The sequence below is a fragment of the Papaver somniferum genome, chromosome 6 (assembly GCF_003573695.1).
Source record: "Papaver somniferum cultivar HN1 chromosome 6, ASM357369v1, whole genome shotgun sequence".
In the NCBI taxonomy this organism is placed as follows: domain Eukaryota; kingdom Viridiplantae; phylum Streptophyta; class Magnoliopsida; order Ranunculales; family Papaveraceae; genus Papaver; species Papaver somniferum.
The window spans coordinates 15,968,726-16,040,814 of NC_039363.1; the positions used below are offsets into that span (position 1 = coordinate 15,968,726).

General features: G+C 35.9%; 5 protein-coding genes and 2 long non-coding RNA genes across 11 annotated transcripts; 4 read left to right on the plus strand and 3 right to left on the minus strand.

Moving 5' to 3' along the window:
- Positions 1-7,223: 7,223 nt before the first annotated feature.
- LOC113285485 (dirigent protein 2-like) lies at positions 7,224-8,139 on the plus strand. Its single transcript, XM_026534365.1, has one exon. The coding sequence runs from the start codon at positions 7,421-7,423 to the stop codon at positions 8,003-8,005; it is 585 nt and encodes a 194-aa protein (XP_026390150.1). The 5' UTR covers positions 7,224-7,420; the 3' UTR covers positions 8,006-8,139.
- Positions 8,140-8,544: 405 nt separating this feature from the next.
- On the plus strand, positions 8,545-9,120 carry LOC113290545 (dirigent protein 2-like). The gene has a single exon (XM_026540137.1). It carries the CDS (start codon positions 8,545-8,547, stop codon positions 9,118-9,120), a length of 576 nt encoding a protein of 191 aa, XP_026395922.1.
- Positions 9,121-10,742: 1,622 nt separating this feature from the next.
- Positions 10,743-12,068, minus strand: LOC113285486 (uncharacterized protein At5g64816). Its single transcript, XM_026534366.1, has 2 exons — positions 11,949-12,068; positions 10,743-11,378 (listed from the first exon to the last, which is right to left on the minus strand). The coding sequence occupies exon 2, from the start codon at positions 11,322-11,324 to the stop codon at positions 10,944-10,946; it is 381 nt and encodes a 126-aa protein (XP_026390151.1). The 5' UTR covers positions 11,325-11,378; positions 11,949-12,068; the 3' UTR covers positions 10,743-10,943.
- Positions 12,069-12,540: 472 nt separating this feature from the next.
- LOC113287035 (pentatricopeptide repeat-containing protein At1g34160-like) lies at positions 12,541-15,499 on the minus strand. Of its 2 annotated transcripts, XM_026535694.1 has the most exons (3): positions 14,945-15,499; positions 13,406-14,628; positions 12,541-13,316 (listed from the first exon to the last, which is right to left on the minus strand). In XM_026535694.1, exons 1-2 carry the CDS (start codon positions 15,480-15,482, stop codon positions 13,439-13,441), a joined length of 1,728 nt encoding a protein of 575 aa, XP_026391479.1. In that variant the 5' UTR covers positions 15,483-15,499; the 3' UTR covers positions 12,541-13,316; positions 13,406-13,438. The 2 variants fall into 2 exon arrangements, with proteins under 2 accessions (XP_026391479.1, XP_026391478.1); XM_026535693.1 differs by having other exon boundaries at positions 12,541-14,628.
- A 22,036-nt stretch (positions 15,500-37,535) lies between these two features.
- On the plus strand, positions 37,536-40,410 carry LOC113287036. Of its 4 annotated transcripts, none has more exons than XR_003329671.1 (4): positions 37,536-37,809; positions 38,424-38,859; positions 38,953-39,098; positions 39,812-40,410. It is a non-coding gene; the product is annotated as an uncharacterized LOC113287036 (long non-coding RNA). The 4 variants fall into 4 exon arrangements; XR_003329672.1 differs by having other exon boundaries at positions 38,433-38,859; XR_003329670.1 differs by having other exon boundaries at positions 37,537-38,859; positions 39,812-40,097; positions 40,194-40,410.
- Positions 40,411-40,667: 257 nt separating this feature from the next.
- LOC113285487 lies at positions 40,668-42,113 on the minus strand. The gene is made up of 2 exons (XR_003328681.1): positions 41,698-42,113; positions 40,668-41,447 (listed from the first exon to the last, which is right to left on the minus strand). It is a non-coding gene; the product is annotated as an uncharacterized LOC113285487 (long non-coding RNA).
- Positions 42,114-55,354: 13,241 nt separating this feature from the next.
- On the plus strand, positions 55,355-58,090 carry LOC113285488 (putative receptor-like protein kinase At4g00960). Its single transcript, XM_026534367.1, has 7 exons — positions 55,355-56,244; positions 56,358-56,495; positions 56,592-56,713; positions 56,798-57,008; positions 57,104-57,335; positions 57,436-57,586; positions 57,682-58,090. The coding sequence occupies exons 1-7, from the start codon at positions 55,398-55,400 to the stop codon at positions 57,988-57,990; spliced, it is 2,010 nt and encodes a 669-aa protein (XP_026390152.1). The 5' UTR covers positions 55,355-55,397; the 3' UTR covers positions 57,991-58,090.
- Positions 58,091-72,089: the final 13,999 nt, after the last annotated feature.

Below are 72,089 nucleotides of genomic sequence, written 5' to 3' on the forward strand. Positions count from 1 at the left end.
GACAATTGTTTAACAGAATAGTGGAAGGTGTTACAGCCGAAGACAGATATTTTGTGCAAAGGCCCGATGCGTGTGGAGTTTTAGGATTAAACCCTCATCAAAAAGTAACTGCAGCGGTGCGAATGTTAGCTTATGGATGTGCGGCAGATGCAATAGACGAGTACTTACGCATAGGCGAAACCACGGTGTTGGAAGCAACTCGGAGGTTCTGCAAGTCGATTGTCAATGTGTATGGGAAAGAATATTTGCGTGAACCTACGGCTGGTGATGTTGAGTTGTTGCTCAACCAAAACAAAGATAGAGGATTTCCAGGGATGATAGGTAGCCTAGATTGCATGCATTGGAAATGGGATAAATGTCCATCTGCCGAATCAGGGGCTTACACCGCGTATAAAGGGAGCGAAAGTATCGTGTTGGAGGCGGTGGTGTCGTATGATCTATGGTTTTGGCATGCATTTTTTGGTATGCCAGGCTCTAACAACGATATTAATGTGATGAACCGTTCATATGTTTTTCGAAGTCTGGTCACGGGAAAAGCACCACCGGTGAACTATGTGGTAAACGGTCATTCTTATGACATGCCGTATTATCTAGGTGATGGAATATATCCAGAAATTGCTACTATTATTATGGCGTTTAAACATCCGCTTGGTAGGAAAAAAGAGATATTTTCAGCGATGCAAGAGGGTGCAAGAAAAGACGTAGAGCGGGGATTTGGTGTACTTCAACAACAGTTTGGAATCATCAAACAACCTGCTAGAATGTGGAATCCAGATGTGCTTGCCTATATCATGAAAACGTGTATTATCTTACATAATATGATAGTCGAGGATGAGCGTCTACCCGGTGAATGGCCACATGTTTATGATCATCGTAGCAACCCGACACCGGTTAATATATTAAGAGGCAACAGTGAGGAGTTTTCCCAAATTAGAGCTGAGCAACGCCGACGTCATATGCGCAGCAAAGATAGGCATATTCGCTTGCGCGATGACTTAATCGAACATATATGGGCAGAATATGGGAATTAAAAGGTTGGAGACGAGGACAAAATATTGGAATTAAATGTTGTTTCCCATATGAAAAAATTATGTGATTTTATTTTAACGAATAATTTTATTGAAATGTATTAACTCTATTTCATATACTCATCACTTGGTAAATTAAAGTAAGATGTTACAAAATAAGTTAAAGTTGATTAAATTAAATGAAGATAAAATTAAATCCCAAATATTACATAATAATACGACTAATGACAAAATTAATACATATTAAAACGTAAATAAACTACTAAAACTATTATCACTTATTATTAGACTTAATACTTAAGGTTCGAACTTTCCCATTTAAGTCGATTATAATTGGCTCCTTTTGTCCCGTACTATTAAAGCCTTTCGAAGTTCGAAATACTCCTTTTGTACATGATCCAATTTGGAAAGATCCATCATCATGATGCGAAATTCATCGTCTGCGACCTCCTTGGCTATTTTAGCCGCATGCTCAGCTTGTTTTTGTGCAAACTCGGCCTTTTTTTATTCCATCTTGAATCTTGATTGTTCCCGGTATTGAGAATTGAAATTTTCTTGATGTGCAATAATTATTCCCATCAATTCCTCTTGGCGGTTGGATTTCTCTCGCCCGGTTTTCTTCAGTCGTTTAGCTGCTTTTTTTCCCATCTGACGAAGGTATGTATTCTCTATGTCTCCTTTATCTGTGTCGTTACCGGACTCGACTTGAGTGCCATCTTCCTCGGTATTCACGCTACTATCCAAATCGTGCGTCGTATCAAAAACAAAAGTCGATCGACGATTATATTTTATATTTTCTATGACAATTGGGTAGCACTCTTCGTGCCTAAATTTTCTTCCATGATTGCATTCCTTAAACCGTTTGTTTACTTCTTCGAGCTGTTAATGTTTTTAAAAACAATTAGGTTCATGGGCATCTCAATATTAGAAAATAATTGTTTCAAAACAGAGAGAATACTGACGGTCATTTCCGGACCCCATCCCGTATGATATTCACCTTCCACTTCCGCCTGTTTTGCCGAAAACAACGCAACTTCTTTACTTATTCCCTGAAATCGTTTTTGCCAGGAACTCCAAGACCGCTCTGGTTTATCCGGTAAATGAGCTTCAATATCATCCTTGATACGAGTCCACAACGCAATCTCTGATTGATCGGCTCCAACGCCGGGATCTTGAGATATTGATAAATGAATTTTACACATCGTGACGTCTTCGATTGTCGTAAAATTTGGACCTCTTGCTATTCGTGGTGGTGACATTAAAAACGATTCGATGAAAATTTTCAAAATGATTTGAAATATGGAAAACTATTTTTTCTTCCTGATACTATTTTTTTCTTGCCGAATACAACGAATGATATGAAAATGTTAAAGGAATTCATCTGGTATATATAGGTATAAAATAAACCCGTTATTAACATTCAATTTCAAACGTTCGAAAGATATAAATATCTTACCAACGGTCAAAAATCTGCTACGCAATCTCCAACGCCAACGTTCGAAAAATTTATCATTCTAACGTTCGAAAATTTTCATTTCATGTTTCATAATTTTTCTGATAACAGTTACTGGGCGTAAAAAAAAAGTCCGTTGGAGAGAGGCGGAATTTTGGTGTCCGCCTGTCAACGCGCGGAATTCTGGTGTCCGTCTCATCAGGCGTAAATTTATGTTACGCCCGCAACAAACGTAAATTTAAATTCCGCCCCACCAACATACGTAAATTTGGTTTACGCCCGTTAACAAGCGTACTTTAAATTTACGCCCATCAACAAGCGTACTTTAAATTTACGCCCGACTATATTACAATTTGGGATTTGGTCGCGACCATATTTGGTCTGGAATTTGATCTTTTGTTGGGATTTGATCTTTACTCCGTCCCACTGTGTTACGATCTCATCCCAAATTTTTGGTTATACTCGCCCACTGTGGATGCTCTAAAAGATATAAAATCATACTACTCCTTTATGCAAACTGGATATTTTAGTTCATTCTTAACAAGATTATACAGTTTCCAAAAAGGAGAGGACCAAAAAATTCAAGATCGCTATTAGGAAGTACTAACTTTTGAAGGGTGTGCTAAATTTCACATAAGACAACCGTGGAATGGTACATCTCAAAAAAAATTAAGACATCCTATTAGCAGACATGCGGAACATAAAGATTAAAACATCTTAGGGACGCAGCAAGAAATTATCTAATTTGCTCTTTACAAGCTTAGTATAGTCCAAAGATATTTTGGACATGTTTGTTTTTTCCAGACTCGCTTGACTCGTCTGGATCTGGTTCATTTGGATCTGACTGAATCACCTGACTTATCTGGATCTGATTGAATATGTTTGTTTTTTTGAGTCAGATCTGACTCAAAAATATGAGGTCAGTGGTTTGTTTCCATGAGTCAGGGGTATCTTATTACCTGACTCAAACGGGTCCTAATCAGGGGTTAGGTCTGACCCAGATCGCGAGTCAGATCTGATCCAAATGATGGATTTTATCAACCACAACCAGAGGATGAAGTTATGGGTACTCAGGTATGGTTCAAATTTAGCTAATGTAGCTTGAATTGGGAAAAAATAGGCCTAACTGAAAATTTCAGAAAACAAATTCCGTCTAGGTCAAAGTAGTTTAGCTATCTTCCCTAAAGAACAAGTAACCAAACTTTTATGTATGTGCAGTTCGGTTCCTTATTTTAGCGGACGCAGGTAACTGAACTATCTTTTAATGGAGGTTTTTGAAAGTTTGGTTATTTTTCTCCAGAAAACGTTGCCGAACTTTTTTTTTTTAATTATACAGATAATAGTTCGGTTTAGTCGAGTCCCGAACTTAATGTTCGGCAAGATTGCAAATTTTTTTTAGAGACTAGCTAACCGAAATTTAGAGTTCGGTTTAGTCAAGTGTACTAATTTTGTTGACGAACTTCTAATAGAAAAAATCGAAAGAACAAGTTCGGCAAGATCACAAACTCTTTTTTAGATTTTAGATAACCGAACTATCTGTTCGGCAAGGTCGATAAAATTGTTTACATTGCCGAACATTTAGGTGTTTCTTGTTTGTGGTTGGTACTGATGTTTTGCTATTTCTCGTAGGTTGCATGTGATCCAATACCAATGGAAAATCAACCTTCCCTAGTTGATATTTTGTACGAAGACACATCTCATCACTACATGAATGACTTGGTATTCAAAAATCCGGTAGAGGCAAAGAGTTGGGGTAGACAACATGCACAAAAAGACATATGCGTATTAGTTTTGAATGGGAAAGAAACCCAAACTCACTTTGAAATGGTTTGTGATAGAAGCGGTGATCCCGATAAAAGCCACAAGAGGAAGGGATATGTTTATAAAGGAAAGACAAATAGGAAGAATAAAACTTTCTCAAAGAAGATTAAACGCCCATTAAAGCTAGCATTTAATTACAACAAATATTTGGAGGTTCTGTACAAGGTTATGGAAGGTCGTCATAACCACCCTCGTCCGGAACATCTTGAAGGACATTTCATGGCGGCAAAGCTAACTCCTCAAGAAATGGACAAGGTAGCTAAAATGAGGACAATGGGTAACTCCTCAAGAAATGGAAGATGCATGGTAGCCGTCTCCGGATAATGTTTCTCAAGAAATGCAGATACGCCAACAACATCAAATTCCTCATTGCGTAATTAATGGCATTCCATAACACACATTCTTTCACCTTCGCCTGAAACTCATCACACTCCAACGTAAGATCCCATGTGGATGCCTTTTGACAGCGAATAAGATGAACTGCATCATTATGATCCTACAAAAAGAACATCACACTATCAATACTAAACGAAACATATTTCAAACAATGTTTCCCCTCCATGGGCTCTTTGGTGACAAACATAAATTATGTGAATATCTAGGAAAAGGCGGCTTCGGATTCTTTTTCTCTTTAACATGAACAATTTCTTGTTTTTCTTGTTCTTCGGATTCATCATCTTATTCCTCTTCTTTCTCTTCCTCTTGTCCTTCTTTTTCTTGGGACTCTTTCTCTCTTTCTTCTTCCGACTCTTTCTCTTTGCCTTGTCCTTGTTCTTCTTCTTCTTCCTCTACATCTTCATCCTCTTGATTTCCTTGATCTTCATTTCCTTGTTCTTCTTCATCATCTTGTTCTTCTTCAATAACATGATCAATTTTATTATCCATCACCTCTTCATTGACATCTTGGATTACATTACGAACATTCTCTTGGTTGACTTCCGGTAACGATCCCCCTCCATGTTTGGAATTCTTGGTACCACGGTTTCGGAAATCCAAATTTATTCTACCACGAGGTGTGGGAGTTCTCAAATCTTCATCTAGGTGTGGATTGGATTTTGTTCCTTTGTTCCTAATGAATGAAAACCAAAGTATTAGCTAAACAGAATATTTTCTATCAAATAAAATAGAATTAAAGAGGTAAACTAAACACACATTTAGTGTCAACAGACAAAAGTTTGGTTACCTGGTATAAATTGCGAGGTAACCCAACCGTATATTTTTTTATTACCAAACTAAAGTTCGGTTACCTGATATAAATTGCGAGGTAACCCAAAGATATATTACCAAAGTTCAGTTACCAAAAAAAATTATCGACAAAACCGAACCCAGTTTTTCCTTAGGAAACATTGAGTTTGTTTATGAAATTATTTTTTGCGATCTTACCGAACTACATAGTTCGGTTACCAGACATTAGCCTACTTCATCGAAGTGTTCCTATTTTTAAAATTTCGGTTACCAAATCTAGTTTTTTACCAAAAATCTCCTAGCTGAAATTGTTACTGTAAACTACCATTTTCAGTGGATTTCGATGATTTCTAATCAATTTCTTCAACAAAAAACGAACCAAAAGGATGGGTATGAAAGAAATTACCCGCGAATTTGCATTTTACTCGAATCGGGCTTTTTTTTTCCTGTTGGATGCTTAATTTGAGATTGACCTAAAACTTGAAGTTGTTTATCGATTTGAAATTGATTTGCGAGAGTTGCTATATGTGCGAGTCCCGGACTCGATTCTGGAAGTCTTGGAGTTTGCTTATGACGCATTGTTTATAAACGATTGATTAATTGACGATGAATTTTTTTTCGAATAAACGATTAACGATGATGTCTACGAAGAAGTAGATGAAGAGGAAAGATTTTCTTTTTTTGTTTAAAAACTGAAATCAGTTGGGTTTATTTAGGGTTTGAATTAGTGGGTAGTGATTAGATTAATGGGTTATTACGATAAGTTATAAACTATCATCTTAATTAGAGTGAGGGCAGATTAATCATCTCTAATCCATAGGACACCCCTTAAAACGATAGGTAGATGTTTCTATCACTTAAGGGTCCCCTCCAAAATGGAGTGGTGTCCAAAAAATAGTTTTCTAAAAGCCTAAAAAGTTTTTTCTTTCACTACCTATTTCAGTTGAGCTGATAAAAATAAACCCAAGTAATAGGCTTAAGCCACCTCTAAAGGCCCAAAGCCACTCCAAAATTAAGTTTCCAGCTCCTCCACTTATGGCGTTAAAACTTGTTCATATTCGTACGAGTTTACCAGGAAAAACTTTATGTGTCTCAATAATTATTATTAACGAATTTTTTTCTTTTCCTAAAGAAAAAAATAAAATAAAGAAACAACTGGAGTGCCAGGATCGTAGTATCTTGTTTGATGATCTTCGGAACAGAGATGATGCTCGTTCTGGAAACCAAAAAGATGCCAGCCTTAGTGTCCCTATTATGGGAACCTTACCGTAAGAGCTTTGGCGTCATTTTTCTAATTAATTTTTTTTTACAAGTTGTAGAAATGTAAATGCACTTTGACGCGTTGTTAACAGAAGAAGTACACTAAATTTACTCCAAATCTCTTGGTAATGGAGAAAATAATCCTCCGAATCACTTGTATGACACGTTAAACATGGACCATTTAATTTTTGTAGTACAAACCAGATGTCCAAGGAATAAGAAAATGATATTTCAAGCATCTTAACGGTGTCATATTGTTTTTTCAAAAAATCCAAATATTTTTCTAACTAAGATGGCCAGAGTCACAGACCCCAAGACGATATTCTGACATTCATCAACCCCAAGAGGATCCTAAAATGATCTTCAAGATCAATAACCAAACCCAACGTACTAAAAAGCTTTACCTGCCTCCTTCCAAGTTCTAAATGTTTAACTCACCGGCCACTTCGATTCATATATAGTGTTTTTCACGTGCGTGTGGAGATGTGATGTGCTATAGACCCTTCATTTTCCTACCGATCTGCATTCGTTCAAGATTACCAAAATGTGCGTGCACCCTATCACAGTTCTTCTTCGAAGTTCTAGGCTTCTATATATATATATATGTTGGTAGGATAGAATGAGCTGCAAACAGTTCCAGTGAGAAACAAAGATAAATCACATCACATTCATCATGGGTGCTACACTCCAACTGCAATATTTTTCATCAATTCTTGTTGTTTCAATGATCTTCTCATTCATGACTCTTTCAAAAGCTCATAAGAATGTAAAATGGGGTGATCAAAGTACTGTTCCACACAAAATGGGTAAGGAGAAGATGACAAAGTTACATTTTTACTTTCACGATGTTATCACCGGCAAGAATCCGGTGGCAGTTCAGATAGCTCAAGCACGGGGAACAAAATCCTCTGCGACACAGTTTGGAGCCATGTTTATGATAGATGATCCATTAACTGAAGGTCCTCACCCTAGATCTAAACTTGTGGGTCGAGCTCAAGGTTTTTATGGACATTCCGGGAAGGATGAATTATCTCTGACCATGAGTATGAGTCTTGTTTTTACTGGTAATAAGAAGTTTAACGGATCTACTATCAGTGTTTTAAGTCGGAATCCCATTGAACATACGAAACGAGAACTTGCGATCGTTGGAGGAACCGGATACTTTCAGTTTGCACGTGGGTATATAAGCGGCAAGACATATCGGGTTAGCGGACCAGATGCCATTGTTGAGTATACTTGTAATATTCTTCATTATTAATTTAAGTTTTTCATGATTATAGTTGGAGATTTAAGTCTTTCGTGATTCCTTAGGCATTGGTCATTAGGTAACATTTTATGGATTTTTTTAAGATGGTGTAATATGAATTACTAGATTGTGCAATGCAAATGTTATTTTCTATAAAAATAAAGTTTCAAGAATAGTTTTATTACAGGGAGGGCAAATGAGATTTGAGAGAGCAGAAATCAGTAATGGAGATTAATTCTTAATATTTCTGTGATTCGGACCAGAATAGCACGTCATTCACCATTAAATGGCCAATTAGCTCCAAAACTATTGACCAATTCTTAGTCCAAGTAGAAAAAAATGGGCAATTGTACTTGGACTCAACTAAGTATATTAATTGTAGCAGGTGACCCTGTCACATGGGCCCAAATGATATAAAATATAACCGTTCAAATTCTACGCAATTCCGATCTTATCATTCTTGTTTCCATGTCCATCGATCCATGTATAAATAAGCTAGTCCTCTCACAACAAATTCACAAGAGAAAGAAAAATCTAAAGCAGAAATCATCATGGGTGCAATGTCTGCTTTTTCACTTCAATTCTTCTGTTTTGCTGTAATGGCAACAGCTTTACTCATAACCCCGGCACAGGCAAATCATCCACACTGGGGCGAAACAGTACCTTACAGCTCTCCTCCGGAGAAGATGACAAAGCTTCACTTTTACTTGCATGATAATCTAATCGGAAGTAATCAAACAGGTTTTAGGATCGCTGAAGCTGCAATTACTAATTCTTCATCAACATTTTTTGGGGCAACTTTTATGGTGGATGATCCATTAACGGAAGGACCTGATCCAGAGTCTAGACTTGTAGGTCGAGCTCAAGGTTTGTTTGGTGCCTCTGGAATGAATGAAACATCTTTGATCATGGGACTCAGTCTTGTTTTCACTGCTGATAAGAAGTTTAATGGGTCTACAATCAGTGTTTTTACACGTAATGCTGTAACATACACGGAACGAGAATTTTCGATCGTTGGCGGAACTGGATTTTTCCGATTCGCTCGTGGGTTTATAAGTGCTAAGACGTACTGGACTAATGGCTTCAATTCTATCATTGAGTGGACTTGTACTGTTGTTCACAACTAAGTATTTGGAATTCTTGGTTTTAGATTTGGAAATCGGTTTCATTATGTTCTGCTGGGAACTTTGTTTCGTCTTGTAGTTCTCTGAATCTGTGATGCCATAATAAATCTCTGAACTTTATTTCTATACAGTTCGTTTTATAATTACTCAAGAAACCCATATCTGTAACACTAACAGAGCCTGTACATCATCCTAGAAGATTATCTTCTTCCTGTAACAAAAATCTGGAGGTTCATCTTCGCAAGCAAAAATCTGGACTCAAAAATCTTAATGACCCAACCATGTCTGACTTTCGTCATTACTTATTCCACATTTGAGTTTTTGCTATCTAGTGGAAAAAAATAAACGTAGTCAACTTTCTCCAAAAAGATAAGATTAGATAGAAATAATAGAAAGATATATCTGTCACATTCTGATACCAACATTTTATTCTTGATCCATAGTATCTTCAGACCGAGTCTTGCTGTATATATTACATTATACTAGAGTTGGTGTAGGTGTAGAAGTGTAGGTGAGACTTTTTCTTTATGCAGGACAACACTTAAAAACATGAACACTTCACAGACAAGGAAATGGACCAAAGACGGGAGCCAAGAGTAAGATCTAAACATTTCAGGTATATATGAGCCAAATGAGTCTCACGCCTAAAGGATAGGAGCACAGGAATTTGCTCAGTTCCCATCTTGATCCCATTTTTCAGGCCGCAGACAGTCTTTACATAACAATACTTCCACTCACTAGAATTCAGGAATCATATAATGGGTAAGAAAAATGAACTATATCTGTTGAAAGGCCTGGGGTAAGTATCAGGGGGCATCATATAAATGTTGGTTTCCTGAGTCTGAATTGAAACACTTGGCAGCATAGAATGTTACAGGACTAGGAACTAACCATAAGCCATGATATGTTCATTATTGAGTTTCCAAGACATAGAAGGATATATAACTAAAAAGCAAGGAACATCGACTATCTACAATGGGTGATTTTACAAGCAAGAAGAAACCAAAATGATTGATTCATTGCTTGCAAAAGATCATGACCAAGATTTCAATATTGCCATATAATTCTCAGTGTCTCACCTTAACTCAAGTATAATGCAAATGTAATATGTTAGAGTGGGTGTAGGAGTCACTTATTCTTTATGCAGGACTACACTCCAAAAACATGAGCACTTCCTCAAAGACCAGGAAATGGATCAAAGACAGGACTCAAGAATAAGATCTAAAACATGTCAGGTGTAGAAGTCAAAGGAGTCTCACACCTAACGAATAGAGTCATAAGAACATGCTCAGTTCCCATAACATACATACACTCTTTACATAACAATACGTACACTTGCTGGAAATCAAAAATCATATGATGTGTGAGAAATGAGCAATTGCCCTAAGGTAAGTGTGAGAGGGGCATCATGTAAAAGCCAGTTTCTTTTGTTAACTAGTAATGAAGCAATGTCTAAATTTCTCACATTGCGATGTTTTATTTTCTTCATGTTGGTAGCAAATTTGGATTTAAGCACCTACCAGCATAAATTGTCATAGGACTAGGCACTAACATAAGCCATGATATGTTCAGTATTGAATGTCCAGGCATTCAAGTAATAGACTCAGAACACACAGAGACATATATCACGAAAAAAGCAAGGAAACATCGACTATCTACAATGGAAAGTGTTACAGGCAAGGATAAACCAAAATGATTGCTTGCAAAAGATCATGCCAAGATTTCATCTTATAATATATTAGAAGCAAGTATGCTACGCAGTTCAAGATCTAAAAACTGGGTGGTGCATGCAAAAAATTGTCAAGCAAATGAGAATATACCAAGCATTAAGAACGATGAGAAGTACTGAGTTTAAGGCATTCACTCTGACATCTCCGGAGGCAAATATCGTTCCAGTTGGGCACTTGGTGTTGATTAACGCAGACTGTGCGAGCACACGCATCAGAGCAAGCATCGAGCTCAGACACACCACAGACAGTAACACAAGTGTCAGGAGTTGGGTCTTTGGAAAATGCACCAACCCTCTTTAACATTCTCTTTGACGTACAAACTCTCTCACAGACAAAGATGTCATCGGAGCTCTTTTCTCTTCCACGAGCACTTTTAATTCTCTGCTCTTCAGCATGCCGTCTTTTCACTCTCAAAGCTTGTCCTGCAACAATGGCTGGAATTGCGGCACCTAACAGGGACCACCATGCGTCAACCATATCTTCTGCTACGGTGCCTCAACCTTTTCAGTTGAATATACTTCTTTCCTTTACCTTTACAACAAAGAAAAACACACACACAGACACATACGCACACATGTTAGCTACAACTTGATGTTTGAACAATGTATTTCACCCAATCTCAAAAATCTTGCTTACCACATTAAAGCTAACCAATAATTGAAGTGCGAAAGAAACAGAATCACGGTCATAACCATCCAAGATAATAAAACTACTTATCATGAGAATGTCCACCAGATTTACAGGTCTCAATAAGTATCATATCGAGGTCAGCCATATGAGCCTCACACAATGTCTAGATCTCACCGTACCGCAAGACTCTATCCTACAACACAGAATCATTTACTTTCTGCTCAATTTCTACTCATTGCAGACCATTTTCACTACAATTACTTTCCATCATTTCACAATTCAACTTGATTCATATGAAATTTAAAACAGCACTAGTAACCGAATCCATAGACTTTAAAATCTTTCCACATTGAGTATCAAATAAAACCCTAGAAATTGAAACAACTATACTAAAATTACAAAACCCTAGCCGGAGAAACAAACTGACATATAGTTAAAGAAGTTGTAGAGTAATGGAAAAAAAGAGCTTACAATTGAAGAATTCGGTGAGGAGATACGAGTTTGAGGTTTCTTCTCCTTCGTCGTCTTCACCTCATCAGTTGCACAAGAAGAGGAATTCAGGGTTTTTACTGTGATGAGAGAATGAGGAAAATCAAAGGGCTTTATTTGGGTGGAGACATAGTATTCGGTGTTTCTCGATTTACTGTATACAGCGTGCGCCTGATACTTTGCACGTTGGATCTACGGATACAGTTTAAACTTTGTGCGGAGGGCCGTGGAAAAAAGACAAATACTGTATTGCTTCCGTTTGTTTGGATCTGATTCAGGATTTGAGTCTGACTCGATATCCGACTCGAATCTTTTTCTGAATCCACATTCGACTGGAAGAAATTTGAGCGACCGTGCGTTTGTGTAATCTTTTGGGACTATCCAACTGGATTCGTAAACTACTATTTTGTAATAAATCAGATTCGGATGTAACGAGTCAGATTCACCTAAATCTACTACTAATCTTTTTCAAGTTGAAAATCCTTGTACTCATATTTTGATATAAAAAAGATAGATTAAAGCGCAAATGTTATATTCGTTTAAACCTCGAATAGGTCTATATAAGCCCAGGTTGCTAGGAAAAAAAAAAAGCAAAAGAAAGAAAACAAAGACGATTCCTCCACTCCAATGATGACGAGTTCCGAGCGAGAAAGAGTTCCTGAAAGAGAAGAAAAATACTTGGCCATTGTAGCTACTGCTGTGACTAAAATCACCATGCACGCAACAAGAAAACAAACTGCAGCAACAACAGAACATCACCAAAGTAAATCTGGATTGCAAATCCAGGAAAATCAGCAGTAATTTTCCCCCTTTCAAAAACTAGAGCTATTCCAAAAAAGGTAGGAAGCACCAAAACAGAGATGCAAGCTACAACCAAAGTTGGAACTGCAACAGCAAGAGCACCTAACATTGCTATCACACTGCCGCCCCTCTAATAAACCATGCCGCCCCTATAACAGGTTACTAAAACAAGTACCCAGAAGGAATCATCAACTTCGTGTGACATTGTCATCAACTTCGTGTGACATTGGAGAAGGATCAGTGTATGCTATTTATAGAATAAACTCGAAATTCCAAAAGAGATTTCTGGAAGAGTTTCCATTCTCAGGGACTTGGGAAGACCTTCCATTCTTAGGAATTTGGGTAGAGGTTCTATTCTTGATCACAAGACAGGAGGCACCCTGGATGCTTGGACGTCTAGGGCAGGCTGAAACAAAGATGTGAGCCATAGCCTTGACGTAACACCTCGGAAGGCCCGAAGCAAAAGTCCAATGCAGAGCTGGCGCCAGGGAAGCATACTGGTTCTGACACTGGATTACAAATAAAAAATAGAACCACTAATGCCACTCACTGACAAAAAAAAGCACCATTAGGAGGTGAGCGTTAGATGCCATCTTGCGCACATTAAAACATCACAATCTAAGAATAGGACCGTGTACCTGACAATCTAAGTATAAATTCCAAGCAAATCTTCACCAGTAATCACCACAAGAGCAAGCCCCATCTTTAAAATGGTGAAATCTAGCTCTATCTCTTATGATTATTTCACGATTATAAATCTTCGAAATCAATTTAATCACTACGTGACAATCCACACAAATTCTAAGATTCTTATTAACTTGAATTGGTTTACCATCACCACCACCACTAATCAATCCATAAGCAACTGCTAATCTCTCACTATGATACCACAATACATTTTCCTTCTCTTCTTCACCGATATCGTGTAAAACAAAACTAGTTTCAGCTGCATACCCCATACTGTTAATCCTCAGACTAATTTCATCTATCTTCTTATAAATGTCTCTCCAGTCTGGATGATCTTGATTGCCATTAATGAATTTATGTATTGACCCTTTAATTGTAATGAAACTGATACCAGGGATTTTTTTTACAGCTTTGCTCTTCATTGCTTCTCTTATTTTTCCAACATCATCCCACCTTTCATGAGCAGCGTAAGTATTTGATAACAGGACGAAATCACCACAACTATTTGAACCCAATTCTACTAATGCCCGGGATGCAATTTCAGCTAATTCAACTTCTCCGTAAGTTTTACAAGCTCCCAACAAAGTTTGCCAGAGAACAATATCGGGTTTGGATGGCATTGACTTTATGATCTCGTAAGCTTCCTTAACTCTTCCAGCTCGGCCAAGCAAATCAGATACACTACCATAATGTTTCACATTAGGTTTTACACCGGAACTTTCCATGGATTTGAATATAGATAGACCTTCTGAAACTAACCCTGCATGATTACATGCACAAAGTGCAGAAAGATACGTAATTGCATCTGGTTGAATTCCATCCTGACTCATCTCATTGAAGAGATTCAATGCATCAGTGCCGTGGCCATGCATTCCAAGACCCATAATCATAGAGTTCCAAGAAACTAAACTTTTCCTGCAACCCATTGAACGGAAAACGTCGCATGCTTTGTCTACAGATCCACACTTGTAATACATATCTATAAGTGCATTACATACTTGCACATTTTTGTCTAAATTCGATTCCTTTATGTATGAATGAACTGTTTCACCTTCAAGCAATGAGCCTAACTGCGAACAAGCTGAGATAACACCAAGAACGGTAACTTCGTCGGGTTTCAACCCTTCAATCTTCATACCCTTAAACAAATCCAATGCTTCTTTAGGTTGATCACCTGTGGAACAAAATAACTGTACTTCAGAAAAACAGACACGCTATAAGATTTATGTATTGCCGCAAAGCCTCCATAGTACATGCACAGATAACAATGTCTGGTTACCAAAAGCATGCCCCCAGAAAGTGTTCTGCGAAAGCAGTGGTGGGTGGAGCTAGGCACTACCTAACATAAGCTGGAAGCCAGTTGGGGGCATATGCCCCAATGGTTTAGCAGGCTCAGTCAATGCAGGAAAAGCAAAACCAATTCCATTTTTTTTTCTTAAATCGGTCACTTACAACAACATGAAAGTACAAGTAGCATAGAAATGTTTTACCTTGAGCCAAACCAGCAATCAAAGCATTCCAAGAAGCCCGATCTCTACTTGGCATTTCATCAAATAACTTCCGCGCAGAATTTAAATCATTTGATTTCGCATAAACATCCAACAACGTCGTAACCAAACGATCATCAGCAGTAAACCCGAACCTCACAATATGAGAATGAATCTGTTTAGCTTCAAACACACCTAAAAATCTTGAACAAGCTTGAAGAGAGAAAGAACAAGTTAACGCATCCGGATTCTTGGCTTTACGAAACATGTTCTGATAATAAGTTATAGCAATTTTAGGCTCATTACTTCTTGCAAAACCACGTATAATTGCATTCCAATCATTTTTGAATGGTGTTTGAATCTGGCAGAAGATTTCTGTGGCGTAATGTAAGTTCCCGAATGGAGAAATTGCACAGAGTTCGATAAGTTTGGAACGAGAAGGTAAGAATGCGAAGTGTCCTGTGGTAATCAGGTGAGCTTGGAGCTGCTTAATGTGGGAGAAAGAAGACAGCCTTTGGACGAGAGGCTCAATAGAAGCCATGGAGGGAGGAAAATGTTTTTCCAGACTGGAGCTTTCATACGAGGGCATAGACCTTAATGTCGTGGGACCATAAAAAGGAAAAAATTGTGGGCCCAAAATAGGCATTGTAAGGCAGGGTATTGCTGGGGGTGGGGGGCAATTGCCCCCTCGTCAGACCGCTTCAACAACAAAAAAATTAAAAAAATCCAATATTCTCGTAGAGAACTATTCCAAAGATTTGGCTCATTATAAGATGTGAATGTCACATTTCACCGGTTCGGAATTATTTCTAGGCGTAGCTCGTAGAAATTGCGTATGTAGCCAGGGTGGATCTTGAGTGTCCATCTTTTAACCTTTTCATTTCTTAATTTAGTATTGGCACAAATTTGGGCCGGATATTTAAAGCATGTTATCATAACATTAGAGAAGTTACTTTTTAACTTCCGAAGCAAGCAAATATGTGTGGACCTTTAACTTCGAGAAGCAAAAAGAAAATTCACTTTTCGGGAAACAAAATATTCTGCTTCTGATATCCGAGGGTCGTACTGCATATAACCAACGCCAATAATAGCTGCTGCATATGGAGTAATATCGTCGCTAAAGCCATACGTAGGGGTTGTGAGTGTCGTTGTTGTTCTTTAGAGTTTTGGGTAAAGAATTCTCATCATACAAACAAAAACATGAGATCATCATGTCAAAGGAAAAGATCTGCTTTTTCTGATACTTCTACATCCGGTGAGGTTTCTGGTAAATCTCTCCAGAATTACATTGAGGCTGAGCCGCTGGTAGTCTCCCAAATTGCTAGCACCCAAACCGAGAAACCCGATGTACCTAAGTATTATGTTCCGAAGGTGGAGGATGATTATTTATTCAAGAAAAGACTTGTGATCAGCGGTATTGTTCTGATTCTTCTAATCCATCTTATGATGAGAATGCGTTTTCAACTGGCAAAAACATCTACAAATTCAAGCCAAACAAGAAAATAAAAAAATATCATACCCAAACCAAGCTTAAATTATCATCTGTGCGTTCATGAGCCCATGCTAAAGTTTCAATCAATTCCTGCCAATATCCACGCCAGGAAATTAAGAACATAAATCCAGTAGCCCAAACAAGATGTCCAAATAGGAACATCCACGCCCAGACGGATAAACTATTCATACCAAACGGGTTATATCCGTTGATAAGTTGTGAAGAGTTTAACCATAGGTAATCTCTTAACCACCCCATCAAATAAGTGGAGGATTCATTAAACTGTGAAACGTTACCCTGCCATAATGTGATGTGCTTCCAATGCCAATAAAAAGTAACCCATCCAATGGTATTTAACATCCAAAAAACCGCCAAATAAAATGCGTCCCAAGCCGAAATATCACAAGTACCGCCTCGTCCCGGACCGTCGCAAGGAAAACTATAACCAAAATCCTTTTTATCTGGCATTAACTTGGAACCACGTGCATCTAAAGCACCTTTTACTAAGATCAATGTAGTTGTATGTAAACCTAGAGCAATCGCATGATGAACCAAGAAATCGCCAGGTCCTATTGTTAAGAATAGTGAATTACTATTCTCATTAATAGCATTTAACCAACCGGGCAACCATATGCTTTGACATGCATTGAATGCTGGGCCATTCGTTGAAGATAAAAGTACATCGAAGCCATATGAAGTCTTACCATGAGCAGACTGTATCCATTGGGCAAATATGGGTTCGATCAAGATTTGTTTCTCCGGAGTACCAAAAGCAATCATGACATCGTTACGAACATAAAGTCCCAAAGTATGGAACCCCAGAAAAAGGCTGACCCAACTTAAATGGGATTTGATAGCTTCTTTATGGTCTAACATTCTTGCCAATACATTATCTTCATTCTGCTCCGGATTGTAATCTCTAATGAAGAATATCGTTCCATGAGCAAACGCCCCTGTCATTATAAACCCTGCGATGTATTGGTGATGAGTATATAACGCAGCTTGAGTAGTAAAGTCTTGTGCTATGAATGCATACGCGGGTAAAGAATACATGTGTTGAGCTACCAAAGAAGTAATAACTCCTAATGAGGCTAGAGCAAGCCCTAATTGAAAATGAATCGAGTTATTGATTGTGTCATAAAGACCCTTATGTCCACGTCCTAATCGACCCACCGGAGGAGTGTGTGCTTCTAAAAGATCTTTCATACTATGCCCAATCCCGAAGTTAGTTCTATACATATGACCAGCAACGAGAAAAAGAAATGCAATATCTAAATGATGATGAGCCATATCGGTCAGCCACAAACTTTGCGTTTGTGGATGGAATCCCCCGAGAAGAATTAGAATGGCAGTTCCCGCCCCTTGGGCGGTACCAAATAAATGACTATCAGAATCGGGGTTTTGAGCATAAAGATTCCACTGACCTGTAAAAAGTGGGCCTAACCCTTGAGGATGTGGTAATACATCTAAGAAATTATTCCATCTAACGTACTCCCCCCTGGATCCAGGAATAGCGACATGAACTAAATGCCCCGTCCAAGCCAAGGAACTTACTCCGAAGAGTCCTGACAAATGATGATTTAGACGAGATTCGGCATTTTTAAACCACGAAACTCTTGGTTTCCATTTCGGTTGCAGGTGTAACCAACCCGCAATTAAGGATATGGCAGAAAGAAATAATAAAAAAAGATATTTAAGCTTGGTTGCAGGTGTAACCAAACCAAGCTTAAATTATCATCTGCAAATTCAAGCCAATCCGATGATAAAGTCTTCAAGCCAACCATTCGTTTCCGGTCAAACCCTCGTATTACCCCTGATTACTTGTATTGGGCAAATACTGATGGTTACTATAGAGAGAATGAAAACATTGCAGGGCATGGAGTTGTTGTAAGAGGCCATCTCGGCAACCCAGTTATTGCATGTTCTTGGTTTGCAGAAAAACCAGTTTCCCCACTGTATCATCATCAACTCAAAGGTATTCTAGAAGCTTATCGAGTTGCAAAAACATTAGGAATCAAGAGACTGCAAGTTGTCTGTAATCATTGCTGGGCTCATGATGTCCTCGAACGATTTCATCATGAAAGTCGTTCAATATGTATGTTTCATCCCAATAACAAAGACTATGCCCGTCAGCACATTTGCAAGATTTGCGTCCAGGGATTCTTTTCCAAAGATTTTCAACTTTTCTGGCCTATCCTGAAAGACATAGCCAACTTGGCAGCTGACTTCATTGGATATTGCGGACACAATTGCAAGATATGATAACAAGATTGCTGATTACATGGCCAAATATGGGAAAAGATACGGTAGAGAGGTGGTTCTTAAACCTACTGAGTTCCCTCGGGAATTGAAGAACAATCTGTACCAACTAGCAGAAGCGTATCCTAACAACGGAGTCCCTTTTTATGCTCCTCCAGAAGGATTTTTTTGATTGCTCAAGAGGTGCCGTAATTTGATTTCTGTCCTTATCGATGAATTTCTTTTATTGAATATTCTATAGTTAATGTATTCTCTAAAACATTTGTTTTGTTTTTTTAAGAAAAAAAAAATCTATTAACTTGTTAAAGAAACTTACAAAATACTAGTTGGTAATCGCGCGACAAGTTGCGCTCCAACTCCTTTTTGGATAGCTAAACCTAATCTAATGAAAAGAAAATTACGAACTTTAATATTAGCATCATGTCTAGCTATATAATTTTTCAATCTTAACAAAAATTTTATAGTTTCGACACCAAGCTCACCTAAGGTAGTAAACACCAAGATACCAAAACTATAACCATTGGCTCTACATACATCAAGGTATTTACCCCTTTTATGCTCCATAGCTTTAAGCAAAGCAAGACTCGGTGTAAAAGCTTCTACACCACCCCGGCAAAAGGAGAAACCCCCGTCACATCCAAACAGGTATCACGGCCCTCCTCCCAATTGTAGACAAGAATGTCTACTGGTCTGGAATCACCGCCATCACGAGATAGGAAACCCAAAGATGCTTCAACTTTATGGTGTACAGCTTCCCTATAACAAGTATCTGCAAAAGTGTCACGAACATGATCATGTCGAAACTTGACACCAACTTCTTTAGCACAATGTAAGGCACGGTCACCATATACATCCGTATTCCTGTTACAACACAAGCACACACTATTTTCTGCAAAGAGGGGAATGCCTAGACTATAACTAAGAATTGCACAAAATTGACGTGGCCCAAGCTTTTGTTCAAGCCCGTCAACAGGAATAGCAAGCAAGTTGTAATGACCCTCAAGCTCGTCAATGCTATTAGACTAGTCAAGAGACGTCTTAGCCGCTAATTACTCGAAACTGTAACTCGAACGTTAATTATTAAAAATTAATCTAACAACGATCTAGATACGAAACTAGTACCGTGAGATAGAACTCGAGAAGTTACGCAGAACGGACTACTCGAACGTGTCATTCGGATATCGGACGAAGAAGATATATTCATTTTGGAACTTAGCCGACCTGGGCTTCCCATATCATCTGGGTGAATACCTCTTATCATTTTTCTTTGGCCTTATCTCCAAAAACAGAACGAGAAGAATATATATTTCTATTTCTTTCTCTTTCTTCTTCTTTCTTCCTCTTCTTCTTCCTGTGCTCGTTCCTGCTGGTGATTTGAGAGAAGAGAGAGATATTATGAGATTTAGATTGGAAGAGTCTGATCAAGAATAAAGTGATGGTGGTTGTGTTGTTGTGATTGAACTTAATAGGAAGTTGATTAGAGAAATTAGTGAGTTAGGGTTTCTAGATTTTTAGTTAGATTGTATAGAGATGATGATGATGACTTTGTGTTGTTATGGGATGAAGAGCAACTGGGTTGTTGTTTAATTGATGTTGTGGAATAGTCTTGAGAAGAAATTGAATAGTTGAGGTTTCTGAGATGGAACCGAAGATTAGGGTTCATGAAACCAATCGATGTTGATGTATTCAAGAAGTTAGAAGATGGGTTGTTCTTAATTGTTGTTTTCTTGAAGATGCGGTGTTGTTTGAGGATTGAATCAGAAAGCTAGGGTTTGAGTTGGGTTTCATGCATGGAAGAGTTGAGCTGTATAATGATGATTGAGAAGGAATTGAAGATGGGTTTTGTCTGAATTAGAGTCTGAGGATGAAGAACAGTTTGGTTTTGGTTGTTAGGGTTTGATTCTGTTTTGATGGAGATTGAAAATAAACTAGGATTGCTGAGAATCTGTGGTGGTGATGGGGATGATTGGATGCTAAAGGGAATTAATTTGAGGTAATTGTTGCTAAGTTAATTTAGTAAATCTATTAAATTTTATTAATTATATGTAGTTGATAATTGAATTAAGATCTGTGGTAGATGTGTTGGGTATGGAATTGAACTGTGCGGAGTTATTTTGATTGTTGGCTGAGACTACACTGAATATATCAGTATAGATGGTTGTATAATTATTGTTGGTAATCTAAAGTGAAGCAACGGATGTTAAATTAGGTACCTGATGAGTTACATGGGTTGTGGTGTAGATGTAATTGGTGGTGATGACTTTGGAATGGTGATTGAATGCAGATGAAGTTGGGGATAGTCTGACGGTACTGGTGGTATTTTGTGTGTGATGTTGAAGCTTATGGGAGATAAGACAAATAAGAAGTGTTGCTCCACTTCTGGAGTTACAGTTGAGCTGCTAGATTTGGGGGCGCTATAGTGTTGGTATCAGAGCTCACTATTAGATCTTATATGGGAAAACATAGAAATAGCCAGTGCCAGGTAGTGAACTATATTAGTTTAGAACTGGGTTGGGTTTGTGAGATAAATCTTAATCACTAAAAGCTGTCAATAATTAAAAGAATTAATTGATTGATTGATTTTTTTGTTTGGTTGTTATATATGTGGTGAAGTAAAAAAATAATAGGTTACACCAGCTATGGTAGAAGTTTAGAGATTAGTTAGTCGTAATAAGTTAACGCGTTGTTAATCCAGCACTGAGGAATAGTGAAAGTTGTGTTTTCTCTGTTCGTATGAAGGCATTGTCGGGAGTGGCCAACCTTGATAGGATGACTGATCATAGAAATATATTGTTATTTAATTTAGAAAGCCAATAGGTGTAAGTTCACCCAGAAAGATTCGCAGGAATTTCCCTTGTGATTAGAGACAATCATCCTATAGATAGAAGTTAGTGTAAAGCCGTAAAGATTATAATTTATAGTTTTCACTAGCAATTAGTATAAGAAACTTAGACTTCCCTGTTTGATATAACTTCAATCAGCGCATTTGAACCTAGAGCTACAAATTTTAGATTTTAGTTGTAGAGCCATGTAGGTTTGCGTTTTGTTTTATGTTGTTTGCGCTTAGACAAGAGATAGGTTTATTCTATAAGGTGGGGAGTTTTTGAAGACCAGAAGGATGGTTTGATTTTTTAGGACGAAAATGTATAAGGTGGGGAGAATATAAAGACCCTCAAGCTCGTCAACGCTATTCGACTAGTCAAGAGACGTCTTAGCCACTAATTACTCGATTAGTGTAACTCGAACGTTAATTATTAGAAATTAATCTAACAACGATCTATACACGAAACTAGTACCGTTAGATAGAACTCGGGAAGTTATGCAGGACGGACTACTCGAACGTGTCATTCGGATATCGGACGATGAAGATATCATCAGATTTAATTGAAGGGAAAAATAGTCATTTTGGAACTTAGCCGACCTGGGCTTCCTATATCATCTGGGTGAATACCTCTTATCATTTTTCCTTGGCCTTATCTCCAAAAACAGATCGAGAAGAATACATATTTCTATTTTCTTTCTCTTTCTTCTTCTTTCTTCTTTCGTCCTCTTCTTCTTCATGTGCTCGTTCCTGCTGGTGATTTGAGAGAAGAGAGAGATATTCTGAGATTGAGATTGGAAGAGTCTGATCAAGAATAAAGTGATGGTGGTTGTGTTGTTGGGAGTGAACTTAAGAGGAAGTTGATTCGAGAAATTAGTGAGTTAGGTTTTCTGGATTTGTAGTTAGATTGTATAGAGCTGATGATGATGAATTTGTGTTGTTATGGGATGAAGAGCAATTGGGTCGTTATTTAATTGATGTTGTGGAATAGTCTTGAGAAGAAATTGAAGAATTGAGGTTTCTGAGATGGAACCGAATATTAGGGTTCATGAAACCAATCGATGTTGATGTATTCAAGAAGTTAGAAGATGGGTTTGTTCTTAATTGTCGTTTTCTTGAAGCTGCAGTGTTGTTTGAGGATTGAATCAGAAAGCTAGGGTCTGAGTTGGTGATTAAGATTTTTTTCTGGGTTGTAGTAATGAGGTTCAAACTCTCGGACTTGTGAAGGATAATTTTTTTAGAAAATAAAAATATATACAAAATTTTTGTCACAGGATCAAGAGACACTAGGACTCAGGATTCCACCATTAATCATTCACACAATTCATATATTTATTCGAAACAATTATAGCTCAAATCATAAGGACTCTCATTCTTTCCAAGGTAGATTTTTAGAATATTTATTGTATATCACTAGAAGGACGCATCAAAAGCACTACGACCAAGCATACATCATCATACGATATCACAACCAATTAAGAAAAATCATAAATCAATCAATAAAAAGTGCAAGTAGTCAAAAAAGAATTAATATAATTATCATATGCGTAAAGAACGGCTTCCTCCATCATCCCAATGTTGGGGTTTAGCTACTCATATTAATAATGTTCTCAAAATACATTTTTATAGCTCAAAAAGTTGATTAAAAGATAAAGAAGAACTAAAACAGTGAATCTGCGACCCACAAAAGGCGTCCAGAAAACAACGATACTTTACCACTGCTGTAACAGAAACAACGATACTTAGCTTCCAGTGTCGCTGTCGCTGCTGTTTTAAGACTGCTGGAAACCGACGGTTCTGGTAAGTGTGTTCTTCGTGTTCTTCAGGCTTGTTAATGGCAGCAGCAGCAGCAGGTAACTTCTCTGCAACTCCTCCTGCGCCTCTCTGCTCGCCTCCAAACCTCCCCAAACTCTCGACAACCTCTCTACTAAACCCAAGGGGTCCTTTTATACCCAACAGGCGCGTTTAATCTCGACATAACTCGACATAATTCTCATTAAACCCGCTGTCCAAAAATAAACGATAGTTACCATTTTTAGAAGATTTTCACGTCAACTCTCTCCCTGCACGCTCCAAATTGCCTTCTCCACACCTCAGCACTCTTCCTGAGCTAGCAGAACTCCCCCATGCACGCTTTAACTCCAATTATTCTTGCTTACAGTGCGTGTTGCTCTGTTTTGGTTTGGTGAATCGAACCAGGAATTCTAGCCAAATTTGATCAAACCTGATGCCCAAAACATGTTCTCTATGCCATATCACATCTCTATGCCAAAATTCAGCCATTGAATCGACGTATAACTTCTTCATTTCTTCGATCGAAAATCTCCTGAACTGTGAACAATTTTCCCGCCAAAAATCAAAATTTGAATTTTGAAGAAGACTGCCCCCTATCCGTCTCTGGAGTGCAAATAGCAAATGCCCAACTGAGATGCCCCTTAGTAATTGGGTTGCCCCTTAACCAAAATGAGAGTCCGAATAAAAAATGTCCTCTGGGGATGCTCCGCATAATTTTTCGAGCCGATTTTTCCAAAATTATTTATTTCCAAAAAATACCTACAAACACACAAAACACCATAATAAGGACGAAAACGAGTACTAACAATACGAAACAATGAGTACTAAAATACCTACAAACACACAAAATAAATGCGTCTATCAGTTGGGTTTCATGCATGGAAGAGATGAGTTGTATAATGATGATTGAGAAGGAATTAAAGATGGGTTTTGTCTGAATCAGAGTCTGAGGGTGAAGAATAGTTTGGTTTTGGTTGTTAGGGTTTGATTCTGTTTTGATGGAGACTGAGAATAAACTAGGATTGCTGAGAATCTGTGGTGGTGATGGGGATAATTGGATGCTAAAGGAGATTACTTTGAGGTAATTGTTTCTAAGTTAATTTAGTAAAGCTATTGAATTTTATTAATATATGTAGTTGATAATTGAATTAAGATCTGTGATAGATGTGTTGGGTATGGAATTGAATTGTGCGGAGTTATTTTGATTGTTGGCTGAGACTACACTGAATATATCAGTATCGATGGTTGTATAATTGTTGTTGGTAATCTGAAGTGAAGCAGTGGATGTTAAATTAGGTACCTGATGAGTTACAGGGGTTGTGGTGTAGATGTAATTGGTGGTGATGACTTTGGAATGGTGATTGAATGCAGATGAAGTTGGGGATAGTCTGACGGTACTGGTGGTATTTTGTGTGTGATGTTGAAGCTTATGGGAGATAAGACAAATAAGAAGTGTTGCTCCACTTCTGGAGTTACAGTTGAGCTGCTAGATTTGGGGGCGCTATAGTGTTGGTATCAGAGCTCACTATTAGATCTTATATGGGAAAACATAGAAATAGCCAGTGCCAGGTAGTGAACTATATTAGTTTAGAACTGGGTTGGGTTTGTGAGATAAATCTTAATCACTAAAAGCTGTCAATAATTAAAAGAATTAATTGATTGATTGATTTTTTTTGTTTGGTTGTTATATATGTGGTGAAGTAAAAAAATAATAGGTTACACCAGCTATGGTAGAAGTTTAGAGATTAGTTAGTCGTAATAAGTTAACGTGTTGTTAATCCAGCACTGGGGAATAGTGAAAGTTGTGTTTTCTCTATTCGTATGAAGGCATTGTCGGGACTGGCCAACCTTGATAGGGAAACTTCATTCAGAGATGACCGATCATAGAAATATGTTGTTATTTAATTTAGAAAGCCAATAGGTGTAAGTTCACCCAGAAAGATTCGCAGGAATTTCCCTTGTGATTAGAGACAATCATCCTATAGATAGAAGTTAGTGTAAATACGTAAAGACTATAATTTATAGTTTTCACTAGCAATTAGTATAAGAAACTTAGACTTCCCTGATTGATAGAACTTCAATCAGCGCATTTGTACCTAGAGCTACAAATTTTAGATTTTAGTTGTAGAGCCATGTAGGTTTGCGTTTTGTTTTATGTTGTTTGCGCTTAGACAAGAGATAGGTTTATTCTATAAGGTGGGGAGTTTTTGAAGACCAGAAGGATGGTTTGATTTTTTAGGACGAAAATGTATAAGGTGGGGAGAATATAAAGACCCTCAAGCTCGTCAACGCTATTCGACTAGTCAAGAGACGTCTTAGCCACTAATTACTCGATTAGTGTAACTCGAACGTTAATTATTAGAAATTAATCTAACAACGATCTATACACGAAACTAGTACCGTTAGATAGAACTCGGGAAGTTATGCAGGACGGACTACTCGAACGTGTCATTCGGATATCGGACGATGAAGATATCATCAGATTTAATTGAAGGGAAAAATAGTCATTTTGGAACTTAGCCGACCTGGGCTTCCTATATCATCTGGGTGAATACCTCTTATCATTTTTCCTTGGCCTTATCTCCAAAAACAGATCGAGAAGAATACATATTTCTATTTTCTTTCTCTTTCTTCTTCTTTCTTCTTTCGTCCTCTTCTTCTTCATGTGCTCGTTCCTGCTGGTGATTTGAGAGAAGAGAGAGATATTCTGAGATTGAGATTGGAAGAGTCTGATCAAGAATAAAGTGATGGTGGTTGTGTTGTTGGGAGTGAACTTAAGAGGAAGTTGATTCGAGAAATTAGTGAGTTAGGTTTTCTGGATTTGTAGTTAGATTGTATAGAGCTGATGATGATGAATTTGTGTTGTTATGGGATGAAGAGCAATTGGGTCGTTATTTAATTGATGTTGTGGAATAGTCTTGAGAAGAAATTGAAGAATTGAGGTTTCTGAGATGGAACCGAATATTAGGGTTCATGAAACCAATCGATGTTGATGTATTCAAGAAGTTAGAAGATGGGTTTGTTCTTAATTGTCGTTTTCTTGAAGCTGCAGTGTTGTTTGAGGATTGAATCAGAAAGCTAGGGTCTGAGTTGGTGATTAAGATTTTTTTCTGGGTTGTAGTAATGAGGTTCAAACTCTCGGACTTGTGAAGGATAATTTTTTTAGAAAATAAAAATATATACAAAATTTTTGTCACAGGATCAAGAGACACTAGGACTCAGGATTCCACCATTAATCATTCACACAATTCATATATTTATTCGAAATAATTATAGCTCAAATCATAAGGACTCTCATTCTTGCCAAGGTAGATTTTTAGAATATTTATTGTATATCACTAGCATGACGCATCAAAAGCACTACGACCAAGCATACATCATCATACGATATCACAACCAATTAAGAAAAATCATAAATCGATCAATAAAAAGTGCAAGTAGTCAAAAAAGAATTAATATAATTATCATATGCGTAAAGAACGACTTCCTCCATCATCCCAATGTTGGGGTTTAGCTACTCATATTAATCATGTTCTCATGATTAAAAGATAAAGAAGAACTAAAACAGTGAATCTGCGACCAACAGAAGGCGTCCAGAAAACAACGATACTTTACCACTGCTGTAACAGAAACAACGATACTTAGCTTCCACTGTCGCTGTCGCTGCTGTTTTAAGACTGCTGGAAAACGACGGTTCTGGTAAGTGTGTTCTTCGTGTTCTTCAGGCGTGTTAATGGCAGCAGCAGCAGCAGCAGGTAACTTCTCTGCAACTCCTCCTGCGCCTCTCTGCTCGCCTCCAAACCTCCCCAAACTCTCGACAACCTCTCTACTAAACCAAAGGGGTCCTTTTATACCCAACAGGCGCGTTTAATCTCGCCATAACTCGACATAATTCTCATTAAACCCGCTGTCCAAAAATAAACGATAGTTACCATTTTTAGAAGATTTTCACGTCAACTCTCTCCCTGCACGCTCCAAATTGCCTTCTACACGCCTCAAAACTCTTCCTGAGCTAGTAGAACTCCCCCATGCACGCTCTAACTCCAATTATTCTTGCTTACAGTGCGTGTTGCTCTGTTTTGGTTTGGTGAATCGAACCAGGAATTCTAGCCAAATTTGATCAAACCTGATGCCCAAAACATGTTCTCTATGCCATATCACATCTCTATGCCAAAATTCAGCCATTGAATCGACGTATAACTTCTTCATTTCTTCGATCGAAAATCTCCTGAACTGTGAACAATTTTCCCGCCAAAAATCAAAATTTGAATTTTGAAGAAGACTGCCCCCTATCCGTCTCTGGAGTGCAAATAGCAAATGCCCAACTGAGATGCCCCTTAGTAATTGGGTTGCCCCTTAACCAAAATGAGAGTCCGAATAAAAAATGTCCTCTGGGGATGCTCCGCATAATTTTTCGAGCCGATTTTTCCAAAATTATTTATTTCCAAAAAATACCTACAAACACACAAAACACCATAATAAGGACGAAAACGAGTACTAACAATACGAAACAATGAGTACTAAAATACCTACAAACACACAAAACATAAATGCGTCTATCAGTTGGGTTTCATGCATGGAAGAGATGAGTTGTATAATGATGATTGAGAAGGAATTAAAGATGGGTTTTGTCTGAATCAGAGTCTGAGGGTGAAGAATAGTTTGGTTTTGGTTGTTAGGGTTTGATTCTGTTTTGATGGAGACTGAGAATAAACTAGGATTGCTGAGAATCTGTGGTGGTGATGGGGATAATTGGATGCTAAAGGAGATTACTTTGAGGTAATTGTTTCTAAGTTAATTTAGTAAAGCTATTGAATTTTATTAATTATATGTAGTTGATAATTGAATTAAGATCTGTGATAGATGTGTTGGGTATGGAATTGAATTGTGCGGAGTTATTTTGATTGTTGGCTGAGACTACACTGAATATATCAGTATCGATGGTTGTATAATTGTTGTTGGTAATCTGAAGTGAAGCAGTGGATGTTAAATTAGGTACCTGATGAGTTACAGGGGTTGTGGTGTAGATGTAATTGGTGGTGATGACTTTGGAATGGTGATTGAATGCAGATGAAGTTGGGGATAGTCTGACGGTACTGGTGGTATTTTGTGTGTGATGTTGAAGCTTATGGGAGATAAGACAAATAAGAAGTGTTGCTCCACTTCTGGAGTTACAGTTGAGCTGCTAGATTTGGGGGCGCTATAGTGTTGGTATCAGAGCTCACTATTAGATCTTATATGGGAAAACATAGAAATAGCCAGTGCCAGGTAGTGAACTATATTAGTTTAGAACTGGGTTGGGTTTGTGAGATAAATCTTAATCACTAAAAGCTGTCAATAATTAAAAGAATTAATTGATTGATTGATTTTTTTTGTTTGGTTGTTATATATGTGGTGAAGTAAAAAAATAATAGGTTACACCAGCTATGGTAGAAGTTTAGAGATTAGTTAGTCGTAATAAGTTAACGTGTTGTTAATCCAGCACTGGGGAATAGTGAAAGTTGTGTTTTCTCTATTCGTATGAAGGCATTGTCGGGACTGGCCAACCTTGATAGGGAAACTTCATTCAGAGATGACCGATCATAGAAATATGTTGTTATTTAATTTAGAAAGCCAATAGGTGTAAGTTCACCCAGAAAGATTCGCAGGAATTTCCCTTGTGATTAGAGACAATCATCCTATAGATAGAAGTTAGTGTAAATACGTAAAGATTATAATTTATAGTTTTCACTAGCAATTAGTATAAGAAACTTAGACTTCCCTGTTTGATAGAACTTCAATCAGCGCATTTGAACCTAGAGCTACAAATTTTAGATTTTAGTTGTAGAGCCATGTAGGTTTGCGTTTTGTTTTATGTTGTTTGCGCTTAGACAAGAGATAGGTTTATTCTATAAGGTGGGGAGTTTTTGAAGACCAGAAGGATGGTTTGATTTTTTAGGACGAAAATGTATAAGGTGGGGAGAATATAAAGACCCTCAAGCTCGTCAACGCTATTCGACTAGTCAAGAGACGTCTTAGCCACTAATTACTCGATTAGTGTAACTCGAACGTTAATTATTAGAAATTAATCTAACAACGATCTATACACGAAACTAGTACCGTTAGATAGAACTCGGGAAGTTATGCAGGACGGACTACTCGAACGTGTCATTCGGATATCGGACGATGAAGATATCATCAGATTTAATTGAAGGGAAAAATAGTCATTTTGGAACTTAGCCGACCTGGGCTTCCTATATCATCTGGGTGAATACCTCTTATCATTTTTCCTTGGCCTTATCTCCAAAAACAGATCGAGAAGAATACATATTTCTATTTTCTTTCTCTTTCTTCTTCTTTCTTCTTTCGTCCTCTTCTTCTTCATGTGCTCGTTCCTGCTGGTGATTTGAGAGAAGAGAGAGATATTCTGAGATTGAGATTGGAAGAGTCTGATCAAGAATAAAGTGATGGTGGTTGTGTTGTTGGGAGTGAACTTAAGAGGAAGTTGATTCGAGAAATTAGTGAGTTAGGTTTTCTGGATTTGTAGTTAGATTGTATAGAGCTGATGATGATGAATTTGTGTTGTTATGGGATGAAGAGCAATTGGGTCGTTATTTAATTGATGTTGTGGAATAGTCTTGAGAAGAAATTGAAGAATTGAGGTTTCTGAGATGGAACCGAATATTAGGGTTCATGAAACCAATCGATGTTGATGTATTCAAGAAGTTAGAAGATGGGTTTGTTCTTAATTGTCGTTTTCTTGAAGCTGCAGTGTTGTTTGAGGATTGAATCAGAAAGCTAGGGTCTGAGTTGGTGATTAAGATTTTTTTCTGGGTTGTAGTAATGAGGTTCAAACTCTCGGACTTGTGAAGGATAATTTTTTTAGAAAATAAAAATATATACAAAATTTTTGTCACAGGATCAAGAGACACTAGGACTCAGGATTCCACCATTAATCATTCACACAATTCATATATTTATTCGAAACAATTATAGCTCAAATCATAAGGACTCTCATTCTTTCCAAGGTAGATTTTTAGAATATTTATTGTATATCACTAGAAGGACGCATCAAAAGCACTACGACCAAGCATACATCATCATACGATATCACAACCAATTAAGAAAAATCATAAATCAATCAATAAAAAGTGCAAGTAGTCAAAAAAGAATTAATATAATTATCATATGCGTAAAGAACGGCTTCCTCCATCATCCCAATGTTGGGGTTTAGCTACTCATATTAATAATGTTCTCAAAATACATTTTTATAGCTCAAAAAGTTGATTAAAAGATAAAGAAGAACTAAAACAGTGAATCTGCGACCCACAAAAGGCGTCCAGAAAACAACGATACTTTACCACTGCTGTAACAGAAACAACGATACTTAGCTTCCAGTGTCGCTGTCGCTGCTGTTTTAAGACTGCTGGAAACCGACGGTTCTGGTAAGTGTGTTCTTCGTGTTCTTCAGGCTTGTTAATGGCAGCAGCAGCAGCAGGTAACTTCTCTGCAACTCCTCCTGCGCCTCTCTGCTCGCCTCCAAACCTCCCCAAACTCTCGACAACCTCTCTACTAAACCCAAGGGGTCCTTTTATACCCAACAGGCGCGTTTAATCTCGCCATAACTCGACATAATTCTCATTAAACCCGCTGTCCAAAAATAAACGATAGTTACCATTTTTAGAAGATTTTCACGTCAACTCTCTCCCTGCACGCTCCAAATTGCCTTCTCCACACCTCAGCACTCTTCCTGAGCTAGCAGAACTCCCCCATGCACGCTTTAACTCCAATTATTCTTGCTTACAGTGCGTGTTGCTCTGTTTTGGTTTGGTGAATCGAACCAGGAATTCTAGCCAAATTTGATCAAACCTGATGCCCAAAACATGTTCTCTATGCCATATCACATCTCTATGCCAAAATTCAGCCATTGAATCGACGTATAACTTCTTCATTTCTTCGATCGAAAATCTCCTGAACTGTGAACAATTTTCCCGCCAAAAATCAAAATTTGAATTTTGAAGAAGACTGCCCCCTATCCGTCTCTGGAGTGCAAATAGCAAATGCCCAACTGAGATGCCCCTTAGTAATTGGGTTGCCCCTTAACCAAAATGAGAGTCCGAATAAAAAATGTCCTCTGGGGATGCTCCGCATAATTTTTCGAGCCGATTTTTCCAAAATTATTTATTTCCAAAAAATACCTACAAACACACAAAACACCATAATAAGGACGAAAACGAGTACTAACAATACGAAACAATGAGTACTAAAATACCTATAAACACACAAAACATAAATGCGTCTATCAGTTGGGTTTCATGCATGGAAGAGATGAGTTGTATAATGATGATTGAGAAGGAATTAAAGATGGGTTTTGTCTGAATCAGAGTCTGAGGGTGAAGAATAGTTTGGTTTTGGTTGTTAGGGTTTGATTCTGTTTTGATGGAGACTGAGAATAAACTAGGATTGCTGAGAATCTGTGGTGGTGATGGGGATAATTGGATGCTAAAGGAGATTACTTTGAGGTAATTGTTTCTAAGTTAATTTAGTAAAGCTATTGAATTTTATTAATTATATGTAGTTGATAATTGAATTAAGATCTGTGATAGATGTGTTGGGTATGGAATTGAATTGTGCGGAGTTATTTTGATTGTTGGCTGAGACTACACTGAATATATCAGTATCGACGGTTGTATAATTGTTGTTGGTAATCTGAAGTGAAGCAGTGGATGTTAAATTAGGTACCTGATGAGTTACAGGGGTTGTGGTGTAGATGTAATTGGTGGTGATGACTTTGGAATGGTGATTGAATGCAGATGAAGTTGGGGATAGTCTGACGGTACTGGTGGTATTTTGTGTGTGATGTTGAAGCTTATGGGAGATAAGACAAATAAGAAGTGTTGCTCCACTTCTGGAGTTACAGTTGAGCTGCTAGATTTGGGGGCGCTATAGTGTTGGTATCAGAGCTCACTATTAGATCTTATATGGGAAAACATAGAAATAGCCAGTGCCAGGTAGTGAACTATATTAGTTTAGAACTGGGTTGGGTTTGTGAGATAAATCTTAATCACTAAAAGCTGTCAATAATTAAAAGAATTAATTGATTGATTGATTTTTTTTGTTTGGTTGTTATATATGTGGTGAAGTAAAAAAATAATAGGTTACACCAGCTATGGTAGAAGTTTAGAGATTAGTTAGTCGTAATAAGTTAACGTGTTGTTAATCCAGCACTGGGGAATAGTGAAAGTTGTGTTTTCTCTATTCGTATGAAGGCATTGTCGGGACTGGCCAACCTTGATAGGGAAACTTCATTCAGAGATGACCGATCATAGAAATATGTTGTTATTTAATTTAGAAAGCCAATAGGTGTAAGTTCACCCAGAAAGATTCGCAGGAATTTCCCTTGTGATTAGAGACAATCATCCTATAGATAGAAGTTAGTGTAAATACGTAAAGACTATAATTTATAGTTTTCACTAGCAATTAGTATAAGAAACTTAGACTTCCCTGATTGATAGAACTTCAATCAGCGCATTTGTACCTAGAGCTACAAATTTTAGATTTTAGTTGTAGAGCCATGTAGGTTTGCGTTTTGTTTTATGTTGTTTGCGCTTAGACAAGAGATAGGTTTATTCTATAAGGTGGGGAGTTTTTGAAGACCAGAAGGATGGTTTGATTTTTGAGGACGAAAATGTATAAGGTGGGGAGAATATAAAGACCCTCAAGCTCGTCAATGCTATTAGACTAGTCAAGAGACGTCTTAGCCACTAATTACTCGATTAGTGTAACTCGAACGTTAATTATTAGAAATTAATCTAACAACGATATATACACGAAACTAGTACCGTTATATAGAACTCGGGAAGTTATGCAGGACGGACTACTCGAACGTGTCATTCGGATATCGGACGATGAAGATATCATCAGATTTAATTGAAGGGAAAAATAGTCATTTTGGAACTTAGCCGACCTGGGCTTCCCATATCATCTGGGTGAATACCTCTTATCATTTTTCCTTGGCCTTATCTCCAAAAACAGATCGAGAAGAATAAATATTTCTATTTTCTTTCTCTTTCTTCTTCTTTCTTCTTTCGTCCTCTTCTTCTTCATGTGCTCGTTCCTGCTGGTGATTTGAGAGAAGAGAGAGATATTCTGAGATTGAGATTGGAAGAGTCTGATCAAGAATAAAGTGATGGTGGTTGTGTTGTTGGGATTGAACTTAAGAGGAAGTTGATTCGAGAAATTAGTGAGTTAGGTTTTCTGGATTTGTAGTTAGATTGTATAGAGCTGATGATGATGAATTTGTGTTGTTATGGGATGAAGAGCAATTGGGTCGTTATTTAATTGATGTTGTGGAATAGTCTTGAGAAGAAATTGAAGAATTGAGGTTTCTGAGATGGAACCGAAGATTAGGGTTCATGAAACCAATCGATGTTGATGTATTCAAGAAGTTAGAAGATGGGTTTGTTCTTAATTGTCGTTTTCTTGAAGCTGCAGTGTTGTTTGAGGATTGAATCAGAAAGCTAGGGTCTGAGTTGGGTTTCATGCATGGAAGAGTTGAGTTGTATAATGATGATTGAGAAGGAATTAAAGATGGGTTTTGTCTGAATCAGAGTCTGAGGGTGAAGAATAGTTTGGTTTTGGTTGTTAGGGTTTGATTCTGTTTTGATGGAGACTGAGAATAAACTAGGATTGCTGAGAATCTGTGGTGGTGATGGGGATGATTGGATGCTAAAGGAGATTACTTTGAGGTATTTGTTTCTAAGTTAATTTAGTAAAGATATTGAATTTTATTAATTATATGTAGTTGATAATTGAATTAAGATCTGTGATAGATGTGTTGGGTATGGAATTGAACTGTGCGGAGTTATTTTGATTGTTGGCTGAGACTACACTGAATATATCAGTATCGATGGTTGTATAATTGTTGTTGGTAATCTGAAGTGAAGCAGTGGATGTTAAATTAGGTACCTGATGAGTTACAGGGGTTGTGGTGTAGCTGTAATTGGTGGTGATGACTTTGGAAGGGTGATTGAATGCAGATAAAGTTGGGGATAGTCTGACGGTGCTGGTGGTATTGTTTGTGTGATGTTGTAGCTTATGGGAGAGAAGAAAAATAAGAAGTGTTGCTCCACTTTTGGAGTTACAGTTGAGCTTCTAGCTTTGGGGGCGCTATAGTGTTGGTATCAGCGGTCACTATTAGATCTTATATGGGAAAACATAGAAATAGCTGTGTCTTGGAACTTTTGCAAGGTATTATCAAGATTGTGTATTATAGATGAAAAAGTAGGTTTTGGTTCCTAGTCGAATTCTCCAAGGAAATTAATACTGGTGAAGTATCTTTGCGTACTTGTACATAAACACAACAAGAGACGCAAGGTAACTTAGAAATTGGTCCTTGTATAATTGCAACCCAAATATTTTCGACGAATGTTGTTTGAATTTGGCAAAAGATTTCTGTAAGCAAAATTTAAGTTCTCGAATGGAGAAGGAAGATAGTCTTTGGATGGGAGGCTCAATAAAAACCATTTTCTGATTTTTATTTACTTATACAAAACAGTGATTCTAAACGGAGCGAAAATGATTTACATCCTGCGTGTTCAATCCCACGGGTTGTACCGCAACACACAAAGGGGGTGGGACCCACACTAAACCCACCTCCTAAAAATCCGTCGGGTCAAGGGGGACCACAAATCTGTTCCTTGCGATACAATCCGCGTGATTGAGCCCGCGGGATGTGTATCACTTCCGCTAAACGAACCGTAAAAACTGACCACGCCAAAACCATTTCCAAATTTTCTCTCACAGCTTTTTTTTTTGAGGTCCCAGTAAACCCCGCAGAGGACAGCAGGGAGGTCAGTATTGGGGCTCACAATAAAAACTGTGAGATGGTAGTTTTCATGTGGTTTGGAGGGGCGGTTCGTTAAGACTTTTTGACAAAAATACTTGCCTTAGGTAAACAACAAAAACCCCGCCCACTCACGATAACGGGACCCAGTGGAAATGTGGGACTGTAGTTTCTTAATGTGGTTTTATTTTACTGTCTATTAAGAATTGTGGAAATTTATAAGGAGTCCAAGTTTGCATCCTCTCTCTTCTATGAACCCATCAATAAGATGGTATGTATTTCTAGCCCAAAATCTAAGATGTATGGTTAGGATTAGTAGTTTTACATCAAATATAGATTTTCAAACTTTCAGCATGACTAGATTAACCTTTATCCATTATGTATAATTAATAAAAAGAAAATTAGAAAATTAATTAATAAAACATCAGTAACTTATGGTCAAATAATCATGGGCGTATTTGTGGGCGTTATTGATGGCCGCTAGTTGTATTTGCACTACTCACCCATTAATTAGGATTAAATAATGAGAATTAAGGTTTAAATAACCTGGTTAAATTGGAGGATATGCCACTTAATTGGGGCATATGACTACAGGCGAAAAAAGGGTCATCATGAAGTAAAATGAAAAGCCCCTTATCCAACTATTTTACATAATGGATAATTTATCCTTGATTAATTAGTGTTAATTTGGGTGATTAGTTAATGTTTAATCATGTTAACCTATAAATCAACTAATCTTGATTCATCATGAAAACATGAATTTTTTATTTTTTTGAAAAAATTCAACCATAATCAGTTTACGTTGATGCACTTGTAAACCGATTATAGGAATAGGTTTATAAGTGCATGAATGTAAATCGATTGTGGAATTCAAAATGTTTTCTGTGATTTTTCTTTCACAACAATCGGTTTACATAAATGTCCACGTAAACCGATTGTAAATCTGGGCAGTTAATTTTTGCGGCCGTTTTGCTCATAACTTCTTCGTCCGATGTCGGAATGACCTCATTCTTTTTGTGTTCAATTCGTAATTTCATGCTCTATAATATAAAGCTAAAAATTTCAAGATTTGTGCAAAAATTCAAACATGGTTAAAGAATCGATTGATGTGTGGATTAACATAAACCGATTGTGATTGATGCTCATCACATCAACCCAGAATCGGTTTATGTAGATGTAATGTATCTACCGATTGTAGGGAGCATCATCAACAATCGGTTTATGTTAATGCTTATATCAACCGATTCTGGTTTGGTTTCGGACAAAATTTGATGAGAAATTTCAAAGATTTATAGTTAAATCATTGATGAATCCCTCTTAAAAGGAACGGATTAAAGGGATTTAACTTAATCACTCGAATTTGTTTGAGCCAATTTTTTTTCAAGAACCAAAAAATTGAGAATTGAATTGTTGTTTGTGATCAGACTAAAACCTATGAGAGTTGCTCTTAGAAACTTGTGTCATTAAGATTTAATAAAAACTGAAAACTTACATAGTAGGAAAGCGAGCAACAAGCTGCGCCGCAAGCCCTTTTTGAATTGCGAAACCTATCCTTTTAAAGATAAACTCTCTTGAACCAGGAGTCATGACATTACGGTGCATGACTTTCAGGACTCTCTTGAGAAGTCCAACCGCCTCTGGAGCCAGAAAACTAAATAGAAATGGGTTTTAGTTTTTTGATTGAAGATATAGTTAATAGAAACGATTTAGATTTTAGTATTTTTTTTGGATAGTTGGAATTATTAAGAATGTACAAGGTTAATTTAATATTTTAATACATTTTAGACACCCCTTATCCTTCTCTATTGGGTGGATGAAAAAATCCATAGGCCCCAGTTAAGCGACAAAGGACCCAATTTAACCGGGTTAAATAAAGATAAGTAATATTAACGATTAATTAGGATTAAATAACGATAATTAAGATTTTACTATCATGTCATGTTACTTATCCTTATTAAATGACAAATACGTGTCATGTCATGGCTATACTTGTTTCCTTGGTCGTAATTTTTTTCTTCCTCAAGTTTATCTTTTTTTTTTCCTATCAATTTTTTTTCTTTTCTTTTTGTTTTTCCCTATTTTTTCTTTCTATGTATTCCTAATACCAAATAGATACAGTAAACCCATATAGCTATAGATGAAAATTATGATTCTCACCGGACACAAGATTGTTGAGGGTGATAATTGCCATTATTAATAGGGTGAAAATTAAATTTTTCATTAATATTTTTAATCCAATTTTCATTACAGGCCGTGGGTTATAACCCCAAATGTGTCACTATCCATCTACGATAAATCCATCAACACAAAAATAACACAAAAACCCCATTTGACCTTAACTGTCTAAATTACCCATCAATATATTTTAGCCCACGAAAATAAACCGCACCTCATTTACATCTCCTTTCTTTCGTAACAGTTTCTAAATCTTAGCTTCTCTTCCCTCATAAACAAAAAACCTAGATCTGAAACCAATTTTGATTCCTTCTTCTTCTTATACCGCAAAACAGTTTTGTGAACTCAATAACAAGAAAGCCAACCTTAATTGAAATAAAATTAGGTTTAAGTTTTTCATTTTGATTTTGACGTAAATCAAAAAATGGTGAAGAAGCAAGAGAAAAAGAAAGATGAAAAGATGAAGAAAAATCTTAAGAAAACGGTCAAACAATCTCCAAAAGGTAAATCGAAACCTAATTTTGTTTTACTATTCTTCGTTGTTTCATTGTTCTTCTGTGATGGTTGAAAATCAACATGCATGTTTAACCTGTGATTTTTGGTTTCACAAATTTTAGTTTCGTCACCGATTTTGCATAAAATAGCTTTCATCAGTGGTTTCATAATTAGGTTTCTGTTAGTGTCATAACTAGGTTTCATTCCCTTCAATATTGTTACTTTCGTAATTGATTTTCTGTTAGTTTCATAATCGATTTTCATCAATGGTTTCTTTGATGAAACCAAAATTGGTTTTCATCATTTTCATATATGATTCACTTTACTGTGTTGGTGATTTTCATCAATGGTTTCTTCGGTGAAACCAAAATTGGTATCATCATTTTCATCTATGATTCGCTTTACTGTGTTGGTGATTTTCATCATTGGTTTCTTCGATGAAACCAAAATTTACATCAATGGTTTTTTTTTGTGGAACCCAAAATTGGTTTCATCATTTTCATATGTGATCGCTTAACTTTGTTGGTGATTTTGTTCAATGGTTTTGTAGATGCAACCAAAATTAGTTTTATCATTTTTGTTTTATTATTCGCTTATGGTTTACTTTTGGTTTCACAACAAGGAAAAAAAGAGAAACAGAGCCGTATAGGTGTTGTTGCATTATTTGTGTGCGCTAGCACCTGAGATAAAAGCTTTGATACACAACAAAAAACCGAATATGAAGGCTCTGGTTTCATGTCCATTTTGGTGTTTCTTCAAGTCGCTCTATGATGGTATATCCAATTAAGAGTCGTATGCTGGAAGCTGCTGCAAATGAAACCAAGGCTGATGACTTCGTCAAGTTATTCTTTTTCTACCTTTTGGTTTGTGTATTCGTCCCCAACAAAGGTGGGTAAACTCTAGCTGCAAAGTACTTGTACTTGGTATTTGAGATGAATAAGGTGTGTTGGCCGGACGTGTTTCATGAGTATCTAATTGAGTTTCATGAGTATCTAATTGAGTGGATAATAACATCCAAAGACGTTGAAAATGTAGTGGGTTGCATCATTTAGCTGCTGGTAAGTTAAGTTTTGTTTCTTTTGATTCATAAGTTGTTTGTTTTTAACGGGTTTGATTCTTAGTTTGAATATTGTTTCTCATTCTTTTTTCAGTATTAGTTGGCAGAGATGTCTTACATCGCAGAACAAAAGGATGGGACATGTATCCAAGGTTTACTAGATGGAACCTTGGTGGAATATGCTACCAAATATTGGATAAATTCGAGGAGCTTAGAGAACACCCAGGAATTTAATTAAAGGTAAAGAAGACTTACTATTCTGATGAAACCAATTTTGATTACGTCAAAAATTCTAGCTGAAACCAATTTTGGTTACAGCAAAAATGATTAAGTTCTTAGATTTTAGTTAAGCTCAACCTTAAGAACGTTATTTCTGTTTGCATCAGTCACCTTTGAAGATCATATTCTTAATACAACTTAGTTAACTACTATAGACTAACAGATAGTCATTTTTTGAATGAATGTTGGCTTACCTTTTCTGTGGTAATATAGGTAGTAAAAGTGATAAATGGGTGGGAGCGATTGCGTTGAACTAGCTCAATTTTAATATTTGATCACTTTTTTGTAGTATGGGTACTTATCAACATCTTCTTTAATATCAACTTTAGTAGTTTTTTGAAAGTCTTCTTGGGAACTCATCAACATAGAAATGTGGTAGTTTCCGGAACGACTGTCATGTGTGCATGTACTCTGTGTTGACTGTTGTGATATATGCACTCCTGTTTTAAGTGATATCTTAAACTCTTGATGGCTTTTTTGCATTCATTCCCTTATACTCTTTGTTATATGCATATCTTTGTTTTACTGCTTGAACTTCATCTCAATCTGTATCCATCTATATTGCTTTACTATTTTGATGAAACCAATTTTAGTTACATCACCAATTCTAGCTGAAACCAATTTTGGTTACAACAAAAATTCTAACCAAAACCATTTTTTCTTGTGCATTGCAGATGAATATCGGTCGCTGCAAGGGTTCATTCATGCTGACAAACAAGAAATGCGCTTGGTCGAGCGCATAGAATAAAAAGATATTGTTGTTGAAGAAGTGTCGGTTGGTGATGTTGAAAATGTTGGTCGTGGCAGTGAAGTGCCTGGACAAAAATGAAGTCAATGTTGGTGCTGGCAGTGAAGTGCGTGGACAAAATGAAGACAATGTTGGTGCTATCGGTGAAGTGAACTCTTATAAAGACAAATATCAATGGGCACAAAATCTGATTGAAAAGCTTAGGACCACTGGTAAAAAATGTGCTTTCTGAAGAAGAAGAATCTTCGCTGGAAATAATACTCGCATGTGGTGCCCAATTTATTAATCTTTTACAGTTTTTCTTGCAGATTCAGTTTTACTTGAAGATAATCTTTGACATCATAAAAGATAATGTTTGCTAAGAAGAATCATTGCTGGCAATAATACTCGTAGTAGCTACTGTGTGTAAAATGGTTATCTACTGATTGTAATGGTGACAAATTACAGTTTATATAAAAAGATATCAGTTGTAGTCCCCTAAAACTTATGTCTACAGAAATATGATGTCTAATTTTTTTTCTGTAACAGCAGGTCTTCAGAATTCCAATAATTAATTTTATCTTTGCAAACATTATCTTTTATGTTGACAAAGATGCAAAAGAAAAATGACAGTAAAACAGTGATCAAACCAAAAAAGGTTCCACCAAAATATGATGATCCCAAAAATGGTTCCAAAAAAATATGATGAAACCTACTTTGGTTGCACCAAATTATAAAGGCCTGCAAAATCTGACAAATTTCATCAAAACTACTTATTCTCTGGCAAGATCTAAAATGAAAACTTCTGCAACAAATTAGCATTGGTTTACTTGTAAAAAACATGAAAAAGAACAGTCAAAAAAATATCTAATGATATCAAGTCACTAATTAGTTTCTTCCATACATGTGGTTTGTTAAGAAATCCACCACTACGGGTATGCTAATTACTTGATTCCTTAGATAATAAAAGGGATTCCTTCAAAACTATCAATAGACACGGCATATAAATGCCATTTACATTTCTCCTCATCTTTCTTAGCACAACATGCACCGATCGATCCTCAACTTTTCATTCCTTGTCATTTTGAATGAATAACCTGATGTCACGTGATATTTCATTATATCACAACGAACTTGTTGAACAACTCCTGGAAATAATTATTCAACACCCTTAAAAAGGCCTAACCAATGCGCAGACTTTACGGTTCCTTCACTTTATTTGTAACATCATAATCAACTCTTGGTTTCTCAAAAAATATAATTTCAGAACTTCGTGGCTGGTCAATATCTATAATCCTTGAACTTTTTGAACTAGAACGCTCGGATTTATGCCTTACATGCAACTGAAGAGTTGGAAGGTTATGAAACAAAGTAAATAAAGCAGCTGATTGAAGATCAAAATCAGATTGGTTTACCTTTAGCTGATCACCAACTATGTGAAAGATTTCCATAGAAAGAGGAGAGAATTCACACCAACTTGAACATATACTTGCCTTCATATTAGCAACAGATTCTTTTAGACCAATACGATAAAACAATGTATCCTCTTTGTGACATATAACCGCCGAAACAGGCTTCATAATCTATAGGACAAAGTATGAAACCGAAAAAGATTTCACTAGATGAGAATAACAGCAACAACAAAAATTGAAAAACATAATGAAATCGTAAATATAATAAGGGTTTCATTCCAACAGATCGTAGATTTCATAAGAACATCAACAGAGCACAAAAACATCAACAAAACACAAAATCATAAACTTAGGTTTCATTATCAAAAGAAACTCTAAAAGATCACAATAACAAATCAAAAACAAAAACAAAATCAAATACCTGAAAAGTGATTGAGTATGTGATGAATGATTCGAATACTACGAATTACTTAATCTGAAGATGATCAACACGAAGGATTCTTCACCTCGATTTTCAATTCGAGATGTAATTTTAACAGATAAATCGAGCCTAGATACAAATTTCAACCAAATCACGAATAAACCGTAACTCCTGATTTCTCTTCTTCAATTAAACTGAAATGAATTACCAGATATTCTCTTCTCTTGTTTAACTAAATTTGTAGTTTCTCTTCACTTATTCAATCAATTTTGAACCTAAAAATTACTCTCTCAATGAAATCTGCAGAAGAAGATCTCGAATCTTTGAATTGAAACATAAAAGAAAGAAAAACACGAAGGTAAAATAAGAAGAATGTCTCGAATTTTTTCTGAAACTGATCTCTTTGGAGAAAATTTCTTTTTCTCTCCCTAAATATTTCTTCCGCTAAACTTTCCTTTAGAATACACGGAAAGTCAATGTTGGAATTTAGAAATTTAATAAAAATTAAATTTACTCATTATAAAAGGAAATGGAGTTTTTCTGTCATTTTTTAATCAAATAGTTTTTATTTATTAAAAATAATATGGCTGGATTTTTTGTACCACATGTTTGGTCACCTTGGTTTTATTTGACTAGTTAATGGATAAAAACCAAAGTTTTCACACGAAAACTAGAATTTTCACAAAATCTAAGTAGTGTGAAAACAAGAAGTTTCATTATAGATGGGCGGTGAAAACAAGAATTTCACCAACCACACCACATCATTATGGATAAAAACCAAAGTTTTCACTTAAAAACTAGAATTTTCACTAAATCTAATTACGTGTGAAAACAGGAAGCTTCACTAATCGAGCCTTGTGAAAAGGGGAATTTTCCTAAAACTCCATGGGTGAAAATTGAGTATGTTTGGACCGTTCCAATAACAAAAATAAATATGGGAACAAACCGATAAACCAAATATACAACAAAAACAAAATGTAAAATCAGTTATTTAGGGAAGATTTTTTAGGAGAGAAATAAATGCACATGATTTATGGAGTTATCATATTAAAGAGTCGTTTTAGGGGAAGTCAAAGAAATTATTTGTGGAGCTTTTTTAGGATTATAATTTGTTATAATTATTTTTTATTTCCTTTATTAAAAAATATAACCAAATTACTTTCTTTAGTAAAAAGTTATTTGTGTAATCAACTTCTACTTATAAATAAATATGGGTTCTTCATATATGGAATCTTAATGGTGGGTTTCATATATACAAAAAAAATGAAATGGGATACAAATAAAATTCCTCATTAAAAATTATTTTGATTTACATAAGGGCGTTGGAAAAAGAAAAAAAGTGTTGTCAGGCCATACGTGACACCAAAATAAACCTTATAGGAAGGTTATTGTTGGGGAAACTGCCCTATTGCCACGCCACTTCTACAAACAATCCTGATTTTTACTATAAAACTATTCCAGAGACCTGGATGTATTTAGGATGTGTCTGTCGTATTCATTAGAATTTTAAGTTCTCAAATCAACGGTGACAGCATGCGCCTTGGTGTTATTTTCCTTGATAATGCTTCTAGAATATTGCCAAGAGAAACCATTATGATAGCCCAATTCTCCCAATTCTAGTAAAATTGGTTAATGCTAGGATGTGCAGCATGTATTAGCTGGCAAAAACCAACGCTGCTAATGAGGGTACCATTTTGTTTGGGGTGTAAGGCAAATGCTTTTTTATCCTACATGCGTATTGGTACACCTCCAAGAAAAATTGTACCCCCTATTAACTGTCTTGGAAAAAACGGAGTATCCAACCAGGATAGAAATCACTTTTCGGCTAATAATTTATTGGACCCACATTTTAACTATTATATTTGTGGTTTTAGTATTTTCTCACAGCTATCTGGTTTTAGTATTTGTCCAAACTTTATTCAAATACTTTAATTTAATTTAATTTAATTTTTTTTGATGCAAAAGAATTGAATTATATTAATGGAGATCCATGCCTGACATATAAACAACTCTAAGATAGCAGGATATTGGTCCAACCAAATACCAGACATTCCCTTTTTACGGGCATACTTAGTTAATTTATCCGCACACTTATTTGTTAATCTATTTGTATACATACAACTCCAACTTTCAAAACTAATAATTGACACTAAAGATTGATAGTCGATCTCCAGCACAATCTTCTTAAGGCAAAGAGAATAAGCCCACTCCACAACCTCCAATACAGTTACACACTCCATGAACTCTTAACACGGGACCTTGCTGAAGAATTTGCATCTTGAAGCTAGGTGAGTACCTGCATCATTCCTAATTATTAATCCATATCCACCATTTTTAATAATAGAACAGTAAGAAGCATCACAGTTAATTTTTACAAAACCAACTAAAGGAGGAAACCATTTCGGAAGGGGAGGAGTAGAAACTACTTTGCTAATGTTCCTGGTAATACTGACAACACTATTGAGAAAATTGTGGATTTGATTTGTGATAGATTGTATAGTACATTTTTTGTTTCTGAAAACCAAGTCGCATCTGCACTTCCATAGAAACCAGGCAATAGTTTCCATCTTACTGACCATCACCTCATCAGTTGCAAGCCAACGAAGGATCTAATCTTTCATATTAGAAAATTGCCCTTTATTGCATCTATATCCAACGACATTAAACAAGATAGCCCTAGCATAAGGGAAATGCATAAGAAAATGCAAACCAATATCATCCACATTATTGCATCTATTACACTTCGTATCTTCTTGACTGAAATTTGTATTCAATCTTTCCTTAGATGAGAGGATATCCTTCGTCCACTTCCAGATAAAGAGTGTTATTCTTGGGATAACATTAATTGACCAAACCTTCTTCTAGAAAAAATTCCGTGAAACTTGAGACTGATCCTCCCCTTGATGATATTTCTGGTTACAAAGGGCATAATACGCAGACTTCACTGTAAAAACCCCATTTTTTTGTAAGTTTCCAAACTAACTTATCCTTGCTTCTCTTGGGGATTCTCATATTGAGTATAAGAGCAACAGTAGTTTTGTCGAAAATATTATCAATAATATCAGAACTCCAGCATTTGGTGGTGCTATCAATTAGTTCAGAAACATGAGTGATTTCCTGATGATTTATAGCAGAAGAACAAGGAACTAGAACTTCATCTAAACCAACTTGTTAGAGCATTGCTCGGTCGAACTCGCAAGCGTTGCTGTCTCAAGCTTGTTGTCAAGTTTAGTTGCCAAAACTATAAGTTTTAATTTCTAGTATACTTATAGCTAAGTCTCGGACTAGGATAGAAAATGTAGTTGGGCTCTAGACTCCATGGATATAACCATACAAAGACGAAGAACTACTAAAGGAACTGGTGGAACTTCATCGACTAAAAGGTACGTAGAGACTTGAACTTATCTATCACTCAAAAGTCTATCTACTTCATTTCCTATCTTGAGACAAAAGTCGTATTGCTATATAGACTTTGATTATACACATTTGATATTTCGAGCCGAGTTTATCTCGCTTATCTATTTCTCGAAATATGTGTTGGTAAGCTTTCGCTTTGGCCAAGTTCATCTTTACTAGTGATGAAAATCATATTAAGTTTCAATTACTTGAAAATTGCTTTGACGAAAAATGGTTTGTGAACAACAACTATATAACGTCATATAAGAATGTTTCAATGATTGAAATGAGAGTTTAGAACATATAACCATGGTTGGATATAAACATTATGTGGTAACTCATACGTGTATAAGTCCTTATTCATTGAACCAAAGTATGCGTACTTTGCTGCTCAAAAAAACCGAACTAAAGTCCGCGTACCAGTATGCGTATTGTCGGAAGTTCACATATCGTGAATTTCTGCTGGAGTTTGTGAACTGAAAACAAACTTATTCCGGGTACTTAAGTCCGCGTACCAGTATGCCTACTTAAGTTGGTTATTTTTCAGAAAATGATTATTCATGAACTTAAACTTATACAAACTAAGGAATGCATGTTTGCAAACCGTGGCTATAAAGTTCATGAATCGATTCGAGTGAATCAAATTATTTTTTCTTCGATTGTGTCTTGTATACTTCTATAAGATCTAAGCAATTGAACAACTCTCTAACTAGTTCATTTGAGTCATTTGAACTAGTTGAGGTAAAGAAGAATATGGTTGATATGAAAGTGCTCATATGGCTAACCATTTGTTTAACTACTGTTGAACCAACTAAGTGTACATATTTGGGTACAGTTACACAAACCTAAATAAACGTGCATTTTATTTGTGTATAACAAGATAAGTTCGATCTAACGGTTGAAAGATATTAGCTTGAATATAATCAGGTTTTCATCTAACGGTGAATATTGAATGCTTTATTACTAAGCTAACATTGATTGCAAACCTTGATTTGAAAGATTATATAAAGGAGAACTCTAGCAAATGGGAAACCTAATCCCCACACCTCCTGTGTGATACTAGTTGTATTAGGTAGAGTCGATTCTCCTTTAACCTTAGGTCTCTATCGATACACTGTAGGTTAACAATTTGAATACTTCATTGGGATTGTGAAGCCATATCCAACTATTTTCTTTGTAGTTGTGTGATCTGATCTTGTTGTTTCTATCGTACTAAGTACAATCGTAATATTGGCTTGAGATTGATTTCTCCTATAGGCAAGATATAAAAGAAGTCACAAATATCTTCGTCTCATCGTTTGTGATTCCACAATATCTTATATCTCTAGTCGATTAAGATTATTGTGAGGTGATTGATAATTCTAGGCTGTTCCTCGGGAATATAAGTCCAGGTTATTAATTGGTTCATGTTCACCTTGATTTATCAAAAGACGAAACAAAAACTCGTAGGTATTTCTGTGGGAGATAGATTTATCTATTACCATAGAATTTTCTGTGTGATACATATTTGTTTATTAAAGTCTTCGACTTTGGGTCGTCGCAACTCTTAGTTAAGGGAATCAAGTGCGTAGTATCCTGCAGGGATCAGAGACGTAAGGAGCGCAACTGTACCTTGGATCAGTGTGAGATTGACTGGGGTTCAACTACAGTCCAGACCGAAGTTAGTTTGTAGTAGGATAATGTCTGTAGCGGCTTAATACAGTGTGTGTTCAATATGGACTAGGTCCCGGGGTTTTTCTGCATTTGCGGTTTCCTCGTTAACAAAACTTCTGGTGTCTGTGTTATTTCTTTTCCGAATTATATTTTGTTATATAATTGAAATATCACAGGTTGTGCGTTGAATCGATAAATTGGGAAATCCAACCTTTTGTTGTTGATTGAAATTGATTGATCCTTGAACATTGGTATTTGGTACCGTTCAAGTGATTTCTCTTGTATTCAATTAGACTCGCAGATTTCTATTTGCTTGAGTAAGTATTGAATCAAGAAAGTGAGATATAACTCTTTGATATACTTTTTATTAAGATTGAGTCTGACTGTCTAGTTGATTCTCTTAAAAGTATATTGGAGTTAGTCCATACATATTGCTAAGGGAAATATTGGGTGTGGTTGTTAGACCCCTGCCTTTTTCAATTGGTATCAGAGCAGGCAAACATGTTTAAAGACCTTATAAGTTTGTGTTTGTAGCGATCTGACTATATGGACAAGAGTACTATCTCTGATAAACGCATCACCAGAAATAAAAGTTCTGTCTCGAATGTATCTATTAAAAAGAAAGGTTCGTCAATCTCAAATATAGACAAACCTAGTGTTCAGACGAGACAGACAAACACTGACATGTGTTATTCTGATTACCCTTCAAAAGAGTCTATCTCTATTAATGAAAGAGAAAAAGATGAAGAGAGTGAACTGATTCTAAATCTTGTTAGAATCCAGGCTGATAGGTTTAATCGGTTGAAAAATCATGTCAATGTTCTTTTTGGTGTAATAAGAGACTGTAAATCCAAAGAAAATAATGAAGATCATTCTTCATGTATGTTACTCGAGGTGATCCTCAAAAAGGATGCTTTTGAAATTGAACATCGCTTAAGTAAACTCTCAATTCAAGGATGCTCTAAGCAGTCTAGTATACCATGTACCTCTACCGCAACTGAAGGAGTTCCAGTTCTAGAAGTTAAACCAGAATCCCTTCCTATTGGAAAAGATGTGTTAGTCACCTCCTCTAATCAAGGTTGTTCCAGATCACATGGAAGGAAGAAATCTCCAAACGAGGTTATTAAGACTACACTATCTAATCACTCTTGTGATCAGAAGGTATGTTTCTTTTGCAAGGCAAAAGGTTCTGCTAAACAAAAGGAAAACTCTAGGTTGAATAAAAATTCCTTTGTTCAGCTTCAACACACCTTAGACTTAATTCTCAAAGGTGTAACTGACATTCGTATGTCTAAACCAATTGGTTTTCGTACTTACCCTGTGTATGCTACCAGGAAAGTCAGTTCAATGAGTTACTCGAATGCTCAGAAGCAGAATAGATGTCTTAACAAAAACCGTCTAAGAAAAGATCGAAATTTTTTCTTCTTCAAAAAGGGAAATAATGATATATTTGATGTGAACAAGGTATCAGGAGAAAAGAGCAAAGATGATGATATAAGAAATAACCTAAAGGAGTTAATTGAAGGTTATAAAAAGATCGTCAACAGACTGTCAACTTCCTCCAATCAAAATCCTTCTGGTAAGAACTCAAACCTTGTCTCATATTATGATGACAGTAAGTTTTATGATAATTTCTCACATAAAAAAGAACTCTTTCCTAGACGAAAGGAAAAAGAGACCCAACAGTAAACACAGTTCATTTAATGAGCTTAGAGCTCATACTTGTGTCAGTTAATCACAAGGATTGAAAACTTACTCATAAAAATCATGTTGAGTAAGATGTGTTAGTAATCAGGTATACTGTTGGCAAAATTGCTTTCTGTTTAGTTGAGATATTTTCTTATCGTCCATAGTTAAACTATTGTTTGCAGAAAACTTTGCTTAAAGTATTGGTTGTGTGTGATGTTGTTCTTCTTTTGTTTTTGTTGCAACTATGTTGTGTGCTCTAAATTATTTCTCTATGGAGATATAAAATTTATTGAGCCAAAAATATTGTGATAATTTTCACATAGCAGAAATTCTGTCTTGTTGTAAAAAAATACGACCGGCTGCGTACCTTTGTTGTTGGGTCAAGCTTGTGTTCGTACGAGTACCCGTGTTACTGTCACGAATCAATGTTTAAAACCCCTAAAAGTTACCTTCCCTAAGAAACCATTTAAATACCAAAACCCTTGAGTTTCGTCGCATACTCTGGGATTTTTTGTGGTTTGTCAAGAATGTCTTCTTCTAACTCTAGTAGTTTTACAAAAGGATTTCTTGACAAAGGTATTGGTTTCGAGTCCAAGGGAAGGAAGAAAAGAACCCTAGTAAAAGATGATCATCCTAATGCCTCATGTTACTATGCCTATACACATCAGGATGTTGAGAATGAGGATATGATTTCTGCTGAAGTGGTTCATGATTTTCTTAAATATTTTGAGGAAGCAAAACTGCAGCTCGTTGATACTTTGAAGAGTCTTGATGTGTTAAGAACTGAGTTGAAAAAGGTTACTTCTGACCTTGTTCACATAAAGACACATGTTAGATATCTTCTCAATGAGGATATATTCTCTGAAGAAGCATTAGATGCCGTCAATCACAAGCTCAAAGACCTCAAGGCTCGTTAGGATTCCTAAACGTTTATTTGATTTCAGTTCGTGTTCGGTTTTGATGGTTTAAGAGTCTGTCCTTGTTCTTTAGCTTGTTGTTTTTATTTTGTCTAGGAAATCTTCTGATGAGAATTTTTTTCTTGTATTATTTAGAAGAATAACTAGAGTTTGGAATAGTTATTATTCTGATTACACATAACTATGTCCAACGTTTTCATCTTCATTGTTTTTAGGTTTATTTGTTTAAATTCTAAAATTGTTTGGAAGATGATTTTTGCAGTATTAATCTTTATGGTTTTATATATTTCAATTTGTTATGGGATATGTGTGTTTGCGTCTGTGAACTATGATTGTCCCATACTTTGTCAAAAGTTAAGTCTTTCACATGTCGATATGCAAGTATTGATAAAAGAATGAATGAACTTTTGACAGTACAAATTTTTTAAGCTTATTGTATGTCATTATGCAAATATTGATGGAAGATAGGATGAACTTTTGTTTACAAGGATTATGTCATTGTGCAAATAGTGATGGAAAATAGAATGAATCCTTGTCTATTCCGCAGTATTGATCTTCCCTGATCCATATTTTTATGGATATAATGTGCGGCTCCGTAAATTCTCTTATGTTGAGCATTTCCGATTAAATTAATCATGGGTGTTCTTGTGGTTAATTTAATTGAGTATTTTTGGATTCAAATTCATATTCGTATGAGATTTTTTATGTCCAAAGAAATCCTTTTTTTCTCGTGAAAGTAAGGTCGCCTTTGTTGTTCTTTCGGGAATGACATTTTATGGGGGAGAGTTCTTAATTGAACTTGTGCTTAATTGGCAAATCTTTGTGGGGAGTGCGGATGTGGAACATTTTACGTCATCTACTATATGAAAGCATTTAGCTTTGGCTATATGATTGCATCTAAAAAGTTTATATGTGCTTTCTTTTGGTCATGAAATGTCTCTATGGAAATTTCGTTAGGATCCTACTAGTTTTCATACCTTTGCCAATTTTATTTACAAAAAAGGGGAGAATTAATGTGTAGTTCACACTACAAATACATATGGTTTCCGGATCATTATGTAAGGGGGAGTGGATTCCATGTGAGATGGAGTATTGACTAAGGGGGAGTGATACATATCACCATGGTATTGTTGTCGAAGTTGTCATATAATTGAATTTTGATGCTGTGAAATAATACTATGACACTGCGTAACAATAATTGAGAATTCTTGTTTTCTTATTGTTATAGCTACGGATTTTCAACAACGATGATGCTAAACTTACAACCTTTGGAATCATTTGAGTACTTGGAAGTAACGAAGATTTCGAGTAATGTTAAAGAACCAAGGAGATCATGCATGTGGAAGAGAAGCTACAAAAGTTTATTTATTTATTTTGTATTCCATATGTATTGATAGTTTTGTGACTAAAATTGACAAAAGGAGAGATTGTTAGAGCATTACTTGGTGGAACTCGCAAGCTTTTCTATCTCAATCTTGTTGTCAAGTTTAGTTGCCAAAACTATATGTCTTGATTTCTAATCTACTTATAGCTAAATCTCGGACTAGGATATAAAGTATAGTTGAGATCTAGACTCCATGGCGATCATCATACAAAGATTAAGAACTACTCAAGGAACTGGCGGAACTTCATCGACTAAAAGGTATGTGGAGACTTGAACTTATCTATCACTCAAAAGTCAATCTACTTCATCTCCTATCTTGAAAAAAAGTCGTATTGATATATAGACTTTGATTATACACATTTGCTATTTCGATCCGAGTTTATCTCGCTTATCTATTTCTCGAAATATGTGTTGGTAAGCTTTCGCTTTGGCCAAGTTCATCTTTACTAGTGACGAAAGTAATAATAAGTTTCAATTACTTGAAAATTGCTTTGACGAAAAGTGGTTTGTGAACAACAACTATATAACGTCATCTAAGAAGGTTTCAATGATTGAAATGATAGTTTAGAATATATAACCATGGTTGGATATAAACATTTGTGGTAACTCATACGTGTATAAGTCCTTATTCATTGAGCCAAAGTATGCGTACTTTGCTGCTCAGAAAAACCGGAACTAAAGTCCACGTACTGTCGGAAGTCACATCCCACGAATTTCTGCTGGAGTTTGTGAACTGAAAACAAACTTATTCCGGGTACTTAAGTCTGCGTACTTAAGTTTGTTATTTTCTAGAAACGACTATTCGTGAGCTTAAACTTATACAAACTAAGGAATGCATATTTACAAACCGTGGATATAAAGTTCATGAATCGATTCGAGTGAATCCAATCATTTTCTCTTTGATTGTGTGTTGTATACTTCTATAAGATCTAAGCAATTGAACAAGTCTCTAACTAGTTTATTTGAGTCACTTGAACTAGTTGAGGTAAAGAAGAATATGGTTGATATGAAAGTGCTCATATGGCTAACCATTTTAATTCAATTAATGCATAAACTGCCTAGCATAGGCTACGTACCTAAATTTAGTTTGGATCTTGAACACAAAAGTGAAATGAATATGCTATAAAATCTTTTAGCACAAATGTTCAGAGTAATTCTAAGCCCTTAGAATTAATTTAGTTAGGCCTAGTTGACATGAGTTCAATCCAAAACCACTATGGTAAAAGATGGTTTATAACTTTCATGGATGACTGTACGAGGTACTATCTTGTATACTTTCTTAGGGATAAGGATGATGCCTTAGAAGCCTTAAGATGTATAAACTTGAAGTTCAAAACCAATTAGAATCCTTGAACATGACAATTGTATCCTTAAGAAGATGATAATTTCCATGTTGATTAGTTCAGGATTACCTGCGTGCTTGTGGGGGGGGGGGGGGGGGGGGGGGGGGGGGGGGGGGGGGGGAGTCCTCTTAACTAGTATATCCTGAATATAGTACCCTTAAGGATCAGATGAAACTCCATATGATTCATGGAAAGGTAGATGACCTTCTTATAAATGCGTCAAAGTGTGGGGGTGTTTGACTAAGATTGTCATTCCTCTTCCTAAAAGAACTAGATAGAAACCAAAAATGTTGATTGTGTCTTCATATAGGGTATGCTGAGTATACTTCTACATATAGATTTTTGGTTGTGTGTTCTGATTTTTCATACTTCGGTGTGATTTTTCTGACTTTGTTGTGAATACTATTACATAATCCAGGGATGCTAAGTTCTTTGAACATGTTTATTCTTAAACCTGTACCTCATTAGAGATGTGTTGTTGATCCCCTAGATTTATTTTCAAATAGTCAGAACTTATCTTAAAGGAAGATGAAGTTAAGGTTGAGCCTAAGAGAAGTAAAAACAATTAGACTTGAGACTTCTTATGAAGCCGACTTCATAGCATGACTAGCTTAGTCTAAGCCCTGGACTTGTAAAGAAGCCTTGATATCTACTGAAACTCCATTCTGGTAAGAAGCTTCATTTAGTGAAATGGACTCAGTCCGTCGGAACCTGACTTGGGAGGTTTCTAGTTTACCTCCAGAGAGTAAGACCATGAGATGTAAATGAGTCTTTAAGAGGAAACATTAGGTATATGGAACTGTGGAAAAATATTAGGCTAAGTTGGTAGCTAAAGGCTATTAACTAAAAGAAGGTGTATATTTCCTTGATTCTTATTCACATGTGAGGAGATTTACTTCCGTTGAGATGCTAACTGTTATTGTTGTCATAAACAAATTAGAGATACATCAGATGGATGTTAAGAAAACTTTTCTAAAATTGTGAATTAGATAAATAAATTTACATAGACCAACCTGAGGACTCTGTAGTGAAAGTTTATGATGACAAAGTTTGTAAGTTGAACAAAATTTTGTATGGTTTATAAAATAAGCATGTTAACAGAGACATTGAAAATTTGATCATGTGATAATATATAGTGGATTTAAGTTAATGAATCTGATAAGTATATTTACAAGTAACTTGTTAAGGATGCATGTGTGATTGTATGCTTGTATGTTGATGATATGCTTATACTTGATACAAACATAGATGTGATTAATTCCACTAAAAACATGCGCTGAATGAGAACGTTGACTTGAAAGACTTAGGCCCTGCTGATATAATCTTAGGGATGAGGATTAGAAAATAATCTAACATATGTAGTCTTAGTCATTCTCATTATGTTGAATTTGTGCTTAAGAGATACAATCAGTGTGATTGTAAGCCTGCTTGTACTCTGTACGATTATTCTTGTAGAATCAAGAAAAAAAGGGTAATGGAGAATCCTAACTTGAATACTCAAGAGTTATAGGATGTCTGATGAATTTAATGAACTGTAAGAGTCCAGACATTGCCTATATTGTGAGTAAGTTAAGTAAATATAATTGTAGTCCAGAGCAATAACATTCAGATGCACTGAGTAGAGTATTATGGTACCTAAAATACTCTATTACCTTTTATTTGATTTATGAAAGGTATCTTGCTGTCCTTGAGGGACGTTGTGATGTAAACTGGATAGTTGAATCAGAGGAGTCTAAGTCTACGAGTGGATATGTTTCACTCTCGCATGAGGGTTTGTTTTTGGAAGATTTACAAACAAATATATATTTCTCAATTCATTATGGAATCTGAGAGTATTGAGTTAGATAAATCACGAGAGGGGGTCGAGTGCCTAAGATGCTTTTTGGAAGACATTCCTCTCTGGCATAGGCCTGTGCCAGCTATATCTATACATTGTGTTAGCCAAGCTATAATAGCTAAAGCTGAAAATAACCAATCTCAATCGGCGTTATTTCCATTGATTGGATAAATTCCAAGGAAAATATCGCGCAACCTTTGACGAAAGGTTTATCCCAAGAGATAGTTACAAATGCATCGAGGGGAAGGGGATTAAGCTCATAAATTAAACTTTCCATGAAGGATACTCAACCTTGTTGACTGGAGATCCCAAGATCAAGGTTTCGAATGAGATAACTAATTTTTGGTGGGTAAAGGTAAACACTATCAGAGAATTTTATTATCTGTCCCTTCCCTATGGTGTAGACGTGATAGTGTGACTGCATGTGAAGGATGACTTTTAAGAAGTCTTAATGAGTTCTATAGTTTCAATTTAAGATTGAAGTGGGGTGTAGCAGTAACACTCTTTATGGAAACTCACCTATCTGAATGGGGAAGTGGTCCGCTTCCTATGAGAATATGGGCTTTGATTATCTAGAGCATTCTGAGAAACGGGATATGTCCAGGGCCAAATTGGACAAAAAGACACGAGCTTGGCAGCAACCTTGGAGATATCACCCGTGGTTGTTATCGCGAATTACATCAAATGCTAGCAGTTCAAGACATAGTTCACTGTCTCTAACAAGTAATTCCGGTAATATCTCACTAAGCAAAGGTTCAAGACCTCATGAACACCGCTGCCTAAAATGGTATTTCCTGCGCTTTTTATGTGATTTCCGTTTTGATGGTTTTGGTATTACTGGAACTTAGGACCTAAAGGTCACTAAGGGTTCACTAGTTCATGATTTTTCACTTTTGCTTATTTGATTTTTCCTTATTTTTGATTATTGCACCCAACAGTTAGCTCTTCTATATCTTTGAAACTTGCAAGGTATTATCAAGATTGTAGTATATCGATCCATGAAAAAGTATGTTCTTGGATCTGCATCATGCAACTCATCTCGTTGAAGTGCATCAATACACGGTTGGGGCCATGACCATGCATGCCAAAACCTCGAATTCGCATTGCAGCCCCATTCATAGTATCTTCCTTCCGTTATGCTGTCATTGAGCTAAGCGTCAGCCCCTGCAGGTTACCTGTGTGATAATTAAAAATATGAGAAATTGTTTGTCAATTTTCAAAGAAGGTTGTCACAAGACTCACAATTTGGTGGTGTTGATTTTCAACTATCTTATAAAGAATCAAGAATCAAATAATGATGCTAGGCTCATCATCTACCAAACATAAAAAAAAAAAAAAAAAAAAGGATTGTTCAACATACGACTATCTGACTATCTCCACTCATTGACTTGCTTGATATGGACCTTATTGTTTAAGTCTGAACACCAACTCAAGAACAGGCATAACTAATAGATTCTTTCTTAAAATTCTGAAGAAGAAGTATGGGTAGTTTTTCTCAGATATTGATCAAAATTCTTTCCACAATTCTCATATTCAACCACATACAGTACTGCTATGTGTTGAAAACTAATGCTCAGATTGATACGAGTAATATTTTTCCCTTGTGCTCCGGAGATAATATCACCTCTAATACATATCGGTCAAACCTTAAACTTCTTCTGTCTTCTTTAACAAATTCATTCAACAAAACCATTATCCTCAATGGATATTACAACGACACAGTCGGTCGAAAGCCTAATACCGCCTATGGAAATTATCAGTGCAGAGGTGATATCACACTAGAAGATTGTCGATCTACTGTTGATTTAGCCGTGAAAGAAGTACAGCGAAGCTGCCCAGACTCTAAAGAAGCAGTTATTACATACAAAGAAATAGTCGCTTTAAAGTTTTCCGATCAATCATACTTCTCAACCATGCGAGATAGTCCATACTTTCCACTCCCTAATGCAAATTCCGTTACAAACCCGGATGAGTTTAATTCAGGACTCGATGAATTGGAGAATTATATTTTGGAAAAAGTTGCTTTTAATGGCGTCTCCAATACTTCTTCTTCAACAAATAGAAATTTGTATGGTATTGGAAGCATAGACGTTTCGAGCTCACAGAAAATATATGGGCTAGCTCATTGCACTGCTGACTTATCAGTTAAGAATTGCACTCAGTGTCTTCGTGGGATAATGGATAATTATCGAAAATCGTTTAGCGGGCGAGTAGGTGGAAGAGTTATTTGTTGGAGCTGCTATTTTAGATATGAGACATATCGTTTTTATGGACCCAACGCAACTTCCCCGCCATTTCCATCCCCTAATATTATGAACCCACCACCGTGTAAGCATTTAAATACGTACATCCGGCGGTTTTAGCTAGATGGTTTAATTAGGAGAAGAACACAATATTATTGATTATTGAATTACTATGTGAATTGTTTCATGTTCTTGCAGCAAAGCCAAAGATTTCGCGTAAAGTGCTGCTGATCATTATAGTTGTTCCTTCAGTGATTACAACAGTATTATCCATCATAATCATTTTGTATTTCTGCGTAAAGAGAAGAAAGAAAGTACTCGAAAGGAAAATTGAAGGTAAGCTTTCTTATTGTAGGAATATGATCTTTTTTCCGAAATTTGTATTGCTTAGTAATTTGATTCTAGTTCTTTGTTTTTTTTTTATGTATGAAGATATCGATGAGATTCAAAGTGCTGAATCTTTGCAATATAAATTCAATACGATAGGCGCGGCTACGCAAAATTTCTCAGATGCCAATAAGCTTGGGCGAGGCGGATTTGGTACTGTATATAAGGTACTGACAATAAGATTGCGTATTCAGGTGTGGCTTTATAACTTCACGCACTTTTCAGTTTATCCCATTTGTTGCATTTGTCAGGGTACAATGCCAGATGGACAAGAAATAGCTGTGAAAAGATTGTCTGAAAATTCTGGTCAAGGTGAAGAAGAATTTAGGAATGAAGTTGTCCTATTGGCGAAACTACAACACAAAAATCTTGTAAGACTTCTAGGCTTCTGTTTAGATGGAGATGAAAAGCTACTCGTGTACGAATTTATGCAGCACGGAAGCCTCGATCAGTTTTTATTTGGTTTGGCTTCCTTCCTTTTATCTTTTTCTATCATTCGCAATGCAATAACTTTTCAACTCATACCGCATTTCGCTTGTTGAATACTGAACGTGTAGATCCTATTAAACGCGCATTGTTGAATTGGGAAAGGAGATACAAGATTATAGGAGGCATTGCTAAAGGACTTCTGTATCTTCATGAGGACTCTCGACTTAAGATTATTCACCGAGATCTCAAAGCCAGCAATGTACTATTAGGAGAAGATATGGTCCCCAAAATTTCAGATTTTGGAATGGTTAGGATGGTGAATCAAAATCAAGTCAGCACAAAACGGATTTGTGGAACTTTGTAAGTATTCTAGCTATTCATAAATTATGCTTCCCAACAATATAAATATGACCACTCTGCAGAAAGAAATCTTCCATATACATGTTACTGGATTTTGCAGTGGATACATGGCTCCAGAATATGCAATGCATGGTAAATTCTCTGCAAAATCAGACGTCTTTAGTTTCGGTGTGTTAATTTTAGAGATCCTGTGCGGAAAGAGGAGTAATTCTTTTGGTGGATTTGATGGTGCTAAGAATGTCTTAAGCTACGTGAGTATGAATTTTGTTTGTGTAATTTTTGGACATGTAAATGAACTTATTACTGCACACTAACGCTAACCATAGAAATTAACCATATTTTGTAGGCATGGGGCCTTTGGGAGGAGGGGAAATCTGTGGAGTTGTTGGAACCATCACTAAGAGATTGTTATTCACCAAACGAAGTGATGAGATGCATCCAAATTGGGTTGTTGTGTGCTCAAAAGGATGTAGCTAATAGACCTACAATGGCGTGGATTATTCATATGCTGAATAACCACTGTGTCATTCTGCCATCACCTTTAGCACCATCTACATTTGTATTGCGCGGTGAAACAGAACTCAACATACCTTCTGAAGATGGTGATAACATAAGCGTGAATCAGGTGTCAATGACAGAATTTTACCCTCGATGACCATGTACTATTAGCCAAACTACATTTGGGAGTTCAACTTGACCTTTAAGGAGAGATGATAACTGAATGTAATCAGTATACATATATGGATTATTTTCCATGAAAGAGTGCTAATTTGATATGTTCATTTTTGATTGATTAAGTAGTTATCATATCCATATGATCCCACTTCGTATGCTATGAATCTCTTCCCTCATTACCCAACTCCGAAATTAAATTAAAAAATAATGTTGAAATATCATGTGCCACTGGTTAGAGTGTGCATGAAATCAGACTCGATGTAATGCTTTTTCTTTTTACTCGATGTAATGCTAAGATGTCAACCCGTGTGATTGCACGGCGGCTTAGGACACCTTCATGAAAACCTTATATTCCTAGAAAAGGTTCTACCCTATGGTAACATATGTCACATAGGCTTGAGGGGAATGTTGTTTTTGGCACGAGTAAGACCAGTGCATGCTTTCATCTCAGTGCCGCATCGAAGCAAAGAAATGTAGACTTGTCAACGATATTTATCGGAACGGATACGGCTTCTAAAATACTGTATCCGTATCTGATAAGAATTATCGGATATTCGATATTCAATATATAATATCCGACGAATATTCAAAAATATTTTTTGTATTTGTATCGATAACATTTTCGGATATCCAATAATATTTCGTTATAATAAAAATAATTTAAATTCTTATTTAGTCTTTCTCTACATTTCACAAATTACAAAAAATAATGAAACCCTAGGAAAATTTGACTAAATAAAACCAAATAACTTGATCACATACAAAAATTTCACTTTATAAATTATTACATTAAATCAGATTTACATAAAACTTAAATCTTCTTTATTAGATCTGAAAAAATTCTCCGCTTTTCTCACAACATGAACTAGTTGTATTTTTGTTCTTACATAATATTTTTATTTCTATGTTTTCATATGCTACTAAGTTAACAACTAAATATGTTATTACAAAAAAAAAAAAGCATATGCATTCTTTAACGGATATCGGAGATTATCCTATATAGGATATGATAATGCCCTTTCTGTATCCATTTCATTAAAGTAAGAATATCCGTTATCTGAAATTTAGGATAATATCCTAACGGTTCTGACGAACTCGGATAGATATGGGATATTAGGTTATCCATTGACAGGTCTAAAGAAATGGCATGGAAATAAGCTTGCAGTTACGTGCAAGTCTAAAATCTTTCTTATGCTTGAAAATGATTCAAATCCAGTGACACGTGCAAATTTATCATCTTTAGACTTTATGACGTTGCACTTCTCGGAACAAGACTAAGTTGGAACAGCGTGGAATCTACGTTTAAGGCATCATACTTGCAAAGCATGTTTGGAAAGGAAAATCTACATGCATTTTCCTGATGAGTTTTAAGTTTTAAAACCCGATCACTTTACTACAGTGTCGCAGCAGGGAGTTTTGGCCTGCGCGACTGATATGGTTATAGATACCGGTAAATAAGATATTCGATTCTCTCAAACTTGTGAAGATTGATTTTAGAACTAATTCTAGTAAACTTGAAAATATGTAGAATATGATAGCAGTATTATGAGAGACTGGGACTCAGGATTACACCATAAAACTCATTCATGTGATTCATATATTTATTCTAGACAATTATAGCCTAATAATAATAAAATATTGACTCAATGTCTTTTCCAAAGTAGATTTCTAAAAGATTAGTTGTAAATCATAAACATGACGCATCAAAAGTACTTAAGACCAAGCATACATCATCAAACAAAATAACATAAAATGATTAAATATAATTACCACATGTATGAAATATGGCTTCCTCCATCATCCCATTATTAAGGTTTAGCTCCACATGTCGAAAACACGCTCAAAACATCTCCATTGCTCAAAAAAGTGTTTACAAAGAAGAAATATTATAACACACGGAATCTGCAACTCCCTGTGAGCGTTACAAATACAAGTATTACAGAGAAACTGTTGGAAAATAATACTTTCATTTGCAAAAAGCATATTGCAAGTGAAGCTGAACATCAACAAATCTCTTTTATTGTTGAAGAAACAATGGTTTTTGCGACTGACTTGGGCGGTATTATGTTCTTTCTTTTTTCTTTTATGAAAGTGCAGAAAACGATTATGCACTTCTCTGATCTTCTCTGTGTCCTTCCAATCCTCTCTGTTAGGACCCCAAACTCTCGATACCCCCTGTTGTGACTCTTCCAACTGATTTATACACACACACAACACCCAAAATCTTGAGAAAATATCTTTCCAAATATATTTTTCTTCCCCCACAATCCACGGGAATTTCATTCCCTCCAAACTCTTTGTACGTGTATGATTCATTCCACGCTCTTCCCATAATTCTCTTGGTAATCGATAGAAACAAATCGTGTCAGAATATCTTCTCCCCATTCTTACGTAATTGTCGGAAATATAACCAAAATTCCGAGAAACTCCATATCTTTTTTTATCGAGAATTAAGTTAAATCTCTTTTTTTTTTCTCGAATATAAAACTACTATCAATCTTGTTTACATAAAACAAGACTAACCTAATCTTCTCCGCAAAAGCTTATTTCTTCAAAAACACCTACAAACACATAAAATTCCAAAATAAGTACAAAAATGAGCACTAATAATATAGAGAATTGAGGTCAAAATATACACATAAAACCGTCCATCAAATACCCCCGAACTTATTATTTGGTAGTCCCGACCAAGTCTAACCTAAAAAATAAAATCCTAACTCACTGTCGCAAGCATCCCGATTGCACTTAGCATGTGCAACAATCCTTTAAACCCCTAGGTGGCCCTAATGGCCGAGTTATAGTTGGGAGGGTTTACTAGAGGTTTACCCAAAAAACCTTTACTCCAAACCTTATCTACCTATGCAGATTCTTGGAACGATACTAAATAATCTGCTTAGTAGGCATACTCTCATTGACTGCAGAAGGAAGTACCCTGATGCAAATTAAATTCAGATATCTACTCAGATAGTCGCACTATGGACATCAATATCCATAGTCAAATAAATCACATGAATAGATTAAGAAGATGGAAATAGAGATAGATGGTTTGCGGTGTTGACTAAAGTGAACGGTGTTTCACATATATGTCTGAAGGTCACTGCCAAAATGAATCCTATGAATCCTAATGGATTGAGATACTGGTCTGAACTCTAATATCAACACATCCGGTGTATAGAAGGGACTCAATGGCCTATAATCATAATTCTAAATCAACTCGGTTGGTATATACAAAGGACCAGGCGATCGATTTTATTGAACAATAATAATCTCTATTTTTTTTCTTTTTTTCGTATATGTATATATATACTCCGATTGGTTTAATTGGTCTGGTCTTTTCTTTTTCTTATTTTTTTTTAAAATAACCCAATCACTCTATCAGCGATGATAACAATTCGAGAAACAAAAAGTTTGGAAAAATAAAAACAGAAAGAAATTAGACGACTTCGAGATATGGTGAAACTACCATGTTAATTTTAACACTTGAGCTCTGTCCATTTATGAATATACCCTAATTTTGGATTCCTTAACTCTTACAACCAATATGTTTTCTTCCACTTAGATTGATTAGTGTTGTCCTGAATTGGCACAAATTACCAGGCTCTTGAGTTTCGTAATGCAACTAAAAAGTTTACTCCGTACCCTCAAACTTAAGTCTAACATTGTCCTCAATGTTCTAAAGATTAAATTAAAAACATGAACAAGGAGAAACTATTACCACTTGAAGAAAATGAGTTAAGGAAGGATATTACTGTGTCGCATGAGCACGGGTTACCTCCCAACAAGTGCTAAGTTTAAAGTCTTCATCTAGACATCAAATACTACAAAATGTCTAGTCACCTTTCAAATCATATACCAATAGACGAAATAATTTTGGGTCATCAAAACAAAATAAAGCTGACACAATTATGAGACAACTGCACCGTATCAGAAAAATGAAAATATAAAGAACAAGATGATCTAAAGTTTCTCTCAAGACAACTGATTTTATCTGTGGCAACCACTTGGGCTTCATATGAGTGTCTCTATAAACAGATTCATCCGAACAACGGGTCTCTAATAGCTGAATTTCCTCCTAGACAGTATTAGGAAGATTGGGTTGTGGAATCTGAAAAGCCTCACCTCAGATGCACAAATCTCGAGTCCCAAGTTAAAGACTTATAATAAGGATACTTGACGATTACAAGAACCATCACTATTCCAAAACTTAGGGTAATCACTACTCTCTGTAACACCTAACACTATTGTTTGAATTTCTGGATCCTTAGAATCTTTAAAATAATCAAGAGCATCTTCTAAGTTACTATACCCAAACTTAGAGTAATCATTACTCCGAGAAAGACATACAACTATTGCTTGAATTTCAGGATCTTTAGAGTCTTTAAAATAATCGAGAGCTTCTTTTAATTTTAGAGTCTGTTCACAAATCTGACCTAAGAGAATTGTCTCATCAAATTCATCAAAAGAATCACCAAATAAAATGTCGTCAAATTATCCTGAACTAAATTGTTGATCGTATTCACTTCTTCTAAATCATCGATCATAGAAGGTTGTCTAGTTACATTAAAGACATTTAATTCAGTGGTCATATTTCCAAAGGATATGTTCATAATCCTGATTCCACATTTGACGACAATATTAGACGTCGCTAAAAATGGGCGACCTAGAATCACCGGTATTTGAGCCATAGTATCCTGAACAGGCTGGGTATCTAGAACAACGAAATCCTTTGGATAAATAAACATATCCACCTCAATCAAAACATCCTTTATGATACCACGAGGAACTTTGGAAGACCCATCATCTAATTGCAATGTCATTTTAGCCGGTTTCAACTTACCAAGACCTAGCTGGTTATACACATGATACAAGAGTAAGTTAACACTAGTTACTAAGTCAAGCAATGCCTTATCAATTGAGTGATTACCGACCACACAAGATATAGTGGGGCATAGTTTTTATACTTATGAGGTGTTTTTCTTAAAAGGATTAAACTTACTTGGCCATCTAAAAAGGATTTCTTATGGACACTCAGCTTATGCTTTCGTATACAAAGATCTTTAAGGAACTTGGCATAAGCAAGAATTTTCCTAATTGCTTATAATAATCGGATGTTAATGTTCAACTTCTTAAATATTTTCATTATTTCGTTGAAAGTCGACTCCTTCTTTGTTTGAACTAACTACTGTTGATATGGGGCTCGAGGCACAAAGTGATACCTAGCAGGAACTGCATTGGCATCACTAGAAATTTTTTTAGTCGCTTTAGCTAGTGGATCCTCTTAGGGAATAGAAGGTGAATCTACAGTATCTCCACTATTAGGCATGGCTACCTTATTGTATACCATTTTACCGCTCCTAAGGGTTGTTATCGAATTCACATGTTTTGATGTTTTCTCAAAAGATATTTCATGAACTCCTCTAGGATTGGGTATTGGTTGACTAGGGAACTTATCGTTTTCTCTTAAAGAATCATTTATACGGCTAACCTTGGTTTTTAAATCGTAAATAGCCTCATAGTTAGCCTTGGTCGTCTTTTTATTTTCTTCTAAACATTGTGCAACCGGTTGCTGAAAATCTACAATGTTCCAAGTTAACAAGGCGAGAGACTCTTCTAAACTCATGATCTTCTTATATGAAGGATGCTGAAATTTTTCTGGACCTGAAGGATTCTTAGTATAGACAAAACCTGGGGATCATTAGAATTACTAAATTGACCTTGACTATGGCGCTTAGATCTTGCAAAGTTCGGATAGTTTCTCCAAACATGATTATAGATTTCTAAATATGGGTCAAACTTATGAGAGTTATTGAATCTAGTGTTATTTTAAAGAGCACGGGCTTGATCTTCAAAAGTCTGTCCTTCCCAAAAGGGATCTCTTCTACCACTAGTTTGATTCAATTTTAAAGATTTTAACCTTTTTGTTATAGCTGCAATTTTGGCATCTGATTCAAAGTTTCCTTATACTCTATTAACCTTTATTTTTCCTAGAAGAATTGTTTGGGGTTCCCTAATATTCTCATATTGCTGGATCTTTTGGGCAATGTCATTCAAAAATATCACCGCCTGGTCAACTGTCTTATTTTCAAACCCACATGTACACAAAGACTCAACCATGGTTGTTGTTGGATAATTTAAACCCTCATAAAGGATCTAAACTAGCCTGAACTTTTCTAAGCCATGTTGAGGATATTTTGATAGTAAATCATTGAACCTTTCCAGATACCTATATATATAAAGATTCTCCCTCTTGTGGAGCAAATGTGCAAATCTGCTGCCTAATAGATGATGTTTTGTGCCTAGGGAAAAACTTGTTGAAAAAGGCAGATGTAAGTTGTTCAGATGATGAAATTGACTCAAAAGTCAAGCTATATAGCCAATATTTGTCTTTATATCTCTGGGCTAAAGGAAATAACCTAAGTTTCAATGCTTCGTCATTTAGGTCTCTGATTCTGATTATACTACATATTTCCTCAAATTCCCTAACATGAAAATACATATTCATTTCTTTCCCATAAAATACTAGGAGCATCTGTATGGTCCAAGGTTTCAGTTCATAGTTGGCTTCAGTGTTAGCTAACCTGATGGCTGATGGATATGACTAGTTCTAGTATGATTCAATCAAGTTCTTAAAGTATCATTTCTTGATCAGTCGGAGTACTAGGTGTACCTTTCTCAAAAATAAGTTTTCCACAAGAAGGGTCTCTAGAATAAGGTATTCGAGATCCTTGTTTCATACAATAGAACTACTAGATCTCTCACTAATAAACCGGCCTAGAGCATATCTTTAACGTTTTGGCATACAATAAAAATTTCCTAAATCGGGAGGGGATTCTAAGCAATCAAAAACAAGGATGACTTAACCAAATCACTTAGAGAATTTATAATACAACAAGCATCATGGTTCCACTCAGATTGTTTCTAGACCAGCTTTTAATCTTCCAAAAGGAAACTAGGTATAGTTTAGCAAACCCCTCTACAACGTTCTGAATTAAAGTAAGTCAATGAGAAGAACGAGAATCTCGGAGGACCTTGAATACCCCTACCTCTATGGTAATGTTTCCTCGGGTTACAAGGCGGCACAATCAACTTATAGTAATCATCCTGAAATTTCGAGTTAGGATAACAAGATACCCAACACTGTCCTCTTGAACAACTTTCCTATAATCTCATTACCTTATTGGTCTCTTTCTATTCAATATTTTAAGCTTAGGTTCGCGTTGGGATCGTTTTCCTAAGGCGGGCAAGAATAAAACAATGATGAAAACCCTTATCTTTTATGGTCATGTCTTTCCCTTTACTAGAAAAATAAAGTCTGCATTCAGAGCCTCGACATATATGCATACAAATGCATCCAGTGAACCCAGTGACACGGGATTCGTGTGTGGCTATAGTCTTACCTCCAGTACCAGATGGGCGATGAGCCAGTTGTAGTCAACTCGGGTCATCGACTCCTATGTTAGTGTACAAACCCAAGGTGTAGTGACAATATCGTAATATCCTTCTTCCCTGCAGCAGTTTATATTCAATACTACCCTTTCATAGAGTTTAAAAAATAATAGTAAAGTCCAAAGTCCAAAAAATGTCAAAAAAGTCCAAAAAGAAAAGAAAAACTACAAAAATAATAATAAACCCGATAAAATTTTCTAAAAATAAAAGCAAAAATAAATAAAATAAAACCTAATTGAAAAAAAAATTGTCTTCTTCTTCGTTCTTTTCGCTTTGTCTACAACTCCAAGTCTCCAATCTCTTTTGGATTCAAAACCTGTAACAAATAGACAAATACCCAATAACGTAAAATAGAGCAAAAGAAATAAGAATCTAAAAATAAATAAAACTAAACTAAAAACAAAACCTAAAATCTAAAACCCTAAACCTAAATACAAGTTTGCATCGGCGATGCCAAAAATTGATATGGTTATAGACAGTGGTACATAAGATGTTTGATTCTCTCAGACTTGTGAAGATTCATTTTAGACCTAATTCTTAATTAAACTTGAAAAAATGTAGAAGATGATAGAAGTATTACGAGAGACTGGGACTCAGGATCCCACCATAAAACTCATTCATGTGATTCGTATATTTATTCTAGGCAATTATAGCTCTAATAATAATAAAATATTGACTCTATGTCTTTTCCAAGGTAGATTTCTAGGAACGCACGATTGGGGGATACTAAAACTAATTGGGGGATAGAGGAAAAGGAGAAAAACTGGATCCAAATATCAAATCAGGGTCACCCCTTATCTAAGTATTTTATGTAATTCTTAATATACCCCTCACTACTCAGGTTTGGTGTTTAATTATAATTAGGAAAAATCTTAAGTATTTGTTAAATGATTAGTGTGTATTTTTATTTTTATTTGGGTGAGTGAGGTGAGAGTAGAAGGAGGGAAAAAATATTTGATAGGGAACTTTTTCTAGTGAAAATGGAGGATGATTGTGAAGAGAGAATTGATGTTGCTGAATCTTTAGCTCAACTACAACAAGGAGCATATCTTGAATCTTCATCAAATGACAACAACTCACAATTGCATTTCTTTGTTGAGCCAACACCCTTGAATGATGATGTTTACGAGTATGGAGAGTTTTTTGAAGAACCTACACAATAAAGTAAACTAGCACAACATACAAGCATCCCCAATGTTAGAGCATTGCTCGGTCGAACTCGCATGCCTTGCTATCTCAAGCATGTTTGTCAAGTTTAGTTGTCAAAACTATATGTCTTGATTTCTAGACTACTTATAGATAAGTCTCGGTTTAGGACAATTTAGTGTAGTTGAGCTCCAGACTCCATGGTGATCATCTTACGAAGACGAATAACTACTCAAGGAACCAGTGTAACTTCATCCGACTAAATGGTATGTGGAGACTTGAACTTATCTATCACTCAAAATTCTATCTACTCTATCTCCTAATCTTGAGACAAAGTCGTATAAGTATGATAGTTTTCATACATACACATTTGTTATTTCGAGCCGAGTTTACTCGCCTATATTTTTCTCGAAATATGTGTTGGTAAGATTTCGATTTAACCACTTTTTATCTTAACTCGTGACAAAAGTCATGATGACGTTTCAATCTTGAAAATAGCTTTGATGATGATAGTTGTGAATTACGACTGTTATAACATTATAGAAGAATGTTTCAATGATTGAAATGTAGAGTTGAGATCAAGGTAGTCAATATCGGTTGTACATGCCGATATTAAAAGTTTTTATAGGATATCGGAAAAAACCTTTACGATACTGAAAATATCGGCGATACGAAGGAGAAACGATAAAAACGCGTGTATCGTCCTGTACAGACCGATATATCTGTTTCACTTGTACACTGATAATATAGGTTTCGCTTGTACACAGATAAATCACTAATGTATTTTGTCTTTTGATTATGAAGTTCAAGAAAGTAACTCCAATAATTTTGCTAAGTTCATATATGATTATGGTGGGTGTAATTACTATAAATGTGATGTTGATGGGCTAACAGACATGCAATGCTTGGTTTCGTTGTTGATAGTATAATGCTCTAATCAACCACCTCTTACTTTGTAAGGTTGAAGTATGTTTACTACAATTATTATTTTTTTATTATGGTTATATCAATATATCTTTTTTGTTTGATAAATAATAAATATTAAAAAAAATCCTAATGATGTATCGCCTATAAAAACAGATATTATCATTCTTATAGGTGTATAGGACCCGACCGATACGATACCGATACACGATATTAACTACCTTGGTTGAGATTACGTAACCAAATATGGATGTAAGCATATATAGTGTGTTCGCACATTAGTGCACAAATCCATGTGCCGGAAACCAAGTTTGTGCATATGTGTGCATACGGTATTGGTGAAGGTGACAGGTTGGGTACGCGTACCCATGGAAGTTTTCAAAACGAAAATTTCTGCTGAGTTTCTAAACTCAAATCCGGTAGCTTGGTACACGTAACCATAAGCGTACCCAAGCTGGTTATATTTCTCAAATCGGAAGTTCATGAACTTAAACAATAAATCAATAAGGAATGCAATCTTTGCAAACCGTGGCTATATTGTTCATGAAGTGATTCAAGTGAATCAAACCGATTTTGTTTCAATTGTGTCTATTCATAAATACCTAAGCAATTGAACAACTCTTCAACTTGTTCTTATGAATCATTTGAACTAGTTATGTTAAGAAGATGAATATGGTTAATGTGGAAGTACTCATATGGCTAACCATTGGTAAACTATTTGTGAACCAACTAAGTGTACACGTTTAGGTACGGTTACTCAAACCTAAATGAAATACATTTCATTTGTGTGTGACAAGCTAAGTTTCGATCTAACGGTTAAAAGATATTAGCTTGGTTAAATCAGGTTTTTCATCTAACGGTAAATATTGAATGCTTTGTTACCAAGGTGACTTGGATTACAAACCCTAATTTCAAAACTATATAAAGGAGACATATAGCAACTGGAAAAACTAATCCCCACACCTCCTGTGTGATACTAGTTGGTTTTGCTAGATTCGATTCTCCTAGGTTTCTTCTCGAGACCCTGTAGGTTAACGACTGAAAGACTTCATTGGGATAGGCGAAACTACTTCTCTTGTAGTTGAGCGATCTGATCTTGCCATTTTATATCGTACGATTTAATTCAAATAATAGACTTGAGATTATATCTCTTATAGGGTAAGATAAAAAGAAATCACAAACATCTTCGTCTCATCGTTTGTGATTCCGCAATATCTAGTTTCTCTACCGTACTATTTAGATTATTATGAGGTGATTGATAATTCTAGGCTATTCTTCAGGAATATAAGTCCGGGTTATCAATTGGTTTCTGTTTACCTTGATTTTATCAAAATACGGAACAAAACTTTTAGGTTTATATGTGGGAGACAAATTTATCTATCATTATAGACTTTTCTGTGTGATACAGATTTGTTTATTAAAGTCTTCGACTTTGGGTCGTAGCGACTCTTGGTTGTGGGTGAGATCAGCTAATGGAATCATGTGCGTAGTTTCCTGCTGGGATCAGACTCGTAAGGAGCGCAATTGTACCTTCAATCAGTGTTTTATTGATTAGGGTTCAACTACATTCCAGACCGAAGTTAGTTTGTAGTAGGCTAGTGTCTGTAGCGTCTTAATACAGTGTGGTGTTCAATATGGACTAGGTCCCAGGATTTTTCTGCATTTGCGGTTTCCTCGTTAACAAAATTTCTGATGTCTGTGTTATTTCTATTCCGCATTATATTTTGTTATATGATTGAAATATCACAGGTTGTGCGTTAAGATCAATCAATTAGAATATCCAACCTTTGGTTGTTGATTTAAATTGATGGACACTTGGATATTGGTCTTTGGTACCATCCAAGTTTATCTCTCTAGTATTTGATAAAGACTCGCAGATTTCCGTTTGCTTGAGTAAAGATCAAATCGAGAGATTGAGATATTAACTCTTTGATATACTTTTATCTATATTGAGTCTGACTGTCTAGTTGATTCTCTAGAAAGCATATTGGAGTTAGTCCATACAGATTTCTAATCGAAATATTGGGTGAGGTTGTTAGACCCCCGCTTTTTCAATTGGTATTAGAGCAGGCAAACACGTTCAAGACCTCAAAAGTCTATGTTTGTAGCAATATGACTCTACGGATAGTAGTGATATCTCTGTCTTCGCAAAACCAGATCAAGATCCTCTTGATGATGATAAGAGTTCTGAGACCTCCACGAAATCTATCATATCTTCCCCTCTGTCAGAAACCGATGTTAACTGGGAAAATCGCCTAGATGAATAATTGGATGAACTTTCAGATGAAAGTGACTCAGACGAGGGACCAAGTATTGATAAAGAAGTCTCACAGTATATTATACTCTTTGACGATGTCATAGAAAAAAAAAGGATCAACTGCCTACCTGGCAGAATATCTCTTTCCTCTCTATCATGAAAACAGGAAACTAAAAAAACTCTTTAAGGGATATGATAGTGGTTATTAGATTTTACAATCAATCCTTAAAGATCATGTTGAATAAGTCCATTCAAAGGTTGTTGAATGTGAAAAACTTCAGAATAGTCTATTTTTGCTGAAAGAAAAACTTTCTGAATCTGAGGCAAAGTATGACTCCCAACAAATTTACTATAATGACATATAATGTCTTTTTCTTGCCAAAGAAAAAAAATTGAAGAATGAACTATCTAAAACTGTCAACAAGGTAAAATCACTAGAGGAGAATCTGAAAAGATTCAATACTAGCTCTAAAAAATTATCTTACATGTTAGGAGCATGTAAAGAACATCGTGATACACGTGGTCTGGGCTATAAAGGAATAGACGCTCCAAGCACTGGAAAGATTAAATTTGTATGTGCTAGTAATAACTCACTATGTGAAAATTCATCTATTACAGATGATGCTTCTAAAAAGAAAGATTGTCATACTTCAAATACAAGGCATAGGAGAACCGTTAAAAACGTGACCGTTAACTGCTACTATTGTGGAAACAAAGGTCATGTTGAACAGAAATGTCGTTTTCGGATAAGGAATGAAAAACTTCATAACATTCTTATATGGATGTCGAAAGAAGTAATCAAACATGTCTCTCTCCACACTGAGAACATCTGTGGATCGAATTCAAAAGAGCACTGTAACAAGTCTTCTCTTAGTTATATGAATGATACTAACTCTTTCTACAATTTTAGAGGAAAGAAAGTCATATGGACAACTAAGATGGTTGACATTCCAGTAAAGAGAAAAAGACGCCAAAGGACGAAAGATGGTTCAATCAAGGAAGGAATATCATCCATTGGAAAGGATCACGCTTCTTCTAAAGTATCTATCTTTGATTACTTGCACATCAATAATCATGTATCTGATCTAAGGACCAGTATAAACAATCTCAAACATAAAATCAATAAATTAAGGAAGAAAGCATCTTCAGGTATGGCTTGTCCTCCATGTAATAAATCTTTTGAAAATATTTCCGCTATTTCTCCCTGTAACCCAGAGAAGGAAAACGATGATGAGCTACATGCTCAGATTACAACTTAACCAACTTTCTAAGTGTGCATTCTCATATCAACCTTAGCAGAATGCACATAGAGTTCAATGGTTGTTGTAATACTCGTCTGATTCTTTAGAACTAATTACTTCTATGAAGAATTCTGTTCTGGCCTTCCTTTCTTAATAAATCTTAGTTAATCAATCTAAACTCTTGAGAAAATCATGTCTTGTTTTAAACCCTCTGACAAAGCCATTTTGAATTAAGGCTCCCTTGCGTAGACCGTTTAGAACTCGGTTCATAACCATAAACGTTTGCATACATGGCCCATTACCGGTTCTTAAACGAGTAACCCTAGGGTTCCATTATATGTGTCTTGAACATATATATATATATATCATGAAATTATTCATTGATATATACTCGTACGGTAACGGCAATAGTTCCCATTGAGATAATGGTGCAAACTATGGATAGAAGCATGAAGGAAGTCAAGGATGAAGGAAACAAGTTTTATGAGAACCTGTTCTTATAAATTGTTATCATGCAATTGATCATGAAAACAGACAAACAGTCTAGATGTCATCACAACTGGTAGGAAATCTTCTTAAAGACTTTGAAGTCGTGCATGATCAATTTGTCATTGCCTTTAAGAATCTCGAGTTTGTGAAGATCAAGCTAAAGGAATACAATGAGGAACTTGAAAGTGTTCGAGCGTTGATTGCCCGTCTAGGATAGATTTTTCTAGTAAAACTTCTTAAGAGAATTTTTATTCTTGTTTTGTTTAAGAAGGGTTTGGAATATCCATTATTGTGAGTACACATAGCTATATCCAACGTTTTCATCTTGCAATGTTTTTAGATTTATTTATTTAAATTCTAAAGTGATTTGGAAGATGATGTTTGTAGTATTAATCTTTATGGTTTTATATATTGCAATATGTTATGGGATATGTGTGTTTGCGTCCGTGAACTATTATTGTCCCATACGATGTCAAAAGTTATCTCTTTCATATATCGATAGGCATGTATTGATACAAGATCGATGAACTTTTGACAAACAAAAGTTAAGCCTATTATGTCAATTCTTTGATGGAA

Bases quoted from the DNA above. Each gene is read 5' to 3' on its own strand.
- LOC113285485 (XM_026534365.1), top strand. From the start codon at position 7,421: ATGGGTGCTACACTCCAACTGCAATATTTTTCATCAATTCTTGTTGTT.
- LOC113290545 (XM_026540137.1), top strand. From the start codon at position 8,545: ATGGGTGCAATGTCTGCTTTTTCACTTCAATTCTTCTGTTTTGCTGTA.
- LOC113285486 (XM_026534366.1), bottom strand. From the start codon at position 11,324: ATGGTTGACGCATGGTGGTCCCTGTTAGGTGCCGCAATTCCAGCCATT.
- LOC113287035 (XM_026535694.1), bottom strand. From the start codon at position 15,482: ATGGCTTCTATTGAGCCTCTCGTCCAAAGGCTGTCTTCTTTCTCCCAC. The intron at 14,629-14,944 runs GTAAAACATTTC...TTTGTTCCACAG, and splicing joins GATTGCTGGTTTGGCTCAAG to GTGATCAACCTAAAGAAGCA.
- LOC113285488 (XM_026534367.1), top strand. From the start codon at position 55,398: ATGGGTAGTTTTTCTCAGATATTGATCAAAATTCTTTCCACAATTCTC. The intron at 56,245-56,357 runs GTAAGCATTTAA...ATGTTCTTGCAG, and splicing joins TATTATGAACCCACCACCGT to CAAAGCCAAAGATTTCGCGT. The intron at 57,336-57,435 runs GTAAGTATTCTA...TGGATTTTGCAG, and splicing joins AAACGGATTTGTGGAACTTT to TGGATACATGGCTCCAGAAT.